The sequence below is a fragment of the Mytilus trossulus genome, chromosome 12, assembly GCF_036588685.1.
Source record: "Mytilus trossulus isolate FHL-02 chromosome 12, PNRI_Mtr1.1.1.hap1, whole genome shotgun sequence".
Classification (NCBI taxonomy): domain Eukaryota; kingdom Metazoa; phylum Mollusca; class Bivalvia; order Mytilida; family Mytilidae; genus Mytilus; species Mytilus trossulus.
Genome location: NC_086384.1, coordinates 28,163,282 through 28,235,370, shown reverse-complemented (window position 1 = coordinate 28,235,370; position 72,089 = coordinate 28,163,282).

Below are 72,089 nucleotides of genomic sequence, written 5' to 3'. Positions count from 1 at the left end.
TTAGAGGGGTATTGGTGCGACCGAATACCAAAAACTGCCGAATCAAATACACAAAACTTCTATAAGCACGATATGGTCGAGTTTTGAGCACTTGAATCCCCTATTTACAGGTATATCTTATATGTCATAAGATAGGTGTTACAAGGTGGAACAAAAGCTAAATAGTGAATATAGTGCACATACACGATTTGAAGGATATTGGAGCCCCCGAATACCAAAAAAACGGCCGAACCTAATAAAAAGACTTCTAAAAGCACGATATGGTCGAGTTTTGAACCCTTGAATACCCTAATTACAGGTATATCCTATATATCCTATGAAAGGTAATAGAAGGAGGAACAAAAAAATTATAGTGAATATAGTGCACAGATACGATTAGAGGGGTATTGGAGCGCCCGAACACCAAAAACTGCCGAATCTAATAAAAAAGACTTCTATAATCCCCTAATTACAGGTATATTCTATATATCATAGGCAGGTTATAGAAGCGGGAACAAAACCTATATAGTGAAAATAGTGCACAGATACGATTTGAGGGGTATTGGAGCGCCCGAATACCAAAAATGGCCGAACCTAATAAAAAAGACTTTTTATATTAGCACGATACTAGTATGGTCGAGTTTTGAACCCTTGAATACCCTAATTACAGGTATTTCCTATATGTCATAATAAATGTGTTAGAAGGGGGAACAAAACCTTAATAGTGAATATAGTGCACATATACGATTTGTGGGATATTGGAGCCCCCGAATACCAAAAAACGGCCGAACCTAATAAAAAAGACTTCTATAAGCACGATATGGTCGAGTTTTGAACCCTTGAATCCCCTTATTACAGGTATATCCTATATATCCTATGAAAGGTAATAGAAGGAGGAACAAAAAATTTATAGTGAATATAGTGCACAGATACGATTAGAGGGGTATTGGTGCGACCGAATACCAAAAACTGCCGAATCAAATACACAAAACTTCTATAAGCACGATATGGTCGAGTTTTGAGCACTTGAATCCCCTATTTACAGGTATATCTTATATGTCATAAGATAGGTGTTACAAGGTGGAACAAAAGCTAAATAGTGAATATAGTGCACATACACGATTTGAAGGATATTGGAGCCCCCGAATACCAAAAAAACGGCCGAACCTAATAAAAAGACTTCTAAAAGCACGATATGGTCGAGTTTTGAACCCTTGAATACCCTAATTACAGGTATATCCTATATATCCTATGAAAGGTAATAGAAGGGGGAACAAAAAATATATAGTGAAGATATTGCACAGATGGGGCAATATGCGCAATTGTTTCTCCATAGGCCATAATGGTAACGTTTTCTTCTGTTGCTCAGCCTATATCGTAAACTTGTATATGTATGATGGCTTGTTTCGAAGCTGAGACATTTTTACATATGTGGTTAAATTTTCGGGGTACGAAGTGTGATTCATTTTTCCGTAGTTTAGCAAACCCCGAGTATCCTTTTGCGATGTCGCTTCTCATGGTAAAAAATCCCAATTTTAACACAATAATTTCTTTGAAATTTTAATACTTTGAACACATTTCATAGCTCCATGGTTTTTACACATTTATTCTGTGTTCTCTTATTTTATAAATTAACACTAATGGCTCAGCTCAGTCATTTGTTTATCATAGAAATGTGTCAAATATCACTACACAGAGATTTTTTGTTCACACGTGACTTTTGTGTTCCTCATTTCAAGGCGCATTAGGGGTATTGTCCCAGATACGATTAGAGGGGTATTGGAGCGCCCGAATACCAAAAAACTGCCGAATCTAATAAAAAAGACCTCTATAATCCCCTAATTACAGGTATATTCTATATATCATAGGCAGGTTATAGAAGCGGGAATAAAACCTATATAGTGAATAAAGTTCACAGATACGATTTGAGGGGTATTGGAGCGCCCGAATACCAAAAACGGCCGAACCTAATAAAAAAGACTTTTATATAAGCACGATACTAGTATGGTCGAGTTTTGAACCCTTGAATGCCCTAATTACAGGTATTTCCTATATGTCATAAGAAATGTGTTAGAAGGGGGAACAAAACCTTAAAAGTGAATATAGTGCACATATACGATTTGAGGGATATTGGAGCCCCCGAATACCAAAAAACGGCCGAACCTAATAAAAAAGACTTCTATAAGCACGATATGGTCGAGTTTTGAACCCTTGAATCTCCTAGATACAGGTATATCCTATGTATCCTATAAAAGGTAATAGAAGGAGGAACAAAAAAATTATAGTGAATATAGTGCACAGATACGATTAGAGGGGTATTGGAGCGCCCGAATACCAAAAACTGCCGAATCTAATAAAAAAGACTTCTATAATCCCCTAATTACAGGTATATTCTATATATCATAGGCAGGTTATAGAAGCGGGAACAAAACCTATATAGTGAAAATAGTGCACAGATACGATTTGAGGGGTATTGGAGCGCCCGAATACCAAAAATGGCCGAACCTAATAAAAAAGACTTTTTATATTAGCACGATACTAGTATGGTCGAGTTTTGAACCCTTGAATACCCTAATTACAGGTATTTCCTATATGTCATAATAAATGTGTTAGAAGGGGGAACAAAACCTTAATAGTGAATATAGTGCACATATACGATTTGTGGGATATTGGAGCCCCCGAATACCAAAAAACGGCCGAACCTAATAAAAAAGACTTCTATAAGCACGATATGGTCGAGTTTTGAACCCTTGAATCCCCTTATTACAGGTATATCCTATATATCCTATGAAAGGTAATAGAAGGAGGAACAAAAAATTTATAGTGAATATAGTGCACAGATACGATTAGAGGGGTATTGGTGCGACCGAATACCAAAAACTGCCGAATCAAATACACAAAACTTCTATAAGCACGATATGGTCGAGTTTTGAACACTTGAATCCCCTATTTACAGGTATATCTTATATGTCATAAGATAGGTGTTACAAGGTGGAACAAAATCTAAATAGTGAATATAGTGCACATACACGATTTGAAGGATATTGGAGCCCCCGAATACCAAAAAAACGGCCGAACCTAATAAAAAGACTTCTAAAAGCACGATATGGTCGAGTTTTGAACCCTTGAATACCCTAATTACAGGTATATCCTATATATCCTATGAAAGGTAATAGAAGGGGGAACAAAAAATATATAGTGAAGATATTGCACAGATGGGGCAATATGCGCAATTGTTTCTCCATAGGCCGTAATGGTAATGTTTTCTTCTGTTGCTCAGCCTATATCGTAAACTCTAATGTATGATGGCTTGTTTCGAAGCTGAGACATTTTTACATATGTGGTTAAATTTTCGGGGTACGAAGTGTGATTCATTTTTCCGTAGTTTAGCAAACCCCGAGTATCCTTTTGCGATGTCGCTTCTCATGGTAAAAAATCCCAATTTTAACACAATAATTTCTTTGAAATTTTAATACTTTGAACACATTTCATAGCTCCATGGTTTTTACACATTTATTCTGTGTTCTCTTATTTTCTAAATTAACACTAATGGTTCAGCTCAGTCATTTGTTTATCATAGAAATGTGTCAAATATCACTACACAGAGATTTTTTATTCACACGTGACTTTTGTGTTCCTCATTTCAAGGCGCATTAGGGGTATTGTCCCAGATACGATTAGAGGGGTATTGGAGCGCCCGAATACCAAAAACTGCCGAATCTAATAAAAAAGACCTCTATAATCCCCTAATTACAGGTATATTCTATATATCATAGGCAGGTTATAGAAGCGGGAATAAAACCTATATAGTGAATAAATTTCACAGATACGATTTGAGGGGTATTGGAGCGCCCGAATACCAAAAACGGCCGAACCAAATAAAAAAGACTTTTATATAAGCACGATACTAGTACGGTCGAGTTTTGAACCCTTGAATGCCCTAATTACAGGTATTTCCTATATGTCATAAGAAATGTGTTAGAAGGGGGAACAAAACCTTAAAAGTGAATATAGTGCACATATACGATTTCAGGGATATTGGAGCCCCCGAATACCAAAAAACGGCCGAACCTAATAAAAAAGACTTCTATAAGCACGATATGGTCGAGTTTTGAACCCTTGAATCTCCTAGATACAGGTATATCCTATGTATCCTATGAAAGGTAATAGAAGGAGGAACAAAAAAATTATAGTGAATATAGTGCACAGATACGATTAGAGGGGTATTGGAGCGCCCGAATACCAAAAACTGCCGAATCTAATAAAAAAGACTTCTATAATCCCCTAATTACAGGTATATTTTATATATCATAGGCAGGTTATAGAAGCGGGAACAAAACCTATATAGTGAAAATAGTGCACAGATACGATTTGAGGGGTATTGGAGCGCACGAATACCAAAAATGGCCGAACCTAATAAAAAAGACTTTTTATATTAGCACGATACTAGTATGGTCGAGTTTTGAACCCTTGAATACCCTAATTACAGGTATTTCCGATATGTCATAATAAATGTGTTAGAAGGGGGAACAAAACCTTAATAGTGAATATAGTGCACATATACGATTTGTGGGATATTGGAGCCCCCGAATACCAAAAAACGGCCGAACCTAATAAAAAAGACTTCTATAAGCACGATATGGTCGAGTTTTGAACCCTTGAATCCCCTTATTACAGGTATATCCTATATATCCTATGAAAGGTAATAGAAGGAGGAACAAAAAATTTATAGTGGATATAGTGCACAGATACGATTAGAGGGGTATTGGTGCGACCGAATACCAAAAACTGCCGAATCAAATACACAAAACTTCTATAAGCACGATATGGTCGAGTTTTGAACACTTGAATCCCCTATTTACAGGTATATCTTATATGTCATAAGATAGGTGTTACAAGGTGGAACAAAATCTAAATAGTGAATATAGTGCACATACACGATTTGAAGGATATTGGAGCCCCCGAATACCAAAAAAACGGCCGAACCTAATAAAAAGACTTCTAAAAGCACGATATGGTCGAGTTTTGAACCCTTGAATACCCTAATTACAGGTATATCCTATATATCCTATGAAAGGTAATAGAAGGGGGAACAAAAAATATATAGTGAAGATATTGCACAGATGGGGCAATATGCGCAATTGTTTCTCCATAGGCCGTAATGGTAATGTTTTCTTCTGTTGCTCAGCCTATATCGTAAACTCTAATGTATGATGGCTTGTTTCGAAGCTGAGACATTTTTACATATGTGGTTAAATTTTCGGGGTACGAAGTGTGATTCATTTTTCCGTAGTTTAGCAAACCCCGAGTATCCTTTTGCGATGTCGCTTCTCATGGTAAAAAATCCCAATTTTAACACAATAATTTCTTTGAAATTTTAATACTTTGAACACATTTCATAGCTCCATGGTTTTTACACATTTATTCTGTGTTCTCTTATTTTCTAAATTAACACTAATGGTTCAGCTCAGTCATTTGTTTATCATAGAAATGTGTCAAATATCACTACACAGAGATTTTTTGTTCACACGTGACTTTTGTGTTCCTCATTTCAAGGCGCATTAGGGGTATTGTCCCAGATACGATTAGAGGGGTATTGGAGCGCCCGAATACCAAAAAACTGCCGAATCTAATAAAAAAGACCTCTATAATCCCCTAATTACAGGTATATTCTATATATCATAGGCAGGTTATAGAAGCGGGAATAAAACCTATATAGTGAATAAAGTTCACAGATACGATTTGAGGGGTATTGGAGCGCCCGAATACCAAAAACGGCCGAACCTAATAAAAAAGACTTTTATATAAGCACGATACTAGTATGGTCGAGTTTTGAACCCTTGAATGCCCTAATTACAGGTATTTCCTATATGTCATAAGAAATGTGTTAGAAGGGGGAACAAAACCTTAAAAGTGAATATAGTGCACATATACGATTTGAGGGATATTGGAGCCCCCGAATACCAAAAAACGGCCGAACCTAATAAAAAAGACTTCTATAAGCACGATATGGTCGAGTTTTGAACCCTTGAATCTCCTAGATACAGGTATATCCTATGTATCCTATAAAAGGTAATAGAAGGAGGAACAAAAAAATTATAGTGAATATAGTGCACAGATACGATTAGAGGGGTATTGGAGCGCCCGAATACCAAAAACTGCCGAATCTAATAAAAAAGACTTCTATAATCCCCTAATTACAGGTATATTCTATATATCATAGGCAGGTTATAGAAGCGGGAACAAAACCTATATAGTGAAAATAGTGCACAGATACGATTTGAGGGGTATTGGAGCGCCCGAATACCAAAAATGGCCGAACCTAATAAAAAAGACTTTTTATATTAGCACGATACTAGTATGGTCGAGTTTTGAACCCTTGAATACCCTAATTACAGGTATTTCCTATATGTCATAATAAATGTGTTAGAAGGGGGAACAAAACCTTAATAGTGAATATAGTGCACATATACGATTTGTGGGATATTGGAGCCCCCGAATACCAAAAAACGGCCGAACCTAATAAAAAAGACTTCTATAAGCACGATATGGTCGAGTTTTGAACCCTTGAATCCCCTTATTACAGGTATATCCTATATATCCTATGAAAGGTAATAGAAGGAGGAACAAAAAATTTATAGTGAATATAGTGCACAGATACGATTAGAGGGGTATTGGTGCGACCGAATACCAAAAACTGCCGAATCAAATACACAAAACTTCTATAAGCACGATATGGTCGAGTTTTGAACACTTGAATCCCCTATTTACAGGTATATCTTATATGTCATAAGATAGGTGTTACAAGGTGGAACAAAATCTAAATAGTGAATATAGTGCACATACACGATTTGAAGGATATTGGAGCCCCCGAATACCAAAAAAACGGCCGAACCTAATAAAAAGACTTCTAAAAGCACGATATGGTCGAGTTTTGAACCCTTGAATACCCTAATTACAGGTATATCCTATATATCCTATGAAAGGTAATAGAAGGGGGAACAAAAAATATATAGTGAAGATATTGCACAGATGGGGCAATATGCGCAATTGTTTCTCCATAGGCCGTAATGGTAATGTTTTCTTCTGTTGCTCAGCCTATATCGTAAACTCTAATGTATGATGGCTTGTTTCGAAGCTGAGACATTTTTACATATGTGGTTAAATTTTCGGGGTACGAAGTGTGATTCATTTTTCCGTAGTTTAGCAAACCCCGAGTATCCTTTTGCGATGTCGCTTCTCATGGTAAAAAATCCCAATTTTAACACAATAATTTCTTTGAAATTTTAATACTTTGAACACATTTCATAGCTCCATGGTTTTTACACATTTATTCTGTGTTCTCTTATTTTCTAAATTAACACTAATGGTTCAGCTCAGTCATTTGTTTATCATAGAAATGTGTCAAATATCACTACACAGAGATTTTTTGTTCACACGTGACTTTTGTGTTCCTCATTTCAAGGCGCATTAGGGGTATTGTCCCAGATACGATTAGAGGGGTATTGGAGCGCCCGAATACCAAAAACTGCCGAATCTAATAAAAAAGACCTCTATAATCCCCTAATTACAGGTATATTCTATATATCATAGGCAGGTTATAGAAGCGGGAATAAAACCTATATAGTGAATAAAGTTCACAGATACGATTTGAGGGCTATTGGAGCGCCCGAATACCAAAAACGGCCGAACCAAATAAAAAAGACTTTTATATAAGCACGATACTAGTATGGTCGAGTTTTGAACCCTTGAATGCCCTAATTACAGGTATTTCCTATATGTCATAAGAAATGTGTTAGAAGGGGGAACAAAACCTTAAAAGTGAATATAGTGCACATATACGATTTGAGGGATATTGGAGCCCCCGAATACCAAAAAACGGCCGAACCTAATAAAAAAGACTTCTATAAGCACGATATGGTCGAGTTTTGAACCCTTGAATCTCCTAGATACAGGTATATCCTATGTATCCTATGAAAGGTAATAGAAGGAGGAACAAAAAAATTATAGTGAATATAGTGCACAGATACGATTAGAGGGGTATTGGAGCGCCCGAACACCAAAAACTGCCGAATCTAATAAAAAAGACTTCTATAATCCCCTAATTACAGGTATATTCTATATATCATAGGCAGGTTATAGAAGCGGGAACAAAACCTATATAGTGAAAATAGTGCACAGATACGATTTGAGGGGTATTGGAGCGCCCGAATACCAAAAATGGCCGAACCTAATAAAAAAGACTTTTTATATTAGCACGATACTAGTATGGTCGAGTTTTGAACCCTTGAATACCCTAATTACAGGTATTTCCTATATGTCATAATAAATGTGTTAGAAGGGGGAACAAAACCTTAATAGTGAATATAGTGCACATATACGATTTGTGGGATATTGGAGCCCCCGAATACCAAAAAACGGCCGAACCTAATAAAAAAGACTTCTATAAGCACGATATGGTCGAGTTTTGAACCCTTGAATCCCCTTATTACAGGTATATCCTATATATCCTATGAAAGGTAATAGAAGGAGGAACAAAAAATTTATAGTGAATATAGTGCACAGATACGATTAGAGGGGTATTGGTGCGACCGAATACCAAAAACTGCCGAATCAAATACACAAAACTTCTATAAGCACGATATGGTCGAGTTTTGAACACTTGAATCCCCTATTTACAGGTATATCTTATATGTCATAAGATAGGTGTTACAAGGTGGAACAAAATCTAAATAGTGAATATAGTGCACATACACGATTTGAAGGATATTGGAGCCCCCGAATACCAAAAAAACGGCCGAACCTAATAAAAAGACTTCTAAAAGCACGATATGGTCGAGTTTTGAACCCTTGAATACCCTAATTACAGGTATATCCTATATATCCTATGAAAGGTAATAGAAGGGGGAACAAAAAATATATAGTGAAGATATTGCACAGATGGGGCAATATGCGCAATTGTTTCTCCATAGGCCGTAATGGTAATGTTTTCTTCTGTTGCTCAGCCTATATCGTAAACTCTAATGTATGATGGCTTGTTTCGAAGCTGAGACATTTTTACATATGTGGTTAAATTTTCGGGGTACGAAGTGTGATTCATTTTTCCGTAGTTTAGCAAACCCCGAGTATCCTTTTGCGATGTCGCTTCTCATGGTAAAAAATCCCAATTTTAACACAATAATTTCTTTGAAATTTTAATACTTTGAACACATTTCATAGCTCCATGGTTTTTACACATTTATTCTGTGTTCTCTTATTTTCTAAATTAACACTAATGGTTCAGCTCAGTCATTTGTTTATCATAGAAATGTGTCAAATATCACTACACAGAGATTTTTTGTTCACACGTGACTTTTGTGTTCCTCATTTCAAGGCGCATTAGGGGTATTGTCCCAGATACGATTAGAGGGGTATTGGAGCGCCCGAATACCAAAAACTGCCGAATCTAATAAAAAAGACCTCTATAATCCCCTAATTACAGGTATATTCTATATATCATAGGCAGGTTATAGAAGCGGGAATAAAACCTATATAGTGAATAAAGTTCACAGATACGATTTGAGGGCTATTGGAGCGCCCGCATACCAAAAACGGCCGAACCAAATAAAAAAGACTTTTATATAAGCACGATACTAGTATGGTCGAGTTTTGAACCCTTGAATGCCCTAATTACAGGTATTTCCTATATGTCATAAGAAATGTGTTAGAAGGGGGAACAAAACCTTAAAAGTGAATATAGTGCACATATACGATTTGAGGGATATTGGAGCCCCCGAATACCAAAAAACGGCCGAACCTAATAAAAAAGACTTCTATAAGCACGATATGGTCGAGTTTTGAACCCTTGAATCTCCTAGATACAGGTATATCCTATGTATCCTATGAAAGGTAATAGAAGGAGGAACAAAAAAATTATAGTGAATATAGTGCACAGATACGATTAGAGGGGTATTGGAGCGCCCGAACACCAAAAACTGCCGAATCTAATAAAAAAGACTTCTATAATCCCCTAATTACAGGTATATTCTATATATCATAGGCAGGTTATAGAAGCGGGAACAAAACCTATATAGTGAAAATAGTGCACAGATACGATTTGAGGGGTATTGGAGCGCCCGAATACCAAAAATGGCCGAACCTAATAAAAAAGACTTTTTATATTAGCACGATACTAGTATGGTCGAGTTTTGAACCCTTGAATACCCTAATTACAGGTATTTCCTATATGTCATAATAAATGTGTTAGAAGGGGGAACAAAACCTTAATAGTGAATATAGTGCACATATACGATTTGTGGGATATTGGAGCCCCCGAATACCAAAAAACGGCCGAACCTAATAAAAAAGACTTCTATAAGCACGATATGGTCGAGTTTTGAACCCTTGAATCCCCTTATTACAGGTATATCCTATATATCCTATGAAAGGTAATAGAAGGAGGAACAAAAAATTTATAGTGAATATAGTGCACAGATACGATTAGAGGGGTATTGGTGCGACCGAATACCAAAAACTGCCGAATCAAATACACAAAACTTCTATAAGCACGATATGGTCGAGTTTTGAGCACTTGAATCCCCTATTTACAGGTATATCTTATATGTCATAAGATAGGTGTTACAAGGTGGAACAAAAGCTAAATAGTGAATATAGTGCACATACACGATTTGAAGGATATTGGAGCCCCCGAATACCAAAAAAAACGGCCGAACCTAATAAAAAGACTTCTAAAAGCACGATATGGTCGAGTTTTGAACCCTTGAATACCCTAATTACAGGTATATCCTATATATCCTATGAAAGGTAATAGAAGGGGGAACAAAAAATATATAGTGAAGATATTGCACAGATGGGGCAATATGCGCAATTGTTTCTCCATAGGCCATAATGGTAACGTTTTCTTCTGTTGCTCAGCCTATATCGTAAACTTGTATATGTATGATGGCTTGTTTCGAAGCTGAGACATTTTTACATATGTGGTTAAATTTTCGGGGTACGAAGTGTGATTCATTTTTCCGTAGTTTAGCAAACCCCGAGTATCCTTTTGCGATGTCGCTTCTCATGGTAAAAAATCCCAATTTTAACACAATAATTTCTTTGAAATTTTAATACTTTGAACACATTTCATAGCTCCATGGTTTTTACACATTTATTCTGTGTTCTCTTATTTTATAAATTAACACTAATGGTTCAGCTCAGTCATTTGTTTATCATAGAAATGTGTCAAATATCACTACACAGAGATTTTTTGTTCACACGTGACTTTTGTGTTCCTCATTTCAAGGCGCATTAGGGGTATTGTCCCAGATACGATTAGAGGGGTATTGGAGCGCCCGAATACCAAAAAACTGCCGAATCTAATAAAAAAGACCTCTATAATCCCCTAATTACAGGTATATTCTATATATCATAGGCAGGTTATAGAAGCGGGAATAAAACCTATATAGTGAATAAAGTTCACAGATACGATTTGAGGGGTATTGGAGCGCCCGAATACCAAAAACGGCCGAACCTAATAAAAAAGACTTTTATATAAGCACGATACTAGTATGGTCGAGTTTTGAACCCTTGAATGCCCTAATTACAGGTATTTCCTATATGTCATAAGAAATGTGTTAGAAGGGGGAACAAAACCTTAAAAGTGAATATAGTGCACATATACGATTTGAGGGATATTGGAGCCCCCGAATACCAAAAAACGGCCGAACCTAATAAAAAAGACTTCTATAAGCACGATATGGTCGAGTTTTGAACCCTTGAATCTCCTAGATACAGGTATATCCTATGTATCCTATAAAAGGTAATAGAAGGAGGAACAAAAAAATTATAGTGAATATAGTGCACAGATACGATTAGAGGGGTATTGGAGCGCCCGAATACCAAAAACTGCCGAATCTAATAAAAAAGACTTCTATAATCCCCTAATTACAGGTATATTCTATATATCATAGGCAGGTTATAGAAGCGGGAACAAAACCTATATAGTGAAAATAGTGCACAGATACGATTTGAGGGGTATTGGAGCGCCCGAATACCAAAAATGGCCGAACCTAATAAAAAAGACTTTTTATATTAGCACGATACTAGTATGGTCGAGTTTTGAACCCTTGAATACCCTAATTACAGGTATTTCCTATATGTCATAATAAATGTGTTAGAAGGGGGAACAAAACCTTAATAGTGAATATAGTGCACATATACGATTTGTGGGATATTGGAGCCCCCGAATACCAAAAAACGGCCGAACCTAATAAAAAAGACTTCTATAAGCACGATATGGTCGAGTTTTGAACCCTTGAATCCCCTTATTACAGGTATATCCTATATATCCTATGAAAGGTAATAGAAGGAGGAACAAAAAATTTATAGTGAATATAGTGCACAGATACGATTAGAGGGGTATTGGTGCGACCGAATACCAAAAACTGCCGAATCAAATACACAAAACTTCTATAAGCACGATATGGTCGAGTTTTGAGCACTTGAATCCCCTATTTACAGGTATATCTTATATGTCATAAGATAGGTGTTACAAGGTGGAACAAAAGCTAAATAGTGAATATAGTGCACATACACGATTTGAAGGATATTGGAGCCCCCGAATACCAAAAAAAACGGCCGAACCTAATAAAAAGACTTCTAAAAGCACGATATGGTCGAGTTTTGAACCCTTGAATACCCTAATTACAGGTATATCCTATATATCCTATGAAAGGTAATAGAAGGGGGAACAAAAAATATATAGTGAAGATATTGCACAGATGGGGCAATATGCGCAATTGTTTCTCCATAGGCCATAATGGTAACGTTTTCTTCTGTTGCTCAGCCTATATCGTAAACTTGTATATGTATGATGGCTTGTTTCGAAGCTGAGACATTTTTACATATGTGGTTAAATTTTCGGGGTACGAAGTGTGATTCATTTTTCCGTAGTTTAGCAAACCCCGAGTATCCTTTTGCGATGTCGCTTCTCATGGTAAAAAATCCCAATTTTAACACAATAATTTCTTTGAAATTTTAATACTTTGAACACATTTCATAGCTCCATGGTTTTTACACATTTATTCTGTGTTCTCTTATTTTATAAATTAACACTAATGGTTCAGCTCAGTCATTTGTTTATCATAGAAATGTGTCAAATATCACTACACAGAGATTTTTTGTTCACACGTGACTTTTGTGTTCCTCATTTCAAGGCGCATTAGGGGTATTGTCCCAGATACGATTAGAGGGGTATTGGAGCGCCCGAATACCAAAAAACTGCCGAATCTAATAAAAAAGACCTCTATAATCCCCTAATTACAGGTATATTCTATATATCATAGGCAGGTTATAGAAGCGGGAATAAAACCTATATAGTGAATAAAGTTCACAGATACGATTTGAGGGGTATTGGAGCGCCCGAATACCAAAAACGGCCGAACCTAATAAAAAAGACTTTTATATAAGCACGATACTAGTATGGTCGAGTTTTGAACCCTTGAATGCCCTAATTACAGGTATTTCCTATATGTCATAAGAAATGTGTTAGAAGGGGGAACAAAACCTTAAAAGTGAATATAGTGCACATATACGATTTGAGGGATATTGGAGCCCCCGAATACCAAAAAACGGCCGAACCTAATAAAAAAGACTTCTATAAGCACGATATGGTCGAGTTTTGAACCCTTGAATCTCCTAGATACAGGTATATCCTATGTATCCTATAAAAGGTAATAGAAGGAGGAACAAAAAAATTATAGTGAATATAGTGCACAGATACGATTAGAGGGGTATTGGAGCGCCCGAATACCAAAAACTGCCGAATCTAATAAAAAAGACTTCTATAATCCCCTAATTACAGGTATATTCTATATATCATAGGCAGGTTATAGAAGCGGGAACAAAACCTATATAGTGAAAATAGTGCACAGATACGATTTGAGGGGTATTGGAGCGCCCGAATACCAAAAATGGCCGAACCTAATAAAAAAGACTTTTTATATTAGCACGATACTAGTATGGTCGAGTTTTGAACCCTTGAATACCCTAATTACAGGTATTTCCTATATGTCATAATAAATGTGTTAGAAGGGGGAACAAAACCTTAATAGTGAATATAGTGCACATATACGATTTGTGGGATATTGGAGCCCCCGAATACCAAAAAACGGCCGAACCTAATAAAAAAGACTTCTATAAGCACGATATGGTCGAGTTTTGAACCCTTGAATCCCCTTATTACAGGTATATCCTATATATCCTATGAAAGGTAATAGAAGGAGGAACAAAAAATTTATAGTGAATATAGTGCACAGATACAATTAGAGGGGTATTGGTGCGACCGAATACCAAAAACTGCCGAATCAAATACACAAGACTTCTATAAGCACGATATGGTCGAGTTTTGAACACTTGAATCCCCTAATTACAGGTATATCTTATATGTCATAAGATAGGTGTTACAAGGTGGAACAAAATCTTAATAGTGAATATAGTGCACATACACGATTTGAAGGATATTGGAGCCCCCGAATACCAAAAAACGGCCGAACCTAATAAAAAGACTTCTTAAAGCACGATATGGTCGAGTTTTGAACCCTTGAATACCCTAATTACAGGTATATCCTATGTATCCTATGAAAGGTAATAGAAGGGGGAACAAAAAATATATAGTGAAGATATTGCACAGATGGGGCAATATGCGCAATTGTTTCTCCATAGGCCATAATGGTAACGTTTTCTTCTGTTGCTCAGCCTATATCGTAAACTTGTATATGTATGATGGCTTGTTTCGAAGCTGAGACATTTTTACATATGTGGTTAAATTTTCGGGGTACGAAGTGTGATTCATTTTTCCGTAGTTTAGCAAACCCCGAGTATCCTTTTGCGATGTCGCTTCTCATGGTAAAAAATCCCAATTTTAACACAATAATTTCTTTGAAATTTTAATACTTTGAACACATTTCATAGCTCCATGGTTTTTACACATTTATTCTGTGTTCTCTTATTTTATAAATTAACACTAATGGTTCAGCTCAGTCATTTGTTTATCATAGAAATGTGTCAAATATCACTACACAGAGATTTTTTGTTCACACGTGACTTTTGTGTTCCTCATTTCAAGGCGCATTAGGGGTATTGTCCCAGATACGATTAGAGGGGTATTGGAGCGCCCGAATACCAAAAAACTGCCGAATCTAATAAAAAAGACCTCTATAATCCCCTAATTACAGGTATATTCTATATATCATAGGCAGGTTATAGAAGCGGGAATAAAACCTATATAGTGAATAAAGTTCACAGATACGATTTGAGGGGTATTGGAGCGCCCGAATACCAAAAACGGCCGAACCTAATAAAAAAGACTTTTATATAAGCACGATACTAGTATGGTCGAGTTTTGAACCCTTGAATGCCCTAATTACAGGTATTTCCTATATGTCATAAGAAATGTGTTAGAAGGGGGAACAAAACCTTAAAAGTGAATATAGTGCACATATACGATTTGAGGGATATTGGAGCCCCCGAATACCAAAAAACGGCCGAACCTAATAAAAAAGACTTCTATAAGCACGATATGGTCGAGTTTTGAACCCTTGAATCTCCTAGATACAGGTATATCCTATGTATCCTATAAAAGGTAATAGAAGGAGGAACAAAAAAATTATAGTGAATATAGTGCACAGATACGATTAGAGGGGTATTGGAGCGCCCGAATACCAAAAACTGCCGAATCTAATAAAAAAGACTTCTATAATCCCCTAATTACAGGTATATTCTATATATCATAGGCAGGTTATAGAAGCGGGAACAAAACCTATATAGTGAAAATAGTGCACAGATACGATTTGAGGGGTATTGGAGCGCCCGAATACCAAAAATGGCCGAACCTAATAAAAAAGACTTTTTATATTAGCACGATACTAGTATGGTCGAGTTTTGAACCCTTGAATACCCTAATTACAGGTATTTCCTATATGTCATAATAAATGTGTTAGAAGGGGGAACAAAACCTTAATAGTGAATATAGTGCACATATACGATTTGTGGGATATTGGAGCCCCCGAATACCAAAAAACGGCCGAACCTAATAAAAAAGACTTCTATAAGCACGATATGGTCGAGTTTTGAACCCTTGAATCCCCTTATTACAGGTATATCCTATATATCCTATGAAAGGTAATAGAAGGAGGAACAAAAAATTTATAGTGAATATAGTGCACAGATACAATTAGAGGGGTATTGGTGCGACCGAATACCAAAAACTGCCGAATCAAATACACAAGACTTCTATAAGCACGATATGGTCGAGTTTTGAACACTTGAATCCCCTAATTACAGGTATATCTTATATGTCATAAGATAGGTGTTACAAGGTGGAACAAAATCTTAATAGTGAATATAGTGCACATACACGATTTGAAGGATATTGGAGCCCCCGAATACCAAAAAACGGCCGAACCTAATAAAAAGACTTCTTAAAGCACGATATGGTCGAGTTTTGAACCCTTGAATACCCTAATTACAGGTATATCCTATGTATCCTATGAAAGGTAATAGAAGGGGGAACAAAAAATATATAGTGAAGATATTGCACAGATGGGGCAATATGCGCAATTGTTTCTCCATAGGCCGTAATGGTAACGTTTTCTTCTGTTGCTCAGCCTATATCGTAAACTTGTATATGTATGATGGCTTGTTTCGAAGCTGAGACATTTTTACATATGTGGTTAAATTTTCGGGGTACGAAGTGTGATTCATTTTTCCGTAATTTAGCAAACCCCGAGTATCCTTTTGCGATGTCGGTTCTCATGGTAAAAAATCCCAATTTTAACACAATAATTTCTTTGAAATTTTAATACTTTGAACACATTTCATAGCTCCATGGTTTTTACACATTTATTCTGTGTTCTCTTATTTTCTAAATTAACACTAATGGTTCAGCTCAGTCATTTGTTTATCATAGAAATGTGTCAAATATCACTACACAGAGATTTTTTGTTCACACGTGACTTTTGTGTTCCTCATTTCAAGGCGCATTAGGGGTATTGTCCCAGATACGATTAGAGGGGTATTGGAGCGCCCGAATAACAAAAACTGCCGAATCTAATAAAAAAGACCTCTATAATCCCCTAATTACAGGTATATTCTATATATCATAGGCAGGTTATAGAAGCGGGAATAAAACCTATATAGTGAATAAAGTTCACAGATACGATTTGAGGGGTATTGGAGCGCCCGAATACCAAAAACGGCCGAACCTAATAAAAAAGACTTTTATATAAGCACGATACTAGTATGGTCGAGTTTTGAACCCTTGAATGCCCTAATTACAGGTATTTCCTATATGTCATAATAAATGTGTTAGAAGGGGGAACAAAACCTTAAAAGTGAATATAGTGCACATATACGATTTGAGGGATATTGGAGCCCCCGAATACCAAAAAACGGCCGAACCTAATAAAAAAGACTTCTATAAGCACGATATGGTCGAGTTTTGAACCCTTGAATCTCCTAGATACAGGTATATCCTATGTATCCTATGAAAGGTAATAGAAGGAGGAACAAAAAAATTATAGTGAATATAGTGCACAGATACGATTAGAGGGGTATTGGAGCGCCCGAATACCAAAAACTGCCGAATCTAATAAAAAAGACCTCTATAATCCCCTAATTACAGATATATTCTATATATCATAGGCAGGTTATAGAAGCGGGAACAAAACCTATATAGTGAATATAGTTCACAGATACGATTTGAGGGGTATTGGAGCGCCCGAATACCAAAAACGGCCGAACCTAATAAAAAAGACTTTTATATAAGCACGATACTAGTATGGTCGAGTTTTGAACTCTTGAATGCCCTAATTACAGGTATTTCCTATATGTCATAAGAAATGTGTTAGAAGGGGGAACAAAACCTTAAAAGTGAATATAGTGCACATATACGATTTGAGGGATATTGGAGCCCCCGAATACCAAAAAATGGCCGAACCTAATAAAAAAGACTTCTATAAGCACGATTTGGTCGAGTTTTGAACCCATGAATCTCCTAGATACAGGTATATCCTATGTATCCTATAAAAGGTAATAGAAGGAGGAACCAAAAAATTATAGTGAATATAGTGCACAGATACGATTAGAGGGGTATTGGAGCGCCCGAATACCAAAAACTGCCGAATCTAATAAAAAAGACCTCTATAATCCCCTAATTACAGGTATATTCTATATATCATAGGCAGGTTATAGAAGCGGGAACAAAACCTATATAGTGAAAATAGTGCACAGATACGATTTGAGGGGTATTGGAGCGCCCGAATACCAAAAATGGCCGAACCTAATAAAAAAGACTTTTTATATTAGCACGATACTAGTATGGTCGAGTTTTGAACTCTTGAATACCCTAATTACAGGTATTTCCTATATGTCATAATAAATGTGTTAGAAGGGGGAACAAAACCTTAATAGTGAATATAGTGCACATATACGATTTGTGGGATATTGGAGCCCCCGAATACCAAAAAACGGCCGAACCTAATAAAAAAGACTTCTATAAGCACGATATGGTCGAGTTTTGAACCCTTGAATCCCCTTATTACAGGTATATCCTATATATCCTATGAAAGGTAATAGAAGGAGGAACAAAAAATTTATAGTGAATATAGTGCACAGATACGATTAGAGGGGTATTGGTGCGACCGAATACCAAAAACTGCCGAATCAAATACACAAGACTTCTATAAGCACGATATGGTCGAGTTTTGAACACTTGAATCCCCTAATTACAGGTATATCTTATATGTCATAAGATAGGTGTTACAAGGTGGAACAAAATCTAAATAGTGAATATAGTGCACATACACGATTTGAAGGATATTGGAGCCCCCGAATACCAAAAAACGGCCGAACCTAATAAAAAGACTTCTAAAAGCACGATATGGTCGAGTTTTGAACCCTTGAATACCCTAAGAACAGGTATATCCTATATATCCTATTAAAGGTAATAGAAGGGGGAACAAAAAATATATAGTGAAGATATTGCACAGATGGGGCAATATGCGCAATTGTTTCTCCATAGGCCGTAATGGTAACGTTTTCTTCTGTTGCTCAGCCTATATCGTAAACTTGTATATGTATGATGGCTTGTTTCGAAGCTGAGACATTTTTACATATGTGGTTAAATTTTCGGGGTACGAAGTGTGATTCATTTTTCCGTAATTTAGCAAACCCCGAGTATCCTTTTGCGATGTCGCTTCTCATGGTAAAAAATCCCAATTTTAACACAATAATTTCTTTGAAATTTTAATACTTTGAACACATTTCATAGCTTAATGGTTTTTACACATTTATTCTGTGTTCTCTTATTTTCTAAATTAACACTAATGGTTCAGCTCAGTCATTTGTTTATCATAGAAATGTGTCAAATAACACTACACAGAGATTTTTTGTTCACACGTGACTTTTGTGTTCCTCATTTCAAGGCGCATTAGGGGTATTGTCCCAGATACGATTAGAGGGGTATTGGAGCGCCCGAATACCAAAAACTGCCGAATCTAATAAAAAAGACCTCTATAATCCCCTAATTACAGATATATTCTATATATCATAGGCAGGTTATAGAAGCGGGAACAAAACCTATATAGTGAATATAGTTCACAGATACGATTTGAGGGGTATTGGAGCGCCCGAATACCAAAAACGGCCGAACCTAATAAAAAAGACTTTTATATAAGCACGATACTAGTATGGTCGAGTTTTGAACTCTTGAATGCCCTAATTACAGGTATTTCCTATATGTCATAAGAAATGTGTTAGAAGGGGGAACAAAACCTTAAAAGTGAATATAGTGCACATATACGATTTGAGGGATATTGGAGCCCCCGAATACCAAAAAACGGCCGAACCTAATAAAAAAGACTTCTATAAGCACGATTTGGTCGAGTTTTGAACCCTTGAATCTCCTAGATACAGGTATATCCTATGTATCCTATAAAAGGTAATAGAAGGAGGAACCAAAAAATTATAGTGAATATAGTGCACAGATACGATTAGAGGGGTATTGGAGCGCCCGAATACCAAAAACTGCCGAATCTAATAAAAAAGACCTCTATAATTCCCTAATTACAGGTATATTCTATATATCATAGGCAGGTTATAGAAGCGGGAACAAAACCTATATAGTGAAAATAGTGCACAGATACGATTTGAGGGGTATTGGAGCGCCCGAATACCAAAAATGGCCGAACCTAATAAAAAAGACTTTTTATATTAGCACGATACTAGTATGGTCGAGTTTTGAACTCTTGAATACCCTAATTACAGGTATTTCCTATATGTCATAATAAATGTGTTAGAAGGGGGAACAAAACCTTAATAGTGAATATAGTGCACATATACGATTTGTGGGATATTGGAGCCCCCGAATACCAAAAAACGGCCGAACCTAATAAAAAAGACTTCTATAAGCACGATATGGTCGAGTTTTGAACCCTTGAATCCCCTTATTACAGGTATATCCTATATATCCTATGAAAGGTAATAGAAGGAGGAACAAAAAATTTATAGTGAATATAGTGCACAGATACGATTAGAGGGGTATTGGTGCGACCGAATACCAAAAACTGCCGAATCAAATACACAAGACTTCTATAAGCACGATATGGTCGAGTTTTGAACACTTGAATCCCCTAATTACAGGTATATCTTATATGTCATAAGATAGGTGTTACAAGGTGGAACAAAATCTAAATAGTGAATATAGTCACTAGTAACCCCAATTTAACTTGATCGGACAAAAACGTGTTAACGCTGTTTAAATGAAATTAATCGTCATTTGATAAAGATTGACAAAAAATAAAAATCATTTTTAATTTATTTCAATGCATATCAAATCATTTTAATGCCAGTCAAATAGCTTCGCTTGCGGTCGTTCAATTTAATTCAAGTTGGCGGTAAGTTACGTCAAACAAATAGGCCACGCCCCCGTTAAACTATTTCAAACTGGTATCAATTCGTTTTAAATCGTGTTGCGACCCGAGCTTTTAACAGGTAAATCACTCAAGCAAAACAACATCGATGTATCTTTCGTTTATTTGTTTCAAACTTTATCGACTTATATATATAAATGCGTGTATTCTTATTAAAGTAATATACTTCACAATTTAAACAAATGAATGATCAATACACGTAACATATAAGGAATTTAAATAAAAACAATAAAATATTGGTGCACGGTTTAAAAAATTCAAAACTTGTGAATCTGTTCAAAATAAAATAGTTAGATGTTTAACATATTTTTAATTTGCCCGAATGCATTAGATCTTTATCTCACATATTCGTTTCAAAACTTGCTGAGTGCTATGAAAACTTGTGAATGTAAGTAACGTATGGTCCATTGCAATGACTTACAAACTTTAGGTATTCCTGTATATTTCCGTTTCTCTTTTTCTGTCTTACTATAGTGTACTCGTTAATTAAATATAGACACGGAAATTAAAGTATCTTACAAAAATTATTTATTTTTCACATAGTTTAAATCGATGTATCTTATAGTTTCGGTCAACAACAAATATTCCCTAGCTGTATATTGATATATGAAATAGCTTGTAATAAAAACAATGTTGTGTTAAATAATAAAATGAATGAACATAATGTTAACATTTGTTGAATTTAATAAACAGTTAAGTCTTGTACAACATTGCAAATAAAGGAACAGCTCAAAAAACTTTTAAAACTGTGTCAAATTGTAATATCGGTCACTGACGCGAAACGGGCGTTAATTGCGGACAAGCAGCACATTACGGTAATTGTGAATTGTGGTTCCGATTCTGTAAAGAGATTATTGTGCTGTCATTCACCGTGACGTACAAAAAGTCTTGCTATAAATAAAAATATATTCGGTATATATGAGATAAATTTTAGTCTGCGATAACGATGGGTTGGTTGATTTAAGTTTTACAACCTTGACTTGCTCTAAGTCGACATTCTCTTACGTCTAATGCATTTTATTTTCGTTTAGGGCATATTATATAAGTCTACCTACCAAATTGAAATCAACATAAACATTATTAAAATAAACAAGAATGGAAAAGAAACAATTATGCACTGTTGCTCTGATATAATTTTTATTAACTATATTTTAGCGGTAATGTCCAAATTCAAAACTAATTGTCGTACAAAAAAATAATTTATCCAGGTGCTTTCGTTGAAGTTCGCGTTACATATCAAAATGAATGTTATTGGTCGGAACGTTTGCAAACTTTCAATCCTGGTGTTCTCATCGAGGTCCGCGTTCATTTTTCAATTCAATACACAATATTTCATCTAGGTGCTTTCGTTGAAGTTCGCGTTACATAGTAAAACGAATTTCATTGGTCGGAACATTTGCAAACTTTCAATCCAGGTGTTCTCATCGAGGTCCGCGTTCGTGTTTCAATTCAATACACAATAAGAAGTCCAATATGGTAAAAAAAAAGAATTTTAAACTGAAATTGAACAAAAAAGAAATAATAAAAAATATAGTTTATTATATGTAAATATTTATTTAAGAAAGCTAACAATAAGATGAAAGAAAAATATGTGATGCATAAGAACATTGATCTGGGCCGTAACAGCCTTATGTTGGAAATTTTAAAACAAAGTTGAAACAAAGGCTTGTCTTCATATCAAATTGTTTTCACGGCCAATTTCTTGCAAGAAGCAAACTCCCATTACTTCAGTGTCGCCCCTGCATGTTTTTGCGTGATCCATGCATGTTTCTGATTTACTTGTCTTTTGTTCATTTACTGTCCTACTGTATGGCTATAGTCTAAGTGTTAATTCTCATTTGAAATACTTTAAACTTGCTTATACTGGTTGGTTCCACGTGAATCTTATGATAATACTTCATGCATAAATCACCGGAATTTGGTACACGTAAAATGCACGTAATTTTTAAAAATTGCATTGTTAAAATAATATCTTTTTTCTAAAATTTAATTGAAATCATTAAAAATACCTTCATATTTTTGCAAAGTTCAAGTGAAAAGAACATGAAAAATTTCACGTGTGATTCATTTGAATTACTGAGTTTTTTACTCCATCATTTAAGGCAATGGTGGTGTCGTTGCTTCATCCATGCAGACAAGAGTACTTTAAAAATATGATTCAGTAAAAAGTTTTATAATTGCTCGGTTTTTGATGGTTGTTTTACTGCGGTACGTCTAAACACTGCTAAGGACTCCTTAACGGTGCACTAAGGACTATACAATGCCACTAAGGACTAGAAAGAGTACTGTTATACGTGTTATTTTTACATATTATGTTAAAGATTGATATTTAATGCATAAATTTCAAATTTTATAGAAAAATAATCATAAATAAAAAAGATGTTCAACATTTTCTAGGCACGTGCCCATTTTTCTTTGATATACCGAAAATCAATGAACCGATTGACACGTGCCAAATAATATAACAACTGATTAAACAATCATACATTCTTTAATCTAAGCAATTAACAATTGTATCGAAAAGATTAATACTTGATTATTTTAATAAAATGTGTTGTTCTTATTTAAAAGTTAAAATGATTAAAAGGACAAATAATTTTGCTTTCGTTTCATTTATTTCCCGACATAGTTATTTGCCATAGGTTTTAATGTTGATGTGCGCCTAACTAATAAGTAAGAGTGTGGTCAGCTTGGTAAAATGTTTATGTGAGAGACATGAAGACAAAATGAATATATATATTTATAACTTTTTTGTTTTTATTTTAATTCCGACAAAGATGCGTTACAAATGGCTTCACTAAAACATGAGTAAATTCCGAAAAAAAACACCCTATAAATCATGATTTTTATTTGTCCACTTTCTATTATGAATGTTCCACAGTGTTTAGTACATTATTTACGAATAATTTCCTGCATTTGTCAATTTAAAGTTAAAGATATAATTTTGACAGAAAAAGAGAGTGCTTTGTAAAAATTACTCACTGTTGAAGGTCGTATGGGTAACTTAAAGTTATTAATTTCTGTGTCATTTTGTCTCTTGTGAATAGTTGTCTCATCACCAACCCGGTTTTTGGACAATGAATAGAAGTAAAAAGCTACTACATACTTTAAATTTGGAAGTACCCATGCAGCAGCAGCAGTAAGAAAAACATGCTACAATGCCGGACCCAAGTCCGAATAAAGGGGTAGGGAAGTAATTTTTCTTTTAACTGGCACAATCGTATGTTTTATTTTTGGCGCAAATCATACCATCTAATTTTAAAACATGTGGCGCAAACGTAACATTTGAGAAAAAAAGTTGTGGCGCAAAAGGACGCATTTTTGGCGCAAACGGATATCTCCCACCAATCCTACCACATCATTTTTTATATTGGTTGCAAATTTTTATTATCGTATTGAAGTCGTATTTGTCCAGAAATTTTTTGCTCAAACGTGTTCTTCATATGATAATAAATTTTGAAAATGAACCATTATAGCATACGCACAAAAAAATAATTTCTGTTCAAATCCGTCTGTTTACTTGTAGCTGGCATTAAATAAGTTTGGTTTCATGTAGTAATTTTTTTTATCAGATTATTTAATCACTTTGTGATTGCAGAACCTGCTGCATTGGCTTGTATGTGTGAACGTTATTCGATAACGTCAGGAACGATAACTCGTGGCGTAATGTCAACTTACTGTCAAGACAGACGCTTTTATAGAAAATAAAGGAATATGGAGTAAACGTATACGGAACCAGTAATCGCACACAAAGTCAATGCTTAACAAAAATACAAATAATTAATGGTCAGCGTTTTTATTCCTGTTCATCTTTATATTCCCTAAAGGGTCTTCAACAATGAAAGATTCACTTGTTTAGGGATGACATCAAAAGATCGATGTAGGATAAAAAAAAACTTAAATCAAATAGTTGGGGGGGGGATCAACTTTGCTGCAAGATTTGTTAATCTAAAATCGATTTTACATATATCCCTATTGGTCAATCAATTTTTACCAAATTTAGTTAAGAGGGGGGTGTGTGGAGGTCAGTAAAAAACCTATGTGAATTCAGTTTTGTATTCTTCATTGAACTTTCGATGTCGTCCCTTACCAGAACAACAAAAACACTAGCTAAGAGTACTTAAGTTACTGACAGCTATAGTTCACACTCCTACGTTTGAAGTCTTCCTGTCCATCATCCCGCAATCGTTATTTTTGAAGATCATATAAGTGAATGAATAATTCGATTTTCTGCCTCGGGACCTGCGCATATATGAAATACTTAACACTGAACATTGAACCTGGTTGTAATTTGCAATTTTTATTTGTAATTTTTCCTCACTAGGTAGGTGAAATTATGTATAACATCAAATGTATTGTAAATTGCGAAAATGCATTACGAGCATATTCTATAATTTTAAGTTTGAATTATAAAGAGTTTATTTTTTTTCAAATATTGAATACGCAACAAAATCTCTGTAATTTTACCCATGTATTATTTATGTTTATGTTAAAGGCGTTTGATTGGATATTAGTTAAAGGTAGGCGTGGTTTTCGGTAACTTTCCTCCAATCAACTGGCCTATTCGACAAACATGTGTGCGCTGATGCGTGCAAACTGGCTATTGTAACGGCACGTGTCTTACATCAGAATCTATCGTGCGTGACCAATGTTTATTGTAAAATTTCTTGTCATGTGAGCAAATTATCAGACATACAAGTTCTAAAGGTTACAACTTGAATTTGCTTTTTGAAAGATTATTTTCGGCAGTGCCCCTGATATACGATGTAAAGTGTTTAAGAAAAACAAGACTTTAAATGAAGGATGCATATTACCAGAGAATATAATCTGGGACTATGCCAGATATAATGTATGTATTTTATGGCTCGGATATTAACAATAAAATGTTCTGAAAAAATTAAGTGTCCGATAATTTGAATTATCTGATAAAGTTATCTCGATCACTGTCGACAAAATATTATTACATGGATGGTAAACTGCTGATTTTTATTTCTAGACATGGTTTGTGACTGTTATAATAGACAACTATATGCATTCTGGTTTACGTTTACAAAGAACACACTATACATTTTTCTGAAATATCAATCCTTTTTGGACAGACTTGCTTTTTCCTTGTATTTGTAAAAAATATAAGACGTTTCATTTTATTTGAATACTTCAAAAATTGCTTCAAAATACTATAGGCCTGTATTGTTGTTATTTTTTTTTTTAGGGTCAATGACTCCCCCCCCCCCCCCCCCCCCCCCCCCCCCCAAAAAAAAGTAGTAAAATAATTGTATATTTGATTTGAATAATTGTTTTAAAACGTAATAGAAATAAAGGTCAGCCAAACCCAAATTCAGCAATAAGGAGTGTCATTCACCGGGTTTAATTTCTTTTACCGGTTTTGAACTTCTTGTTTTGTTCAATAAATAATAGTAATCTTCTTATCTTGTTCAATAAAAAATAGTAAAATTTACTTTCCATACACATGTTTGACTTCCTAAATAACACTAGGAAATAAAATTTGTCACAATTTCGCTTTTGTCGTCTGCTCAAGTTAGTTTAATTTGGTATTGTAATATGCACATGAGATACTTGTCACTGAACGTTGAACAAACAGTAGCTATCCACCAATCCATCAGTGATTGCGATACTTCTGTTACATACCCGTCATTTTGTCATGTTTGGTACTATTATTTGAACAAAGTTCGTGTTGTAAGCCGAATTTGTCCTACATTTTAATTGTTCTTGTCAAGTAATACATTCCTTGAACTGGTTTAAATGTTTAACTAAATCCTATGATATCAATTTTGTGCATTGGTTTTTTGAAACACAATTTTGTTAATTTGAGCGTGTCAACACTTAGTCTAGTAGTGATTTCGGTTTGTATGACCATACAACATATTTATATATTAGTATTACAGTAAGTTATTGTTTCATTTTACATGTTTACCATTGATAACATCAAATAAAATGTGTTGCAGGTTGAACTAAACCATAAAGGAAGGATCTAAAATTTAAACTATGTATGTTTAAACTATTATGAATGCGGAGTGGGGGTATTGCACGATAGCCTCAGTAGTAGTATGATACTTTGATATCAAATGGACTACAGTTAAAAAGTTGCATTTACTACCAATCCATGCACAATAGTAAGGTGTATGCTCCTGAGCGTATTATGGACAAAGAAAAGGGTTGTGGTGTACTTTAAAATTTTGAACTAAGTATGGTAGAATGGTTGCCATACGCCTTCATATTACAGAAACCACCAGCGTACACTACAGCATAATTACGATTTCAGTTGTTATAGTTCACACACAAATCAATTGGGCTAGTTTAATCTCCTGCATGGTTTATTCCATTGGTAATCATATTCAAGAAAATTCATATTCTGTATGAAGCTTGATTGAGCCGTAGATTCACACAGATACCGATCATAGTTATCTTTTCTGCATTTACATAAATGAATGTCGGGAATTCGGAATATGGCAGTTATACATGTATCCTGAGTTTATATTTATTTTGAAGCATTATCGAACTAATACGACTTAAATTTCTCTTTAAAATTTACTTTGAACTAAATATCTAGCAAATGACTTTACATGGGAATAACTTGGGGTGTATTCATGTATACTAGTATGTAATGATAATAAAAAGAAACCAACAGCACTATTTGACGAAGACGAAATTAAGGATTGATTTTTAACGTCCAGTGACATATATTACAATGATGTCGAAACAGAACTTGAAATTGACAATAGGTATTTCGTCGCTTTTCCAAAGAATTCACGCTTAGTTGCGATTTCACGTGCTATTTTGAAGAGACATGTTTTGTCGAAATGCACATCTGGTGCAAGAAAATTTGTACCGTTAATTTTATTACAACTTCGGGTTCGCATTATAGTTATATTTGTACAAAATAACTAACAATAAACAAATTGTGATGATTTCTTTAACTGTTCTTGAACGTTCTAGTTTTAATATAAATCTGTGATTTTTCTATATTCGTACTTTAGACGAAGCAAAGCAAGTTCGATCTAGACCTGGACAATTTGATGCATTTAGCAATATTCAATCGTTGTGCAAACTTATTGTAGAACATGTAGAAAATCCGTCTTTTTCGGATAAAAAAATCTACTTTGTTAACTCGGATCGAAAACTTACAATATAGTTTATCCTATTGAAACATGAAAGCGGACTACATTGAGAACATCTTGGATTGAAAGATTGCAAATCTACTGACCAATGAAATGCTTTAGATTTAGAACGCAGACCTCAACGAGAACACCTAGATGGATAACACACTGTAATCTTTAGACCGTCGAACAGATAGCGATAATTCCAGACTTCTTCTTCTTCCTTTTCTTTTAGTTCAAATAAGGTCACCATATAGAAGAATACAAAGTCATACTGCCAAGGAATTGTATATTAGGAATTGTATATTTACAATCCCTTGATGCTGCTGTACATGCCTGATTGACAAAGATTTAATAAAATTGAATTATTCATAAAAATGTGTATCACAATTTAAGTGTTTCTATATTAAGATTGTGATTAAAAATATGCATTTTATGTACTTGTTTTGGTTTGGATTTGTTTATTCAAAGCTCGCGAGAACAGCTGATCTCTTAAGGCCGTAACAGTGGTGGTAGATATTCACAGATTTTTTTTACATAAAAACACACTATTACATATTCATGTGACAATAATAATGTGTCTGTTTTTTAAACCAATTTAGAATTGGTGTATATATGTCTCCGCTGATAATAGTTCTATGTTAGATAAACATAATTATTTCGAATTAAAAGTTGTATAGTTACAATAAGTACATTTTCAAAGTCATTTATTTATTTAGGCTTGATGAAGATCTACATGATTTAACGAATAAATGTAAGAAGATGTGGTGTACTTGCCAATGAATTAGATCACCGTACAGCCTTCAACAACGAGCAAAAACCTAACCGCATAAACGTTTATATCATTTCCCAAAATTACAAATATGAATTCAAACAATTCAAACAAGAAAACTATCGGCCTGATTGATGTACACCACTTATAGAAAAATATATACAAAAACGACAACCACTGGTCACTGGGGATTCAAACCATGTGTCCCAATCGAAAAATAATTTCGTCAAACAAACGGGAGTTCTTATCTACAGAACAAAACCTGGATCCGCCATTGTACAGTCTCCTGGCTAGTATACCTGTAGGATAGTCAAAGATAATGGCGTTAAACAAATAATTTCCTTATTTATGTTTTTATTCCATTCAGATCTTCAATTTATCGATTGATTAATAAAAAAAACGAAGCAAATATTTTAGTTAATCTACCAGTAATTAAATGTCAGTACGATCTTCTAATAAGATTGTAAGACTATATATTGCTATTTGGCTGTGAAATTTGGAGATTTAGTTTTTTTGATGCATTAGAAAGTTAAACTTGAAAAAAATCAACCCTAGCTTTATGGAGAGCTAGGCGCTTATCCTATGTCAGTATATGTGGAACACCGTATGGTATATTTTTTGGTCTAACATTGTAAACAGTTCTGATAGTAAACTATATAGATATATTTATAAACTCAACGTAGATGGTGGATTTACTTAGCTATAGAAAGTGGAAGAGTTTATGGTATAGCAAGAAATAATAGAATATGTACTTTTTGTAAAAATGATATAGAGGATGAGTTTCATTTCATCCTCAAATGTCCACGTTTTCAAGGTTTTAGAACAATTTATACGAAGCCATTTTATTGGAAAAAACCGTCGATGTACAAATTTATTAAACTGATGAGTACTAATAATGTAAAAGAATTGTGTAATTTAGGTAAATTTACATTTAGATCTTTTGAGCTTAGATCCGAAATGTTAAAATAATGTTTGTTTATTCTACAACACCTTCTGCTGTCACATAGTCTGTGTTTATGTATGTATTATATGTATTATTGCTGTTGATATAATTGTATACCTATAGTTTATATAGACTTTGGTAATAAAGATATATACTTTCGATTGGTTGATTTGTATAAAAAATATCTTAAAAAAATATGGATTTTAAAATATTTGGTTAAATCAGAGTAACTATAGTTTTAATCCAAACTATTAAACAGATTGTTTTATCATTTTCAGCAGACTTGGAAATCAGAAATGGAATATTCTCTAAAAGTATTATGTTTAAAACTGTTTAAAGAAAACTTTGAATTTGAAGAATATTTAGACGTATTACGTTATAAAGATAAGATAACGTTATGAAGATTTAGAACTGAAAATCATCGGTTACCTATAGAAACCGGTAGATGGCGTAGAATTATGAGACAGGAAAGATACTATGTACTTTGTAACTCTCAAGAGATTGGTTGATATATTTCACTATATTATAAACTGCACAACTCTAACAGAAAGTAGAAGACCTTTTCTTAAACCTAACTATGTAAGCAGAGTAAATGTTTCGAAATTGGGCACTTTATTTATTTAAAAAAATATTGTGTTTTGAAAATTTTGTGTAAATTAATTTGAATCATATATAAATAATTACATTAGATGTAAGTTTCATTATAATACGCTATTCTGATTGGCTAACATGTTATTCCGTAAACAATTGCATCAGACAATAACATTTATCATGCATGATGACACGAGGTCCCACAAAAAAGTGCACAGGTGAATTAAATAAAAATGGATAAAAATCGTGTTTTCACGATTTTAGCTAAAAAAAAATGTAATTATAAGTATTGAATACTTCTTTTTGAAACTTTATAGGGTTGTAAAAGCGTTGACCGTGCGTACATTTTTAGAGCTTCATACAAAATTTACTTCGGTCAACGCTTTTACCACCCAATAAATTTACAAAAAGAAGCATTCAATTCTTAAATAAAAGTATGTTCTCAAATCTGATCACCAATCGCTCATTCTTGTTGCTCGTTTCAAGTTGTGCAAATTGTCATACGCAAAATCTGTATGTTAATATTATATGTAAAAATATCTTTCTTTTTACCGTTAACTTGGTTTTATAAGAAATAAAGAATCTAAATTAAATAATACAATTAATTTTATTTAGTTTTTTGGATTAAATTACCTTAAATTAAAGGATGTGAAAAGGTATATAATTGTAACTTTTTCAAAGTTCAAGTTGATCAATTATTGATTTAAGTGAATAAATCAAATTTATTTTCTCGAGGAATAAATCAAATCAGGAACATATATATTGTAAGGTATACTGTTCCCAAATTGAATAGTATGCAAATCATAGTAATAATTATTCATCAGCGAAAAGGATAGTATTTGTATTGTGTTTGAAGAATCGTAAATGTGTTTTATTTTCTAAATTCTATTTATTCACTCGGACTTCGTAGAGTTTAAAATTATTTTTTTTACCATATCGGACTTCATATTGTGTATTGAATTGAATCACGAACGCGGACCTCGATGAGAACACCTGGATTGAAAGTGTTCAAATGTTCCGACCAATGAAATTCATTTTACTAAGTAACGCGAACCTCAACGAAAGCACCTATATGAAATATTGTGTATTGAATTGAAAAATGAACGCGGACCTCGATGAGAACACCAGGATTGAAAGTTTGCAAAAGTTCCGACCAATGACATTCATTTTGATATGTAACGCGAACTTCAACGAAAGCACCTAAATGAAATATTTTATTTGTACGACAATTAGTTTTTTTTAGACATTACCGCTAAAATATTATAGTTAATAAAAAATATATCAAAGCAACAGTGCATGATTGTTTCTTTTCCATTCTTGTTTATTTTAATAATGTTGATGTTGATTTTAATTTTGTAGGTAGACTTATATTATATGCCCTGAACGTAAATATACGGGTTTTTTTTAAATGCATTAGACGTAAGAGAATGTCGACTTAGAGCAAGTCAAGGTCGTAAAACTTAAATCAACCAACCCATCGTTATCGCAGACTAAAATTGATCTCAAATAAACAAAATATATGTTCATTTATAGTAAGACTTGTTGTAAGTCACGGTGCATGACAGCACAATAATCCCTTTACAGATCGGAACCACAATTGACAATTTTCGTAGTGTGTACTTTTCCACAATTAACGCCCGTTTCGCGTTAGCGACCGATATTACAATTTGACACAGTTTTAAAAGTTTATTGAGCTTTTCCTTCATTTACAATGTTGTGTGCAAGACTCAACAAATGTCAACATTATGTTCATTAATTTTATTATTTAACACATCATTGTTTTTATTACAAGCTATTTCATATATCAATATACAGCTAGGGAATATTTGTTGTTGACCGAAACTATAAGATACATCGATTTAAACTATGTGAAAAATAAATAATTTTTGTAAGTTACTTTAATTTCCGTGTCTATATTTAATTAACGAGTACACTATAGTAAGACAGAAAATGAGAAAAGGAAATATACAGGAATACCTAAAGTTTAGTAAGACATTGCAATGGACCATACGTTACTTACATGTCACAAGTTTTCATAGCACTCAGCGAGTATGTGAGATAAAGATCTACTGCATTTGGGCAAATCAAAAATATGTTAAACATCTAACTATTTTATTTTTAACAGATTCATAAGTTTTGATTTTTTTAAACCGTGCATCAATATTTTATAATTTTTTTATTTACATTCCTTATATGTTACGTGTATTGGTCATTCATTTGTTTAAATTGTGAAGTATATTACTTTAATAAGAATACACGCATTTATATATATAAGTCGATATAGTTTGAAACAAATAAACGAAAGATACATCGATGTTGTTTTGCTTGAGTGATTTACCTGTTAAAAGCTCGGGTCGCAACACGATTTAAAACGAATTGATACCAGTTTGAAATAGTTTAACGGGGGCGTGGCCTATTTGTTTGATGTAACTTACCACCAACTTGATTTAAATTGAACGACTGCAAGCGAAGCTATTTGACTGGCATTAAAAAGATTTGATATACATTGAAATAAATTAAAAATGATTTTTAATTTTTGTCAATCTTTATCAAATGACGATTAATTTCATTTAAACAGCGTTAACACGTTTTTGTCCGATCAAGTTAAATTCGGGTTACTAGTGAGTGCACATACACGATTTGAAGGATATTGGAGCCCCCGAATACCAAAAAACGGCCGAACCTAATAAAAAGACTTCTAAAAGCACGATATGGTCGAGTTTTGAACCCTTGAATACCCTAATTACAGGTATATCCTATATATCCTATTAAAGGTAATAGAAGGGGGAACAAAAAATATATAGTGAAGATATTGCACAGATGGGGCAATATGCGCAATTGTTTCTCCATAGGCCGTAATGGTAACGTTTTCTTCTGTTGCTCAGCCTATATCGTAAACTTGTATATGTATGATGGCTTGTTTCGAAGCTGAGACATTTTTACATATGTGGTTAAATTTTCGGGGTACGAAGTGTGATTCATTTTTCCGTAATTTAGCAAACCCCGAGTATCCTTTTGCGATGTCGCTTCTCATGGTAAAAAATCCCAATTTTAACACAATAATTTCTTTGAAATTTTAATACTTTGAACACATTTCATAGCTCAATGGTTTTTACACATTTATTCTGTGTTCTCTTATTTTCTAAATTAACACTAATGGTTCAGCTCAGTCATTTGTTTATCATAGAAATGTGTCAAATATCACTACACAGAGATTTTTTGTTCACACGTGACTTTTGTGTTCCTCATTTCAAGGCGCATTAGGGGTATTGTCCCAGATACGATTAGAGGGGTATTGGAGCGCCCGAATACCAAAAACTGCCGAATCTAATAAAAAAGACCTCTATAATCCCCTAATTACAGATATATTCTATATATCATAGGCAGGTTATAGAAGCGGGAACAAAACCTATATAGTGAATATAGTTCACAGATACGATTTGAGGGGTATTGGAGCGCCCGAATACCAAAAACGGCCGAACCTAATAAAAAAGACTTTTATATAAGCACGATACTAGTATGGTCGAGTTTTGAACTCTTGAATGCCCTAATTACAGGTATTTCCTATATGTCATAAGAAATGTGTTAGAAGGGGGAACAAAACCTTAAAAGTGAATATAGTGCACATATACGATTTGAGGGATATTGGAGCCCCCGAATACCAAAAAACGGCCGAACCTAATAAAAAAGACTTCTATAAGCACGATTTGGTCGAGTTTTGAACCCTTGAATCTCCTAGATACAGGTATATCCTATGTATCCTATAAAAGGTAATAGAAGGAGGAACCAAAAAATTATAGTGAATATAGTGCACAGATACGATTAGAGGGGTATTGGAGCGCCCGAATACCAAAAACTGCCGAATCTAATAAAAAAGACCTCTATAATTCCCTAATTACAGGTATATTCTATATATCATAGGCAGGTTATAGAAGCGGGAACAAAACCTATATAGTGAAAATAGTGCACAGATACGATTTGAGGGGTATTGGAGCGCCCGAATACCAAAAATGGCCGAACCTAATAAAAAAGACTTTTTATATTAGCACGATACTAGTATGGTCGAGTTTTGAACTCTTGAATACCCTAATTACAGGTATTTCCTATATGTCATAATAAATGTGTTAGAAGGGGGAACAAAACCTTAATAGTGAATATAGTGCACATATACGATTTGTGGGATATTGGAGCCCCCGAATACCAAAAAACGGCCGAACCTAATAAAAAAGACTTCTATAAGCACGATATGGTCGAGTTTTGAACCCTTGAATCCCCTTATTACAGGTATATCCTATATATCCTATGAAAGGTAATAGAAGGAGGAACAAAAAATTTATAGTGAATATAGTGCACAGATACGATTAGAGGGGTATTGGTGCGACCGAATACCAAAAACTGCCGAATCAAATACACAAGACTTCTATAAGCACGATATGGTCGAGTTTTGAACACTTGAATCCCCTAATTACAGGTATATCTTATATGTCATAAGATAGGTGTTACAAGGTGGAACAAAATCTAAATAGTGAATATAGTGCACATACACGATTTGAAGGATATTGGAGCCCCCGAATACCAAAAAACGGCCGAACCTAATAAAAAGACTTCTAAAAGCACGATATGGTCGAGTTTTGAACCCTTGAATACCCTAATTACAGGTATATCCTATATATCCCATTAAAGGTAATAGAAGGGGGAACAAAAAATATATAGTGAAGATATTGCACAGATGGGGCAATATGCGCAATTGTTTCTCCATAGGCCGTAATGGTAACGTTTTCTTCTGTTGCTCAGCCTATATCGTAAACTTGTATATGTATGATGGCTTGTTTCGAAGCTGAGACATTTTTACATATGTGGTTAAATTTTCGGGGTACGAAGTGTGATTCATTTTTCCGTAATTTAGCAAACCCCGAGTATCCTTTTGCGATGTCGCTTCTCATGGTAAAAAATCCCAATTTTAACACAATAATTTCTTTGAAATTTTAATACTTTGAACACATTTCATAGCTCAATGGTTTTTACACATTTATTCTGTGTTCTCTTATTTTCTAAATTAACACTAATGGTTCAGCTCAGTCATTTGTTTATCATAGAAATGTGTCAAATATCACTACACAGAGATTTTTTGTTCACACGTGACTTTTGTGTTCCTCATTTCAAGGCGCATTAGGGGTATTGTCCCAGATACGATTAGAGGGGTATTGGAGCGCCCGAATACCAAAAACTGCCGAATCTAATAAAAAAGAACTCTATAATCCCCTAATTACAGGTATATTCTATATATCATAGGCAGGTTATAGAAGCGGGAACAAAACCTATATAGTGAAAATAGTGCACAGATACGATTTGAGGGATATTGGAGCGCCCGAATACCAAAAACGGCCGAACCTAATAAAAAAGACTTTTTATATTAGCACGATACTAGTATGGTCGAGTTTTGAACCCTTGAATACCCTAATTACAGGTATTTCCTATATGTCATAATAAATGTGTTAGAAGGGGGAACAAAACCTTAATAGTGAATATAGTGCACACATACGATTTGTGGGATATTGGAGCCCCCGAATACCAAGCAACGGCCGAACCTAATAAAAAAGACTTCTATAAGCACGATTTGGTCGAGTTTTGAACCCTTGAATCTCCTAGATACAGGTATATCCTATGTATCCTATAAAAGGTAATAGAAGGAGGAATAAAAAAATTATAGTGAATATAGTGCACAGATACGATTAGAGGGGTATTGGAGCGCCCGAATACCAAAAACTGCCGAATCTAATAAAAAAGACCTCTATAATCCCCTAATTACAGGTATATTCTATATATCATAGGCAGGTTATAGAAGCGGGAACAAAACCTATATAGTGAAAATAGTTCACAGATACGATTTGAGGGGTATTGGAGCGCCCGAATACCAAAAACGGCCGAACCTAATAAAAAAGACTTTTATATAAGCACGATACTAGTATGGTCGAGTTTTGAACCCTTGAATGCCCTAATTACAGGTATTTCCTATATGTCATAAGAAATGTGTAAGAAGGGGGAACAAAACCTTAAAAGTGAATATAGTGCACATATACGATTTGAGGGATATTGGAGCCCCCGAATACCAAAAAACGGCCGAACCTAATAAAAAAGACTTCTATAAGCACGATTTGGTCGAGTTTTGAACCCTTGAATCTCCTAGATACAGGTATATCCTATGTATCCTATAAAAGGTAATAGAAGGAGGAACAAAAAAATTATAGTGAATATAGTGCACAGATACGATTAGAGGGGTATTGGAGCGCCCGAATACCAAAAACTGCCGAATCTAATAAAAAAGACCTCTATAATCCCCTAATTACAGGTATATTCTATATATCATAGGCAGGTTATAGAAGCGGGAACAAAACCTATATAGTGAAAATAGTGCACAGATACGATTTGAGGGGTATTGGAGCGCCCGAATACCAAAAACGGCCGAACCTAATAAAAAAGACTTTTTATATTAGCACGATACTAGTATGGTCGAGTTTTGAACCCTTGAATACCCTAATTACAGGTATTTCCTATATGTCATAATAAATGTGTTAGAAGGGGGAACAAAACCTTAATAGTGAATATAGTGCACATATACGATTTGTGGGATATTGGAGCCCCCGAATACCAAGCAACGGCCGAACCTAATAAAAAAGACTTCTATAAGCACGATTTGGTCGAGTTTTGAACCCTTGAATCTCCTAGATACAGGTATATCCTATGTATCCTATAAAAAGTAATAGAAGGAGGAATAAAAAAATTATAGTGAATATAGTGCACAGATACGATTAGAGGGGTATTGGAGCGCCCGAATACCAAAAACTGCCGAATCTAATAAAAAAGACCTCTATAATTCCCTAATTACAGGTATATTCTATATATCATAGGCAGGTTATAGAAGCGGGAACAAAACCTATATAGTGAAAATAGTTCACAGACACGATTTGAGGGGTATTGGAGCGCCCGAATACCAAAAACGGCCGAACCTAATAAAAAAGACTTTTATATAAGCACGATACTAGTATGGTCGAGTTTTGAACCCTTGAATGCCCTAATTACAGGTATTTCCTATATGTCATAAGAAATGTGTAAGAAGGAGGAACAAAAAATTTATAGTGAATATAGTGCACAGATACGATTAGAGGGGTATTGGTGCGACCGAATACCAAAAACTGCCGAATCAAATACACAAGACTTCTATAAGCACGATATGGTCGAGTTTTGAACACTTGAATCCCCTAATTACAGGTATATCTTATATGTCATAAGATAGGTGTTACAAGGTGGAACAAAATCTAAATAGTGAATATAGTGCACATACACGATTTGAAGGATATTGGAGCCCCCGAATACCAAAAAACGGCCGAACCTAATAAAAAGACTTCTAAAAGCACGATATGGTCGAGTTTTGAACCCTTGAATACCCTAATTACAGGTATATCCTATATATCCTATGAAAGGTAATAGAAGGGGGAACAAAAAATATATAGTGAAGATATTGCACAGATGGGGCAATATGCGCAATTGTTTCTCCATAGGCCGTACTGGTAACGTTTTCTTCTGTTGCTCAGCCTATATCGTAAACTTGTATATGTATGATGGCTTGTTTCGAAGCTGAGACATTTTTACATATGTGGTTAAATTTTCGGGGTACGAAGTGTGATTCATTTTTCCGTAATTTAGCAAACCCCGAGTATCCTTTTGCGATGTCGCTTCTCATGGTAAAAAATCCCAATTTTAACACAATAATTTCTTTGAAATTTTAATACTTTGAACACATTTCATAGCTTAATGGTTTTTACACATTTATTCTGTGTTCTCTTATTTTCTAAATTAACACTAATGGTTCAGCTCAGTCATTTGTTTATCATAGAAATGTGTCAAATATCACTACACAGAGATTTTTTGTTCACACGTGACTTTTGTGTTCCTCATTTCAAGGCGCATTAGGGGTATTGTCCCAGATACGATTAGAGGGGTATTGGAGCGCCCGAATACCAAAAACTGCCGAATCTAATAAAAAAGACCTCTATAATCCCCTAATTACAGGTATATTCTATATATCATAGGCAGGTTATAGAAGCGGGAACAAAACCTATATAGTGAATATAGTTCACAGATACGATTTGAGGGGTATTGGAGCGCCCGAATACCAAAAACGGCCGAACCTAATAAAAAAGACTTTTATATAAGCACGATACTAGTATGGTCGAGTTTTGAACCCTTGAATGCCCTAATTACAGGTATTTCCTATATGTCATAAGAAATGTGTTAGAAGGGGGAACAAAACCTTAAAAGTGAATATAGTGCACATATACGATTTGAGGGATATTGGAGCCCCCGAATACCAAAAAACGGCCGAACCTAATAAAAAAGACTTCTATAAGCACGATTTATTCGAGTTTTGAACCCTTGAATCTCCTAGATACAGGTATATCCTATGTATCCTATAAAAGGTAATAGAAGGAGGAACCAAAAAATTATAGTGAATATAGTGCACAGATACGATTAGAGGGGTATTGGAGCGCCCGAATACCAAAAACTGCCGAATCTAATAAAAAAGACCTCTATAATCCCCTAATTACAGGTATATTCTATATATCATAGGCAGGTGATAGAAGCGGGAACAAAACCTATATAGTGAAAATAGTGCACAGATACGATTTGAGGGGTATTGGAGCGCCCGAATACCAAAAATGGCCGAACCTAATAAAAAAGACTTTTTATATTAGCACGATACTAGTATGGTCGAGTTTTGAACCCTTGAATACCCTAATTACAGGTATTTCCTATATGTCATAATAAATATGTTAGAAGGGGGAACAAAACCTTAATAGTGAATATAGTGCACATATACGATTTGTGGGATATTGGAGCCCCCGAATACCAAAAAACGGCCGAACCTAATAAAAAAGACTTCTATAAGCACGATATGGTCGAGTTTTGAACCCTTGAATCCCCTTATTACAGGTATATCCTATATATCCTATGAAAGGTAATAGAAGGAGGAACAAAAAAATTATAGTGAATATAGTGCACAGATACGATTAGAGGGGTATTGGTGCGACCGAATACCAAAAACTGCCGAATCAAATACACAAGACTTCTATAAGCACGATATGGTCGAGTTTTGAACACTTGAATCCCCTAATTACAGGTATATCTTATATGTCATAAGATAGGTGTTACAAGGTGGAACAAAAGCTAAATAGTGAATATAGTGCACATACACGATTTGAAGGATATTGGAGCCCCCGAATACCAAAAAACGGCCGAACCTAATAAAAAGACTTCTAAAAGCACGATATGGTCGAGTTTTGAACCCTTGAATACCCTAATTACAGGTATATCCTATATATCCTATTAAAGGTAATAGAAGGGGGAACAAAAAATATATAGTGAAGATATTGCACAGATGGGGCAATATGCGCAATTGTTTCTCCATAGGCCGTAATGGTAACGTTTTCTTCTGTTGCTCAGCCTATATCGTAAACTTGTATATGTATGATGGCTTGTTTCGAAGCTGAGACATTTTTACATATGTGGTTAAATTTTCGGGGTACGAAGTGTGATTCATTTTTCCGTAATTTAGCAAACCCGAGTATCCTTTTGCGATGTCGCTTCTCATGGTAAAAAATCCCAATTTTAACACAATAATTTCTTTGAAATTTTAATACTTTGAACACATTTCATAGCTTAATGGTTTTTACACATTTATTCTGTGTTCTCTTATTTTCTAAATTAACACTAATGGTTCAGCTCAGTCATTTGTTTATCATAGAAATGTGTCAAATATCACTACACAGAGATTTTTTGTTCACACGTGACTTTTGTGTTCCTCATTTCAAGGCGCATTAGGGGTATTGTCCCAGATACGATTAGAGGGGTATTGGAGCGCCCGAATACCAAAAACTGCCGAATCTAATAAAAAAGACCTCTAAAATCCCCTAATTACAGGTATATTCTATATATCATAGGCAGGTTATAGAAGCGGGAACAAAACCTATATAGTGAATATAGTTCACAGATACGATTTGAGGGGTATTGGAGCGCCCGAATACCAAAAACGGCCGAACCTAATAAAAAAGACTTTTATATAAGCACGATACTAGTATGGTCGAGTTTTGAACCCTTGAATGCCCTAATTACAGGTATTTCCTATATGTCATAAGAAATGTGTTAGAAGGGGGAACAAAACCTTAAAAGTGAATATAGTGCACATATACGATTTGAGGGATATTGGAGCCCCCGAATACCAAAAAACGGCCGAACCTAATAAAAAAGACTTCTATAAGCACGATTTATTCGAGTTTTGAACCCTTGAATCTCCTAGATACAGGTATATCCTATGTATCCTATAAAAGGTAATAGAAGGAGGAACAAAAAAATTATAGTGAATATAGTGCACAGATACGATTAGAGGGGTATTGGAGCGCCCGAATACCAAAAACTGCCGAATCTAATAAAAAAGACCTCTATAATCCCCTAATTACAGGTATATTCTATATATCATAGGCAGGTGATAGAAGCGGGAACAAAACCTATATAGTGAAAATAGTGCACAGATACGATTTGAGGGGTATTGGAGCGCCCGAATACCAAAAATGGCCGAACCTAATAAAAAAGACTTTTTATATTAGCACGATACTAGTATGGTCGAGTTTTGAACCCTTGAATACCCTAATTACAGGTATTTCCTATATGTCATAATAAATGTGTTAGAAGGGGGAACAAAACCTTAATAGTGAATATAGTGCACATATACGATTTGTGGGATATTGGAGCCCCCGAATACCAAAAAACGGCCGAACCTAATAAAAAAGACTTCTATAAGCACGATATGGTCGAGTTTTGAACCCTTGAATCCCCTTATTACAGGTATATCCTATATATCCTATGAAAGGTAATAGAAGGAGGAACAAAAAATTTATAGTGAATATAGTGCACAGATACGATTAGAGGGGTATTGGTGCGACCGAATACCAAAAACTGCCGAATCAATAGCCACAAGACTTCTATAAGCACGATATGGTCGAGTTTTGAACACTTGAATCCCCTAATTACAGGTATATCTTATATGTCATAAGATAGGTGTTACAAGGTGGAACAAAAGCTAAATAGTGAATATAGTGCACATACACGATTTGAAGGATATTGGAGCCCCCGAATACCAAAAAACGGCCGAACCTAATAAAAAGACTTCTAAAAGCACGATATGGTCGAGTTTTGAACCCTTGAATACCCTAATTACAGGTATATCCTATATATCCTATTAAAGGTAATAGAAGGGGGAACAAAAAATATATAGTGAAGATATTGCACAGATGGGGCAATATGCGCAATTGTTTCTCCATAGGCCGTAATGGTAACGTTTTCTTCTGTTGCTCAGCCTATATCGTAAACTTGTATATGTATGATGGCTTGTTTCGAAGCTGAGACATTTTTACATATGTGGTTAAATTTTCGGGGTACGAAGTGTGATTCATTTTTCCGTAATTTAGCAAACCCCGAGTATCCTTTTGCGATGTCGCTTCTCATGGTAAAAAATCCCAATTTTAACACAATAATTTCTTTGAAATTTTAATACTTTGAACACATTTCATAGCTTAATGGTTTTTACACATTTATTCTGTGTTCTCTTATTTTCTAAATTAACACTAATGGTTCAGCTCAGTCATTTGTTTATCATAGAAATGTGTCAAATATCACTACACAGAGATTTTTTGTTCACACGTGACTTTTGTGTTCCTCATTTCAAGGCGCATTAGGGGTATTGTCCCAGATACGATTAGAGGGGTATTGGAGCGCCCGAATACCAAAAACTGCCGAATCTAATAAAAAAGACCTCTATAATTCCCTAATTACAGGTATATTCTATATATCATAGGCAGGTTATAGAAGCGGGAACAAAACCTATATAGTGAAAATAGTTCACAGATACGATTTGAGGGGTATTGGAGCGCCCGAATACCAAAAACGGCCGAACCTAATAAAAAAGACTTTTATATGAGCACGATACTAGTATGGTCGAGTTTTGAACCCTTGAATGCCCTAATTACAGGTATTTCCTATATGTCATAAGAAATGTGTAAGAAGGGGGGAACAAAACCTTAAAAGTGAATATAGTGCACATATACGATTTGAGGGATATTGGAGCCCCCGAATACCAAAAAACGGCCGAACCTAATAAAAAAGACTTCTATAAGCACGATTTGGTCGAGTTTTGAACCCTTGAATCTCCTAGATACAGGTATATCCTATGTATCCTATAAAAGGTAATAGAAGGAGGAACAAAAAAATTATAGTGAATATAGTGCACAGATACGATTAGAGGGGTATTGGAGCGCCCGAATACCAAAAACTGCCGAATCTAATAAAAAAGAACTCTATAATCCCCTAATTACAGGTATATTCTATATATCATAGGCAGGTTATAGAAGCGGGAACAAAACCTATATAGTGAAAATAGTGCACAGATACGATTTGAGGGATATTGGAGCGCCCGAATACCAAAAACGGCCGAACCTAATAAAAAAGACTTTTTATATTAGCACGATACTAGTATGGTCGAGTTTTGAACCCTTGAATACCCTAATTACAGGTATTTCCTATATGTCATAATAAATGTGTTAGAAGGGGGAACAAAACCTTAATAGTGAATATAGTGCACACATACGATTTGTGGGATATTGGAGCCCCCGAATACCAAGCAACGGCCGAACCTAATAAAAAAGACTTCTATAAGCACGATTTGGTCGAGTTTTGAACCCTTGAATCTCCTAGATACAGGTATATCCTATGTATCCTATAAAAGGTAATAGAAGGAGGAATAAAAAAATTATAGTGAATATAGTGCACAGATACGATTAGAGGGGTATTGGAGCGCCCGAATACCAAAAACTGCCGAATCTAATAAAAAAGACCTCTATAATTCCCTAATTACAGGTATATTCTATATATCATAGGCAGGTTATAGAAGCGGGAACAAAACCTATATAGTGAAAATAGTTCACAGATACGATTTGAGGGGTATTGGAGCGCCCGAATACCAAAAACGGCCGAACCTAATAAAAAAGACTTTTATATAAGCACGATACTAGTATGGTCGAGTTTTGAACCCTTGAATGCCCTAATTACAGGTATTTCCTATATGTCATAAGAAATGTGTAAGAAGGGGGAACAAAACCTTAAAAGTGAATATAGTGCACATATACGATTTGAGGGATATTGGAGCCCCCGAATACCAAAAAACGGCCGAACCTAATAAAAAAGACTTCTATAAGCACGATTTGGTCGAGTTTTGAACCCTTGAATCTCCTAGATACAGGTATATCCTATGTATCCTATAAAAGGCAATAGAAGGAGGAACAAAAAAATTATAGTGAATATAGTGCACAGATACGATTAGAGGGGTATTGGAGCGCCCGAATACCAAAAACTGCCGAATCTAATAAAAAAGAACTCTATAATCCCCTAATTACAGGTATATTCTATATATCATAGGCAGGTTATAGAAGCGGGAACAAAACCTATATAGTAAAAATAGTGCACAGATACGATTTGAGGGGTATTGGAGCGCCCGAATACCAAAAACGGCCGAACCTAATAAAAAAGACTTTTTATATTAGCACGATACTAGTATGGTCGAGTTTTGAACCCTTGAATACCCTAATTACAGGTATTTCCTATATGTCATAATAAATGTGTTAGAAGGGGGAACAAAACCTTAATAGTGAATATAGTGCACATATACGATTTGTGGGATATTGGAGCCCCCGAATACCAAAAAACGGCCGAACCTAATAAAAAAGACTTCTATAAGCACGATTTGGTCGAGTTTTGAACCCTTGAATCTCCTAGATACAGGTATATCCTATGTATCCTATAAAAGGTAATAGAAGGAGGAACAAAAAAATTATAGTGAATATAGTGCACAGATACGATTAGAGGGGTATTGGAGCGCCCGAATACCAAAAACTGCCGAATCTAATAAAAAAGAACTCTATAATCCCCTAATTACAGGTATATTCTATATATCATAGGCAGGTTATAGAAGCGGGAACAAAACCTATATAGTGAAAATAGTGCACAGATACGATTTGAGGGATATTGGAGCGCCCGAATACCAAAAACGGCCGAACCTAATAAAAAAGACTTTTTATATTAGCACGATACTAGTATGGTCGAGTTTTGAACCCTTGAATACCCTAATTACAGGTATTTCCTATATGTCATAATAAATGTGTTAGAAGGGGGAACAAAACCTTAATAGTGAATATAGTGCACACATACGATTTGTGGGATATTGGAGCCCCCGAATACCAAGCAACGGCCGAACCTAATAAAAAAGACTTCTATAAGCACGATTTGGTCGAGTTTTGAACCCTTGAATCTCCTAGATACAGGTATATCCTATGTATCCTATAAAAGGTAATAGAAGGAGGAATAAAAAAATTATAGTGAATATAGTGCACAGATACGATTAGAGGGGTATTGGAGCGCCCGAATACCAAAAACTGCCGAATCTAATAAAAAAGACCTCTATAATTCCCTAATTACAGGTATATTCTATATATCATAGGCAGGTTATAGAAGCGGGAACAAAACCTATATAGTGAAAATAGTTCACAGATACGATTTGAGGGGTATTGGAGCGCCCGAATACCAAAAACGGCCGAACCTAATAAAAAAGACTTTTATATAAGCACGATACTAGTATGGTCGAGTTTTGAACCCTTGAATGCCCTAATTACAGGTATTTCCTATATGTCATAAGAAATGTGTAAGAAGGGGGAACAAAACCTTAAAAGTGAATATAGTGCACATATACGATTTGAGGGATATTGGAGCCCCCGAATACCAAAAAACGGCCGAACCTAATAAAAAAGACTTCTATAAGCACGATTTGGTCGAGTTTTGAACCCTTGAATCTCCTAGATACAGGTATATCCTATGTATCCTATAAAAGGTAATAGAAGGAGGAACAAAAAAATTATAGTGAATATAGTGCACAGATACGATTAGAGGGGTATTGGAGCGCCCGAATACCAAAAACTGCCGAATCTAATAAAAAAGAACTCTATAATCCCCTAATTACAGGTATATTCTATATATCATAGGCAGGTTATAGAAGCGGGAACAAAACCTATATAGTAAAAATAGTGCACAGATACGATTTGAGGGGTATTGGAGCGCCCGAATACCAAAAACGGCCGAACCTAATAAAAAAGACTTTTTATATTAGCACGATACTAGTATGGTCGAGTTTTGAACCCTTGAATACCCTAATTACAGGTATTTCCTATATGTCATAATAAATGTGTTAGAAGGGGGAACAAAACCTTAATAGTGAATATAGTGCACATATACGATTTGTGGGATATTGGAGCCCCCGAATACCAAGCAACGGCCGAACCTAATAAAAAAGACTTCTATAAGCACGATTTGGTCGAGTTTTGAACCCTTGAATCTCCTAGATACAGGTATATCCTATGTATCCTATAAAAGGTAATAGAAGGAGGAATAAAAAAATTATAGTGAATATAGTGCACAGATACGATTAGAGGGGTATTGGAGCGCCCGAATACCAAAAACTGCCGAATCTAATAAAAAAGACCTCTATAATTCCCTAATTACAGGTATATTCTATATATCATAGGCAGGTTATAGAAGCGGGAACAAAACCTATATAGTGAAAATAGTTCACAGATACGATTTGAGGGGTATTGGAGCGCCCGAATTCCAAAAACGGCCGAACCTAATAAAAAAGACTTTTATATAAGCACGATACTAGTATGGTCGAGTTTTGAACCCTTGAATGCCCTAATTACAGGTATTTCCTATATGTCATAAGAAATGTGTAAGAAGGGGGAACAAAACCTTAAAAGTGAATATAGTGCACATATACGATTTGAGGGATATTGGAGCCCCCGAATACCAAAAAACGGCCGAACCTAATAAAAAAGACTTCTATAAGCACGATTTGGTCGAGTTTTGAACCCTTGAATCTCCTAGATACAGGTATATCCTATGTATCCTATAAAAGGTAATAGAAGGAGGAACAAAAAAATTATAGTGAATATAGTGCACAGATACGAATAGAGGGGTATTGGAGCGCCCGAATACCAAAAACTGCCGAATCTAATAAAAAAGAACTCTATAATCCCCTAATTACAGGTATATTCTATATATCATAGGCAGGTTATAGAAGCGGGAACAAAACCTATATAGTGAAAATAGTGCACAGATACGATTTGAGGGGTATTGGAGCGCCCGAATACCAAAAACGGCCGAACCTAATAAAAAAGACTTTTTATATTAGCACGATACTAGTATGGTCGAGTTTTGAACCCTTGAATACCCTAATTACAGGTATTTCCTATATGTCATAATAAATGTGTTAGAAGGGGGAACAAAACCTTAATAGTGAATATAGTGCACATATACGATTTGTGGGATATTGGAGCCCCCGAATACCAAGCAACGGCCGAACCTAATAAAAAAGACTTCTATAAGCACGATATGGTCGAGTTTTGAACCCTTGAATCTCCTAGATACAGGTATATCCTATGTATCCTATCAAAGGTAATAGAAGGAGGAATAAAAAAATTATAGTGAATATAGTGCACAGATACGATTAGAGGGGTATTGGAGCGCCCGAATACCAAAAACTGCCGAATCTAATAAAAAAGACCTCTATAATTCCCTAATTACAGGTATATTCTATATATCATAGGCAGGTTATAGAAGCGGGAATAAAACCTATATAGTGAAAATAGTGCACAGATACGATTTGAGGGGTATTGGAGCGCCCGAATACCAAAAACGGCCGAACCTAATAAAAAAGACTTTTTATATTAGCACGATACTAGTATGGTCGAGTTTTGAACCCTTGAATACCCTAATTACAGGTATTTCCTATATGTCATAATAAATGTGTTAGAAGGGGGAACAAAACCTTAATAGTGAATATAATGCACACATACGATTTGTGGGATATTGGAGCCCCCGAATACCAAGCAACGGCCGAACCTAATAAAAAAGACTTCTATAAGCACGATTTGGTCGAGTTTTGAACCCTTGAATCTCCTAGATACAGGTATATCCTATGTATCCTATAAAAGGTAATAGAAGGAGGAATAAAAAAATTATAGTGAATATAGTGCACAGATACGATTAGAGGGGTATTGGAGCGCCCGAATACCAAAAACTGCCGAATCTAATAAAAAAGACCTCTATAATTCCCTAATTACAGGTATATTCTATATATCATAGGCAGGTTATAGAAGCGGGAACAAAACCTATATAGTGAAAATAGTTCACAGATACGATTTGAGGGGTATTGGAGCGCCCGAATACCAAAAACGGCCGAACCTAATAAAAAAGACTTTTATATAAGCACGATACTAGTATGGTCGAGTTTTGAACCCTTGAATGCCCTAATTACAGGTATTTCCTATATGTCATAAGAAATGTGTAAGAAGGGGGAACAAAACCTTAAAAGTGAATATAGTGCACATATACGATTTGAGGGATATTGGAGCCCCCGAATACCAAAAAACGGCCGAACCTAATAAAAAAGACTTCTATAAGCACGATTTGGTCGAGTTTTGAACCCTTGAATCTCCTAGATACAGGTATATCCTATGTATCCTATAAAAGGTAATAGAAGGAGGAACAAAAAAATTATAGTGAATATAGTGAACAGATACGATTAGAGGGGTATTGGAGCGCCCGAATACCAAAAACTGCCGAATCTAATAAAAAAGAACTCTATAATCCCCTAATTACAGGTATATTCTATATATCATAGGCAGGTTATAGAAGCGGGAACAAAACCTATATAGTGAAAATAGTGCACAGATACGATTTGAGGGGTATTGGAGCGCCCGAATACCAAAAACGGCCGAACCTAATAAAAAAGACTTTTTATATTAGCACGATACTAGTATGGTCGAGTTTTGAACCCTTGAATACCCTAATTACAGATATTTCCTATATGTCATAATAAATGTGTTAGAAGGGGGAACAAAACCTTAATAGTGAATATAGTGCACATATACGATTTGTGGGATATTGGAGCCCCCGAATACCAAGCAACGGCCGAACCTAATAAAAAAGACTTCTATAAGCACGATATGGTCGAGTTTTGAACCCTTGAATCTCCTAGATACAGGTATATCCTATGTATCCTATCAAAGGTAATAGAAGGAGGAATAAAAAAATTATAGTGAATATAGTGCACAGATACGATTAGAGGGGTATTGGAGCGCCCGAATACCAAAAACTGCCGAATCTAATAAAAAAGACCTCTATAATTCCCTAATTACAGGTATATTCTATATATCATAGGCAGGTTATAGAAGCGGGAACAAAACCTATATAGTGAAAATAGTTCACAGATACGATTTGAGGGGTATTGGAGCGCCCGAATACCAAAAACGGCCGAACCTAATAAAAAAGACTTTTATATAAGCACGATACTAGTATGGTCGAGTTTTGAACCCTTGAATGCCCTAATTACAGGTATTTCCTATATGTCATAAGAAATGTGTAAGAAGGGGGAACAAAACCTTAAAAGTGAATATAGTGCACATATACGATTTGAGGGATATTGGAGCCCCCGAATACCAAAAAACGGCCGAACCTAATAAAAAAGACTTCTATAAGCACGATTTGGTCGAGTTTTGAACCCTTGAATCTCCTAGATACAGGTATATCCTATGTATCCTATAAAAGGTAATAGAAGGAGGAACAAAAAAATTATAGTGAATATAGTGCACAGATACGATTAGAGGGGTATTGGAGCGCCCGAATACCAAAAACTGCCGAATCTAATAAAAAAGAACTCTATAATCCCCTAATTACAGGTATATTCTATATATCATAGGCAGGTTATAGAAGCGGGAACAAAACCTATATAGTGAAAATAGTGCACAGATACGATTTGAGGGGTATTGGAGCGCCCGAATACCAAAAACGGCCGAACCTAATAAAAAAGACTTTTTATATTAGCACGATACTAGTATGGTCGAGTTTTGAACCCTTGAATACCCTAATTACAGGTATTTCCTATATGTCATAATAAATGTGTTAGAAGGGGGAACAAAACCTTAATAGTGAATATAGTGCACATATACGATTTGTGGGATATTGGAGCCCCCGAATACCAAGCAACGGCCGAACCTAATAAAAAAGACTTCTATAAGCACGATTTGGTCGAGTTTTGAACCCTTGAATCTCCTAGATACAGGTATATCCTATGTATCCTATAAAAGGTAATAGAAGGAGGAATAAAAAAATTATAGTGAATATAGTGCACAGATACGATTAGAGGGGTATTGGAGCGCCCGAATACCAAAAACTGCCGAATCTAATAAAAAAGACCTCTATAATTCCCTAATTACAGGTATATTCTATATATCATAGGCAGGTTATAGAAGCGGGAACAAAACCTATATAGTGAAAATAGTTCACAGATACGATTTGAGGGGTATTGGAGCGCCCGAATACCAAAAACGGCCGAACCTAATAAAAAAGACTTTTATATAAGCACGATACTAGTATGGTCGAGTTTTGAACCCTTGAATGCCCTAATTACAGGTATTTCCTATATGTCATAAGAAATGTGTAAGAAGGGGGAACAAAACCTTAAAAGTGAATATAGTGCACATATACGATTTGAGGGATATTGGAGCCCCCGAATACCAAAAAACGGCCGAACCTAATAAAAAAGACTTCTATAAGCACGATTTGGTCGAGTTTTGAACCCTTGAATCTCCTAGATACAGGTATATCCTATGTATCCTATAAAAGGTAATAGAAGGAGGAACAAAAAAATTATAGTGAATATAGTGCACAGATACGATTAGAGGGGTATTGGAGCGCCCGAATACCAAAAACTGCCGAATCTAATAAAAAAGAACTCTATAATCCCCTAATGACAGGTATATTCTATATATCATAGGCAGGTTATAGAAGCGGGAACAAAACCTATATAGTGAAAATAGTGCACAGATACGATTTGAGGGGTATTGGAGCGCCCGAATACCAAAAACGGCCGAACCTAATAAAAAAGACTTTTTATATTAGCACGATACTAGTATGGTCGAGTTTTGAACCCTTGAATACCCTAATTACAGGTATTTCCTATATGTCATAATAAATGTGTTAGAAGGGGGAACAAAACCTTAATAGTGAATATAGTGCACATATACGATTTGTGGGATATTGGAGCCCCCGAATACCAAGCAACGGCCGAACCTAATAAAAAAGACTTCTATAAGCACGATATGGTCGAGTTTTGAACCCTTGAATCTCCTAGATACAGGTATATCCTATGTATCCTATCAAAGGTAATAGAAGGAGGAATAAAAAAATTATAGTGAATATAGTGCACAGATACGATTAGAGGGGTATTGGAGCGCCCGAATACCAAAAACTGCCGAATCTAATAAAAAAGACCTCTATAATTCCCTAATTACAGGTATATTCTATATATCATAGGCAGGTTATAGAAGCGGGAACAAAACCTATATAGTGAAAATAGTTCACAGATACGATTTGAGGGGTATTGGAGCGCCCGAATACCAAAAACGGCCGAACCTAATAAAAAAGACTTTTATATAAGCACGATACTAGTATGGTCGAGTTTTGAACCCTTGAATGCCCTAATTACAGGTATTTCCTATATGTCATAAGAAATGTGTAAGAAGGGGGAACAAAACCTTAAAAGTGAATATAGTGCACATATACGATTTGAGGGATATTGGAGCCCCCGAATACCAAAAAACGGCCGAACCTAATAAAAAAGACTTCTATAAGCACGATTTGGTCGAGTTTTGAACCCTTGAATCTCCTAGATACAGGTATATCCTATGTATCCTATAAAAGGTAATAGAAGGAGGAACAAAAAAATTATAGTGAATATAGTGCACAGATACGATTAGAGGGGTATTGGAGCGCCCGAATACCAAAAACTGCCGAATCTAATAAAAAAGAACTCTATAATCCCCTAATTACAGGTATATTCTATATATCATAGGCAGGTTATAGAAGCGGGAACAAAACCTATATAGTGAAAATAGTGCACAGATACGATTTGAGGGGTATTGGAGCGCCCGAATACCAAAAACGGCCGAACCTAATAAAAAAGACTTTTTATATTAGCACGATACTAGTATGGTCGAGTTTTGAACCCTTGAATACCCTAATTACAGGTATTTCCTATATGTCATAATAAATGTGTTAGAAGGGGGAACAAAACCTTAATAGTGAATATAGTGCACACATACGATTTGTGGGATATTGGAGCCCCCGAATACCAAGCAACGGCCGAACCTAATAAAAAAGACTTCTATAAGCACGATTTGGTCGAGTTTTGAACCCTTGAATCTCCTAGATACAGGTATATCCTATGTATCCTATAAAAGGTAATAGAAGGAGGAATAAAAAAATTATAGTGAATATAGTGCACAGATACGATTAGAGGGGTATTGGAGCGCCCGAATACCAAAAACTGCCGAATCTAATAAAAAAGACCTCTATAATTCCCTAATTACAGGTATATTCTATATATCATAGGCAGGTTATAGAAGCGGGAACAAAACCTATATAGTGAAAATAGTTCACAGATACGATTTGAGGGGTATTGGAGCGCCCGAATACCAAAAACGGCCGAACCTAATAAAAAAGACTTTTATATAAGCACGATACTAGTATGGTCGAGTTTTGAACCCTTGAATGCCCTAATTACAGGTATTTCCTATATGTCATAAGAAATGTGTAAGAAGGGGGAACAAAACCTTAAAAGTGAATATAGTGCACATATACGATTTGAGGGATATTGGAGCCCCCGAATACCAAAAAACGGCCGAACCTAATAAAAAAGACTTCTATAAGCACGATTTGGTCGAGTTTTGAACCCTTGAATCTCCTAGATACAGGTATATCCTATGTATCCTATAAAAGGTAATAGAAGGAGGAACAAAAAAATTATAGTGAATATAGTGCACAGATACGATTAGAGGGGTATTGGAGCGCCCGAATACCAAAAACTGCCGAATCTAATAAAAAAGAACTCTATAATCCCCTAATTACAGGTATATTCTATATATCATAGGCAGGTTATAGAAGCGGGAACAAAACCTATATAGTGAAAATAGTGCACAGATACGATTTGAGGGGTATTGGAGCGCCCGAATACCAAAAACGGCCGAACCTAATAAAAAAGACTTTTTATATTAGCACGATACTAGTATGGTCGAGTTTTGAACCCTTGAATACCCTAATTACAGGTATTTCCTATATGTCATAATAAATGTGTTAGAAGGGGGAACAAAACCTTAATAGTGAATATAGTGCACATATACGATTTGAGGGATATTGGAGCCCCCGAATACCAAGCAACGGCCGAACCTAATAAAAAAGACTTCTATAAGCACGATATGGTCGAGTTTTGAACCCTTGAATCTCCTAGATACAGGTATATCCTATGTATCCTATCAAAGGTAATAGAAGGAGGAATAAAAAAATTATAGTGAATATAGTGCACAGATACGATTAGAGGGGTATTGGAGCGCCCGAATACCAAAAACTGCCGAATCTAATAAAAAAGACCTCTATAATTCCCTAATTACAGGTATATTCTATATATCATAGGCAGGTTATAGAAGCGGGAACAAAACCTATATAGTGAAAATAGTTCACAGATACGATTTGAGGGGTATTGGAGCGCCCGAATACCAAAAACGGCCGAACCTAATAAAAAAGACTTTTATATAAGCACGATACTAGTATGGTCGAGTTTTGAACCCTTGAATGCCCTAATTACAGGTATTTCCTATATGTCATAAGAAATGTGTAAGAAGGGGGAACAAAACCTTAAAAGTGAATATAGTGCACATATACGATTTGAGGGATATTGGAGCCCCCGAATACCAAAAAACGGCCGAACCTAATAAAAAAGACTTCTATAAGCACGATTTGGTCGAGTTTTGAACCCTTGAATCTCCTAGATACAGGTATATCCTATGTATCCTATAAAAGGTAATAGAAGGAGGAACAAAAAAATTATAGTGAATATAGTGCACAGATACGATTAGAGGGGTATTGGAGCGCCCGAATACCAAAAACTGCCGAATCTAATAAAAAAGAACTCTATAATCCCCTAATTACAGGTATATTCTATATATCATAGGCAGGTTATAGAAGCGGGAACAAAACCTATATAGTGAAAATAGTGCACAGATACGATTTGAGGGATATTGGAGCGCCCGAATACCAAAAACGGCCGAACCTAATAAAAAAGACTTTTTATATTAGCACGATACTAGTATGGTCGAGTTTTGAACCCTTGAATACCCTAATTACAGGTATTTCCTATATGTCATAATAAATGTGTTAGAAGGGGGAACAAAACCTTAATAGTGAATATAGTGCACACATACGATTTGTGGGATATTGGAGCCCCCGAATACCAAGCAACGGCCGAACCTAATAAAAAAGACTTCTATAAGCACGATTTGGTCGAGTTTTGAACCCTTGAATCTCCTAGATACAGGTATATCCTATGTATCCTATAAAAGGTAATAGAAGGAGGAATAAAAAAATTATAGTGAATATAGTGCACAGATACGATTAGAGGGGTATTGGAGCGCCCGAATACCAAAAACTGCCGAATCTAATAAAAAAGACCTCTATAATTCCCTAATTACAGGTATATTCTATATATCATAGGCAGGTTATAGAAGCGGGAACAAAACCTATATAGTGAAAATAGTTCACAGATACGATTTGAGGGGTATTGGAGCGCCCGAATACCAAAAACGGCCGAACCTAATAAAAAAGACTTTTATATAAGCACGATACTAGTATGGTCGAGTTTTGAACCCTTGAATGCCCTAATTACAGGTATTTCCTATATGTCATAAGAAATGTGTAAGAAGGGGGAACAAAACCTTAAAAGTGAATATAGTGCACATATACGATTTGAGGGATATTGGAGCCCCCGAATACCAAAAAACGGCCGAACCTAATAAAAAAGACTTCTATAAGCACGATTTGGTCGAGTTTTGAACCCTTGAATCTCCTAGATACAGGTATATCCTATGTATCCTATAAAAGGTAATAGAAGGAGGAACAAAAAAATTATAGTGAATATAGTGCACAGATACGATTAGAGGGGTATTGGAGCGCCCGAATACCAAAAACTGCCGAATCTAATAAAAAAGAACTCTATAATCCCCTAATTACAGGTATATTCTATATATCATAGGCAGGTTATAGAAGCGGGAACAAAACCTATATAGTGAAAATAGTGCACAGATACGATTTGAGGGGTATTGGAGCGCCCGAATACCAAAAACGGCCGAACCTAATAAAAAAGACTTTTTATATTAGCACGATACTAGTATGGTCGAGTTTTGAACCCTTGAATACCCTAATTACAGGTATTTCCTATATGTCATAATAAATGTGTTAGAAGGGGGAACAAAACCTTAATAGTGAATATAGTGCACATATACGATTTGAGGGATATTGGAGCCCCCGAATACCAAGCAACGGCCGAACCTAATAAAAAAGACTTCTATAAGCACGATATGGTCGAGTTTTGAACCCTTGAATCTCCTAGATACAGGTATATCCTATGTATCCTATCAAAGGTAATAGAAGGAGGAATAAAAAAATTATAGTGAATATAGTGCACAGATACGATTAGAGGGGTATTGGAGCGCCCGAATACCAAAAACTGCCGAATCTAATAAAAAAGACCTCTATAATTCCCTAATTACAGGTATATTCTATATATCATAGGCAGGTTATAGAAGCGGGAACAAAACCTATATAGTGAAAATAGTTCACAGATACGATTTGAGGGGTATTGGAGCGCCCGAATACCAAAAACGGCCGAACCTAATAAAAAAGACTTTTATATAAGCACGATACTAGTATGGTCGAGTTTTGAACCCTTGAATGCCCTAATTACAGGTATTTCCTATATGTCATAAGAAATGTGTAAGAAGGGGGAACAAAACCTTAAAAGTGAATATAGTGCACATATACGATTTGAGGGATATTGGAGCCCCCGAATACCAAAAAACGGCCGAACCTAATAAAAAAGACTTCTATAAGCACGATTTGGTCGAGTTTTGAACCCTTGAATCTCCTAGATACAGGTATATCCTATGTATCCTATAAAAGGTAATAGAAGGAGGAACAAAAAAATTATAGTGAATATAGTGCACAGATACGATTAGAGGGGTATTGGAGCGCCCGAATACCAAAAACTGCCGAATCTAATAAAAAAGAACTCTATAATCCCCTAATTACAGGTATATTCTATATATCATAGGCAGGTTATAGAAGCGGGAACAAAACCTATATAGTGAAAATAGTGCACAGATACGATTTGAGGGATATTGGAGCGCCCGAATACCAAAAACGGCCGAACCTAATAAAAAAGACTTTTTATATTAGCACGATACTAGTATGGTCGAGTTTTGAACCCTTGAATACCCTAATTACAGGTATTTCCTATATGTCATAATAAATGTGTTAGAAGGGGGAACAAAACCTTAATAGTGAATATAGTGCACACATACGATTTGTGGGATATTGGAGCCCCCGAATACCAAGCAACGGCCGAACCTAATAAAAAAGACTTCTATAAGCACGATTTGGTCGAGTTTTGAACCCTTGAATCTCCTAGATACAGGTATATCCTATGTATCCTATAAAAGGTAATAGAAGGAGGAATAAAAAAATTATAGTGAATATAGTGCACAGATACGATTAGAGGGGTATTGGAGCGCCCGAATACCAAAAACTGCCGAATCTAATAAAAAAGACCTCTATAATTCCCTAATTACAGGTATATTCTATATATCATAGGCAGGTTATAGAAGCGGGAACAAAACCTATATAGTGAAAATAGTTCACAGATACGATTTGAGGGGTATTGGAGCGCCCGAATACCAAAAACGGCCGAACCTAATAAAAAAGACTTTTATATAAGCACGATACTAGTATGGTCGAGTTTTGAACCCTTGAATGCCCTAATTACAGGTATTTCCTATATGTCATAAGAAATGTGTAAGAAGGGGGAACAAAACCTTAAAAGTGAATATAGTGCACATATACGATTTGAGGGATATTGGAGCCCCCGAATACCAAAAAACGGCCGAACCTAATAAAAAAGACTTCTATAAGCACGATTTGGTCGAGTTTTGAACCCTTGAATCTCCTAGATACAGGTATATCCTATGTATCCTATAAAAGGTAATAGAAGGAGGAACAAAAAAATTATAGTGAATATAGTGCACAGATACGATTAGAGGGGTATTGGAGCGCCCGAATACCAAAAACTGCCGAATCTAATAAAAAAGAACTCTATAATCCCCTAATTACAGGTATATTCTATATATCATAGGCAGGTTATAGAAGCGGGAACAAAACCTATATAGTGAAAATAGTGCACAGATACGATTTGAGGGGTATTGGAGCGCCCGAATACCAAAAACGGCCGAACCTAATAAAAAAGACTTTTTATATTAGCACGATACTAGTATGGTCGAGTTTTGAACCCTTGAATACCCTAATTACAGGTATTTCCTATATGTCATAATAAATGTGTTAGAAGGGGGAACAAAACCTTAATAGTGAATATAGTGCACATATACGATTTGTGGGATATTGGAGCCCCCGAATACCAAGCAACGGCCGAACCTAATAAAAAAGACTTCTATAAGCACGATTTGGTCGAGTTTTGAACCCTTGAATCTCCTAGATACAGGTATATCCTATGTATCCTATAAAAGGTAATAGAAGGAGGAATAAAAAAATTATAGTGAATATAGTGCACAGATACGATTAGAGGGGTATTGGAGCGCCCGAATACCAAAAACTGCCGAATCTAATAAAAAAGACCTCTATAATTCCCTAATTACAGGTATATTCTATATATCATAGGCAGGTTATAGAAGCGGGAACAAAACCTATATAGTGAAAATAGTTCACAGATACGATTTGAGGGGTATTGGAGCGCCCGAATACCAAAAACGGCCGAACCTAATAAAAAAGACTTTTATATAAGCACGATACTAGTATGGTCGAGTTTTGAACCCTTGAATGCCCTAATTACAGGTATTTCCTATATGTCATAAGAAATGTGTAAGAAGGGGGAACAAAACCTTAAAAGTGAATATAGTGCACATATACGATTTGAGGGATATTGGAGCCCCCGAATACCAAAAAACGGCCGAACCTAATAAAAAAGACTTCTATAAGCACGATTTGGTCGAGTTTTGAACCCTTGAATCTCCTAGATACAGGTATATCCTATGTATCCTATAAAAGGTAATAGAAGGAGGAACAAAAAAATTATAGTGAATATAGTGCACAGATACGATTAGAGGGGTATTGGAGCGCCCGAATACCAAAAACTGCCGAATCTAATAAAAAAGAACTCTATAATCCCCTAATTACAGGTATATTCTATATATCATAGGCAGGTTATAGAAGCGGGAACAAAACCTATATAGTGAAAATAGTGCACAGATACGATTTGAGGGGTATTGGAGCGCCCGAATACCAAAAACGGCCGAACCTAATAAAAAAGACTTTTTATATTAGCACGATACTAGTATGGTCGAGTTTTGAACCCTTGAATACCCTAATTACAGGTATTTCCTATATGTCATAATAAATGTGTTAGAAGGGGGAACAAAACCTTAATAGTGAATATAGTGCACATATACGATTTGTGGGATATTGGAGCCCCCGAATACCAAGCAACGGCCGAACCTAATAAAAAAGACTTCTATAAGCACGATATGGTCGAGTTTTGAACCCTTGAATCTCCTAGATACAGGTATATCCTATGTATCCTATCAAAGGTAATAGAAGGAGGAATAAAAAAATTATAGTGAATATAGTGCACAGATACGATTAGAGGGGTATTGGAGCGCCCGAATACCAAAAACTGCCGAATCTAATAAAAAAGACCTCTATAATTCCCTAATTACAGGTATATTCTATATATCATAGGCAGGTTATAGAAGCGGAAACAAAACCTATATAGTGAAAATAGTTCACAGATACGATTTGAGGGGTATTGGAGCGCCCGAATACCAAAAACGGCCGAACCTAATAAAAAAGACTTTTATATAAGCACGATACTAGTATGGTCGAGTTTTGAACCCTTGAATGCCCTAATTACAGGTATTTCCTATATGTCATAAGAAATGTGTAAGAAGGGGGAACAAAACCTTAAAAGTGAATATAGTGCACATATACGATTTGAGGGATATTGGAGCCCCCGAATACCAAAAAACGGCCGAACCTAATAAAAAAGACTTCTATAAGCACGATTTGGTCGAGTTTTGAACCCTTGAATCTCCTAGATACAGGTATATCCTATGTATCCTATAAAAGGTAATAGAAGGAGGAACAAAAAAATTATAGTGAATATAGTGCACAGATACGATTAGAGGGGTATTGGAGCGCCCGAATACCAAAAACTGCCGAATCTAATAAAAAAGAACTCTATAATCCCCTAATTACAGGTATATTCTATATATCATAGGCAGGTTATAGAAGCGGGAACAAAACCTATATAGTGAAAATAGTGCACAGATACGATTTGAGGGATATTGGAGCGCCCGAATACCAAAAACGGCCGAACCTAATAAAAAAGACTTTTTATATTAGCACGATACTAGTATGGTCGAGTTTTGAACCCTTGAATACCCTAATTACAGGTATTTCCTATATGTCATAATAAATGTGTTAGAAGGGGGAACAAAACCTTAATAGTGAATATAGTGCACACATACGATTTGTGGGATATTGGAGCCCCCGAATACCAAGCAACGGCCGAACCTAATAAAAAAGACTTCTATAAGCACGATTTGGTCGAGTTTTGAACCCTTGAATCTCCTAGATACAGGTATATCCTATGTATCCTATAAAAGGTAATAGAAGGAGGAATAGAAAAATTATAGTCAATATAGTGCACAGATACGATTAAAGGGGTATTGGAGCGCCCGAATACCAAAAACTGCCGAATCTAATAAAAAAGACCTCTATAATTCCCTAATTACAGGTATATTCTATATATCATAGGCAGGTTATAGAAGCGGGAACAAAACCTATATAGTGAAAATAGTTCACAGATACGATTTGAGGGGTATTGGAGCGCCCGAATACCAAAAACGGCCGAACCTAATAAAAAAGACTTTTATATAAGCACGATACTAGTATGGTCGAGTTTTGAACCCTTGAATGCCCTAATTACAGGTATTTCCTATATGTCATAAGAAATGTGTAAGAAGGGGGAACAAAACCTTAAAAGTGAATATAGTGCACATATACGATTTGAGGGATATTGGAGCCCCCGAATACCAAAAAACGGCCGAACCTAATAAAAAAGACTTCTATAAGCACGATTTGGTCGAGTTTTGAACCCTTGAATCTCCTAGATACAGGTATATCCTATGTATCCTATAAAAGGTAATAGAAGGAGGAACAAAAAAATTATAGTGAATATAGTGCACAGATACGATTAGAGGGGTATTGGAGCGCCCGAATACCAAAAACTGCCGAATCTAATAAAAAAGAACTCTATAATCCCCTAATTACAGGTATATTCTATATATCATAGGCAGGTTATAGAAGCGGGAACAAAACCTATATAGTGAAAATAGTGCACAGATACGATTTGAGGGGTATTGGAGCGCCCGAATACCAAAAACGGCCGAACCTAATAAAAAAGACTTTTTATATTAGCACGATACTAGTATGGTCGAGTTTTGAACCCTTGAATACCCTAATTACAGGTATTTCCTATATGTCATAATAAATGTGTTAGAAGGGGGAACAAAACCTTAATAGTGAATATAGTGCACATATACGATTTGTGGGATATTGGAGCCCCCGAATACCAAGCAACGGCCGAACCTAATAAAAAAGACTTCTATAAGCACGATTTGGTCGAGTTTTGAACCCTTGAATCTCCTAGATACAGGTATATCCTATGTATCCTATAAAAGGTAATAGAAGGAGGAATAAAAAAATTATAGTGAATATAGTGCACAGATACGATTAGAGGGGTATTGGAGCGCCCGAATACCAAAAACTGCCGAATCTAATAAAAAAGACCTCTATAATTCCCTAATTACAGGTATATTCTATATATCATAGGCAGGTTATAGAAGCGGGAACAAAACCTATATAGTGAAAATAGTTCACAGATACGATTTGAGGGGTATTGGAGCGCCCGAATACCAAAAACGGCCGAACCTAATAAAAAAGACTTTTATATAAGCACGATACTAGTATGGTCGAGTTTTGAACCCTTGAATGCCCTAATTACAGGTATTTCCTATATGTCATAAGAAATGTGTAAGAAGGGGGAACAAAACCTTAAAAGTGAATATAGTGCACATATACGATTTGAGGGATATTGGAGCCCCCGAATACCAAAAAACGGCCGAACCTAATAAAAAAGACTTCTATAAGCACGATTTGGTCGAGTTTTGAACCCTTGAATCTCCTAGATACAGGTATATCCTATGTATCCTATAAAAGGTAATAGAAGGAGGAACAAAAAAATTATAGTGAATATAGTGCACAGATACGATTAGAGGGGTATTGGAGCGCCCGAATACCAAAAACTGCCGAATCTAATAAAAAAGAACTCTATAATCCCCTAATTACAGGTATATTCTATATATCATAGGCAGGTTATAGAAGCGGGAACAAAACCTATATAGTGAAAATAGTGCACAGATACGATTTGAGGGGTATTGGAGCGCCCGAATACCAAAAACGGCCGAACCTAATAAAAAAGACTTTTTATATTAGCACGATACTAGTATGGTCGAGTTTTGAACCCTTGAATACCCTAATTACAGGTATTTCCTATATGTCATAATAAATGTGTTAGAAGGGGGAACAAAACCTTAATAGTGAATATAGTGCACATATACGATTTGTGGGATATTGGAGCCCCCGAATACCAAGCAACGGCCGAACCTAATAAAAAAGACTTCTATAAGCACGATATGGTCGAGTTTTGAACCCTTGAATCTCCTAGATACAGGTATATCCTATGTATCCTATCAAAGGTAATAGAAGGAGGAATAAAAAAATTATAGTGAATATAGTGCACAGATACGATTAGAGGGGTATTGGAGCGCCCGAATACCAAAAACTGCCGAATCTAATAAAAAAGACCTCTATAATTCCCTAATTACAGGTATATTCTATATATCATAGGCAGGTTATAGAAGCGGGAACAAAACCTATATAGTGAAAATAGTTCACAGATACGATTTGAGGGGTATTGGAGCGCCCGAATACCAAAAACGGCCGAACCTAATAAAAAAGACTTTTATATAAGCACGATACTAGTATGGTCGAGTTTTGAACCCTTGAATGCCCTAATTACAGGTATTTCCTATATGTCATAAGAAATGTGTAAGAAGGGGGAACAAAACCTTAAAAGTGAATATAGTGCACATATACGATTTGAGGGATATTGGAGCCCCCGAATACCAAAAAACGGCCGAACCTAATAAAAAAGACTTCTATAAGCACGATTTGGTCGAGTTTTGAACCCTTGAATCTCCTAGATACAGGTATATCCTATGTATCCTATAAAAGGTAATAGAAGGAGGAACAAAAAAATTATAGTGAATATAGTGCACAGATACGATTAGAGGGGTATTGGAGCGCCCGAATACCAAAAACTGCCGAATCTAATAAAAAAGAACTCTATAATCCCCTAATTACAGGTATATTCTATATATCATAGGCAGGTTATAGAAGCGGGAACAAAACCTATATAGTGAAAATAGTGCACAGATACGATTTGAGGGGTATTGGAGCGCCCGAATACCAAAAACGGCCGAACCTAATAAAAAAGACTTTTTATATTAGCACGATACTAGTATGGTCGAGTTTTGAACCCTTGAATACCCTAATTACAGGTATTTCCTATATGTCATAATAAATGTGTTAGAAGGGGGAACAAAACCTTAATAGTGAATATAGTGCACACATACGATTTGTGGGATATTGGAGCCCCCGAATACCAAGCAACGGCCGAACCTAATAAAAAAGACTTCTATAAGCACGATTTGGTCGAGTTTTGAACCCTTGAATCTCCTAGATACAGGTATATCCTATGTATCCTATAAAAGGTAATAGAAGGAGGAATAAAAAAATTATAGTGAATATAGTGCACAGATACGATTAGAGGGGTATTGGAGCGCCCGAATACCAAAAACTGCCGAATCTAATAAAAAAGACCTCTATAATTCCCTAATTACAGGTATATTCTATATATCATAGGCAGGTTATAGAAGCGGGAACAAAACCTAGATAGTGAAAATAGTTCACAGATACGATTTGAGGGGTATTGGAGCGCCCGAATACCAAAAACGGCCGAACCTAATAAAAAAGACTTTTATATAAGCACGATACTAGTATGGTCGAGTTTTGAACCCTTGAATGCCCTAATTACAGGTATTTCCTATATGTCATAAGAAATGTGTAAGAAGGGGGAACAAAACCTTAAAAGTGAATATAGTGCACATATACGATTTGAGGGATATTGGAGCCCCCGAATACCAAAAAACGGCCGAACCTAATAAAAAAGACTTCTATAAGCACGATTTGGTCGAGTTTTGAACCCTTGAATCTCCTAGATACAGGTATATCCTATGTATCCTATAAAAGGTAATAGAAGGAGGAACAAAAAAATTATAGTGAATATAGTGCACAGATACGATTAGAGGGGTATTGGAGCGCCCGAATACCAAAAACTGCCGAATCTAATAAAAAAGAACTCTATAATCCCCTAATTACAGGTATATTCTATATATCATAGGCAGGTTATAGAAGCGGGAACAAAACCTATATAGTGAAAATAGTGCACAGATACGATTTGAGGGGTATTGGAGCGCCCGAATACCAAAAACGGCCGAACCTAATAAAAAAGACTTTTTATATTAGCACGATACTAGTATGGTCGAGTTTTGAACCCTTGAATACCCTAATTACAGGTATTTCCTATATGTCATAATAAATGTGTTAGAAGGGGGAACAAAACCTTAATAGTGAATATAGTGCACATATACGATTTGTGGGATATTGGAGCCCCCGAATACCAAGCAACGGCCGAACCTAATAAAAAAGACTTCTATAAGCACGATATGGTCGAGTTTTGAACCCTTGAATCTCCTAGATACAGGTATATCCTATGTATCCTATCAAAGGTAATAGAAGGAGGAATAAAAAAATTATAGTGAATATAGTGCACAGATACGATTAGAGGGGTATTGGAGCGCCCGAATACCAAAAACTGCCGAATCTAATAAAAAAGACCTCTATAATTCCCTAATTACAGGTATATTCTATATATCATAGGCAGGTTATAGAAGCGGGAACAAAACCTATATAGTGAAAATAGTTCACAGATACGATTTGAGGGGTATTGGAGCGCCCGAATACCAAAAACGGCCGAACCTAATAAAAAAGACTTTTATATAAGCACGATACTAGTATGGTCGAGTTTTGAACCCTTGAATGCCCTAATTACAGGTATTTCCTATATGTCATAAGAAATGTGTAAGAAGGGGGAACAAAACCTTAAAAGTGAATATAGTGCACATATACGATTTGAGGGATATTGGAGCCCCCGAATACCAAAAAACGGCCGAACCTAATAAAAAAGACTTCTATAAGCACGATTTGGTCGAGTTTTGAACCCTTGAATCTCCTAGATACAGGTATATCCTATGTATCCTATAAAAGGTAATAGAAGGAGGAACAAAAAAATTATAGTGAATATAGTGCACAGATACGATTAGAGGGGTATTGGAGCGCCCGAATACCAAAAACTGCCGAATCTAATAAAAAAGAACTCTATAATCCCCTAATTACAGGTATATTCTATATATCATAGGCAGGTTATAGAAGCGGGAACAAAACCTATATAGTGAAAATAGTGCACAGATACGATTTGAGGGGTATTGGAGCGCCCGAATACCAAAAACGGCCGAACCTAATAAAAAAGACTTTTTATATTAGCACGATACTAGTATGGTCGAGTTTTGAACCCTTGAATACCCTAATTACAGGTATTTCCTATATGTCATAATAAATGTGTTAGAAGGGGGAACAAAACCTTAATAGTGAATATAGTGCACATATACGATTTGTGGGATATTGGAGCCCCCGAATACCAAGCAACGGCCGAACCTAATAAAAAAGACTTCTATAAGCACGATATGGTCGAGTTTTGAACCCTTGAATCTCCTAGATACAGGTATATCCTATGTATCCTATCAAAGGTAATAGAAGGAGGAATAAAAAAATTATAGTGAATATAGTGCACAGATACGATTAGAGGGGTATTGGAGCGCCCGAATACCAAAAACTGCCGAATCTAATAAAAAAGACCTCTATAATTCCCTAATTACAGGTATATTCTATATATCATAGGCAGGTTATAGAAGCGGGAACAAAACCTATATAGTGAAAATAGTTCACAGATACGATTTGAGGGGTATTGGAGCGCCCGAATACCAAAAACGGCCGAACCTAATAAAAAAGACTTTTATATAAGCACGATACTAGTATGGTCGAGTTTTGAACCCTTGAATGCCCTAATTACAGGTATTTCCTATATGTCATAAGAAATGTGTAAGAAGGGGGAACAAAACCTTAAAAGTGAATATAGTGCACATATACGATTTGAGGGATATTGGAGCCCCCGAATACCAAAAAACGGCCGAACCTAATAAAAAAGACTTCTATAAGCACGATTTGGTCGAGTTTTGAACCCTTGAATCTCCTAGATACAGGTATATCCTATGTATCCTATAAAAGGTAATAGAAGGAGGAACAAAAAAATTATAGTGAATATAGTGCACAGATACGATTAGAGGGGTATTGGAGCGCCCGAATACCAAAAACTGCCGAATCTAATAAAAAAGAACTCTATAATCCCCTAATTACAGGTATATTCTATATATCATAGGCAGGTTATAGAAGCGGGAACAAAACCTATATAGTGAAAATAGTGCACAGATACGATTTGAGGGATATTGGAGCGCCCGAATACCAAAAACGGCCGAACCTAATAAAAAAGACTTTTTATATTAGCACGATACTAGTATGGTCGAGTTTTGAACCCTTGAATACCCTAATTACAGGTATTTCCTATATGTCATAATAAATGTGTTAGAAGGGGGAACAAAACCTTAATAGTGAATATAGTGCACACATACGATTTGTGGGATATTGGAGCCCCCGAATACCAAGCAACGGCCGAACCTAATAAAAAAGACTTCTATAAGCACGATTTGGTCGAGTTTTGAACCCTTGAATCTCCTAGATACAGGTATATCCTATGTATCCTATAAAAGGTAATAGAAGGAGGAATAAAAAAATTATAGTGAATATAGTGCACAGATACGATTAGAGGGGTATTGGAGCGCCCGAATACCAAAAACTGCCGAATCTAATAAAAAAGACCTCTATAATTCCCTAATTACAGGTATATTCTATATATCATAGGCAGGTTATAGAAGCGGGAACAAAACCTATATAGTGAAAATAGTTCACAGATACGATTTGAGGGGTATTGGAGCGCCCGAATACCAAAAACGGCCGAACCTAATAAAAAAGACTTTTATATAAGCACGATACTAGTATGGTCGAGTTTTGAACCCTTGAATGCCCTAATTACAGGTATTTCCTATATGTCATAAGAAATGTGTAAGAAGGGGGAACAAAACCTTAAAAGTGAATATAGTGCACATATACGATTTGAGGGATATTGGAGCCCCCGAATACCAAAAAACGGCCGAACCTAATAAAAAAGACTTCTATAAGCACGATTTGGTCGAGTTTTGAACCCTTGAATCTCCTAGATACAGGTATATCCTATGTATCCTATAAAAGGTAATAGAAGGAGGAACAAAAAAATTATAGTGAATATAGTGCACAGATACGATTAGAGGGGTATTGGAGCGCCCGAATACCAAAAACTGCCGAATCTAATAAAAAAGAACTCTATAATCCCCTAATTACAGGTATATTCTATATATCATAGGCAGGTTATAGAAGCGGGAACAAAACCTATATAGTGAAAATAGTGCACAGATACGATTTGAGGGGTATTGGAGCGCCCGAATACCAAAAACGGCCGAACCTAATAAAAAAGACTTTTTATATTAGCACGATACTAGTATGGTCGAGTTTTGAACCCTTGAATACCCTAATTACAGGTATTTCCTATATGTCATAATAAATGTGTTAGAAGGGGGAACAAAACCTTAATAGTGAATATAGTGCACATATACGATTTGTGGGATATTGGAGCCCCCGAATACCAAGCAACGGCCGAACCTAATAAAAAAGACTTCTATAAGCACGATTTGGTCGAGTTTTGAACCCTTGAATCTCCTAGATACAGGTATATCCTATGTATCCTATAAAAGGTAATAGAAGGAGGAATAAAAAAATTATAGTGAATATAGTGCACAGATACGATTAGAGGGGTATTGGAGCGCCCGAATACCAAAAACTGCCGAATCTAATAAAAAAGACCTCTATAATTCCCTAATTACAGGTATATTCTATATATCATAGGCAGGTTATAGAAGCGGGAACAAAACCTATATAGTGAAAATAGTGCACAGATACGATTTGAGGGGTATTGGAGCGCCCGAATACCAAAAACGGCCGAACCTAATAAAAAAGACTTTTATATAAGCACGATACTAGTATGGTCGAGTTTTGAACCCTTGAATGCCCTAATTACAGGTATTTCCTATATGTCATAAGAAATGTGTAAGAAGGGGGAACAAAACCTTAAAAGTGAATATAGTGCACATATACGATTTGAGGGATATTGGAGCCCCCGAATACCAAAAAACGGCCGAACCTAATAAAAAAGACTTCTATAAGCACGATTTGGTCGAGTTTTGAACCCTTGAATCTCCTAGATACAGGTATATCCTATGTATCCTATAAAAGGTAATAGAAGGAGGAACAAAAAAATTATAGTGAATATAGTGCACAGATACGATTAGAGGGGTATTGGAGCGCCCGAATACCAAAAACTGCCGAATCTAATAAAAAAGAACTCTATAATCCCCTAATTACAGGTATATTCTATATATCATAGGCAGGTTATAGAAGCGGGAACAAAACCTATATAGTGAAAATAGTGCACAGATACGATTTGAGGGATATTGGAGCGCCCGAATACCAAAAACGGCCGAACCTAATAAAAAAGACTTTTTATATTAGCACGATACTAGTATGGTCGAGTTTTGAACCCTTGAATACCCTAATTACAGGTATTTCCTATATGTCATAATAAATGTGTTAGAAGGGGGAACAAAACCTTAATAGTGAATATAGTGCACACATACGATTTGTGGGATATTGGAGCCCCCGAATACCAAGCAACGGCCGAACCTAATAAAAAAGACTTCTATAAGCACGATTTGGTCGAGTTTTGAACCCTTGAATCTCCTAGATACAGGTATATCCTATGTATCCTATAAAAGGTAATAGAAGGAGGAATAAAAAAATTATAGTGAATATAGTGCACAGATACGATTAGAGGGGTATTGGAGCGCCCGAATACCAAAAACTGCCGAATCTAATAAAAAAGACCTCTATAATTCCCTAATTACAGGTATATTCTATATATCATAGGCAGGTTATAGAAGCGGGAACAAAACCTATATAGTGAAAATAGTTCACAGATACGATTTGAGGGGTATTGGAGCGCCCGAATACCAAAAACGGCCGAACCTAATAAAAAAGACTTTTATATAAGCACGATACTAGTATGGTCGAGTTTTGAACCCTTGAATGCCCTAATTACAGGTATTTCCTATATGTCATAAGAAATGTGTAAGAAGGGGGAACAAAACCTTAAAAGTGAATATAGTGCACATATACGATTTGAGGGATATTGGAGCCCCCGAATACCAAAAAACGGCCGAACCTAATAAAAAAGACTTCTATAAGCACGATTTGGTCGAGTTTTGAACCCTTGAATCTCCTAGATACAGGTATATCCTATGTATCCTATAAAAGGTAATAGAAGGAGGAACAAAAAAATTATAGTGAATATAGTGCACAGATACGATTAGAGGGGTATTGGAGCGCCCGAATACCAAAAACTGCCGAATCTAATAAAAAAGAACTCTATAATCCCCTAATTACAGGTATATTCTATATATCATAGGCAGGTTATAGAAGCGGGAACAAAACCTATATAGTGAAAATAGTGCACAGATACGATTTGAGGGGTATTGGAGCGCCCGAATACCAAAAACGGCCGAACTTAATAAAAAAGACTTTTTATATTAGCACGATACTAGTATGGTCGAGTTTTGAACCCTTGAATACCCTAATTACAGGTATTTCCTATATGTCATAATAAATGTGTTAGAAGGGGGAACAAAACCTTAATAGTGAATATAGTGCACATATACGATTTGTGGGATATTGGAGCCCCCGAATACCAAGCAACGGCCGAACCTAATAAAAAAGACTTCTATAAGCACGATTTGGTCGAGTTTTGAACCCTTGAATCTCCTAGATACAGGTATATCCTATGTATCCTATAAAAGGTAATAGAAGGAGGAATAAAAAAATTATAGTGAATATAGTGCACAGATACGATTAGAGGGGTATTGGAGCGCCCGAATACCAAAAACTGCCGAATCTAATAAAAAAGACCTCTATAATTCCCTAATTACAGGTATATTCTATATATCATAGGCAGGTTATAGAAGCGGGAACAAAACCTATATAGTGAAAATAGTGCACAGATACGATTTGAGGGGTATTGGAGCGCCCGAATACCAAAAACGGCCGAACCTAATAAAAAAGACTTTTATATAAGCACGATACTAGTATGGTCGAGTTTTGAACCCTTGAATGCCCTAATTACAGGTATTTCCTATATGTCATAAGAAATGTGTAAGAAGGGGGAACAAAACCTTAAAAGTGAATATAGTGCACATATACGATTTGAGGGATATTGGAGCCCCCGAATACCAAAAAACGGCCGAACCTAATAAAAAAGACTTCTATAAGCACGATTTGGTCGAGTTTTGAACCCTTGAATCTCCTAGATACAGGTATATCCTATGTATCCTATAAAAGGTAATAGAAGGAGGAACAAAAAAATTATAGTGAATATAGTGCACAGATACGATTAGAGGGGTATTGGAGCGCCCGAATACCAAAAACTGCCGAATCTAATAAAAAAGAACTCTATAATCCCCTAATTACAGGTATATTCTATATATCATAGGCAGGTTATAGAAGCGGGAACAAAACCTATATAGTGAAAATAGTGCACAGATACGATTTGAGGGATATTGGAGCGCCCGAATACCAAAAACGGCCGAACCTAATAAAAAAGACTTTTTATATTAGCACGATACTAGTATGGTCGAGTTTTGAACCCTTGAATACCCTAATTACAGGTATTTCCTATATGTCATAATAAATGTGTTAGAAGGGGGAACAAAACCTTAATAGTGAATATAGTGCACACATACGATTTGTGGGATATTGGAGCCCCCGAATACCAAGCAACGGCCGAACCTAATAAAAAAGACTTCTATAAGCACGATTTGGTCGAGTTTTGAACCCTTGAATCTCCTAGATACAGGTATATCCTATGTATCCTATAAAAGGTAATAGAAGGAGGAATAAAAAAATTATAGTGAATATAGTGCACAGATACGATTAGAGGGGTATTGGAGCGCCCGAATACCAAAAACTGCCGAATCTAATAAAAAAGACCTCTATAATTCCCTAATTACAGGTATATTCTATATATCATAGGCAGGTTATAGAAGCGGGAACAAAACCTATATAGTGAAAATAGTTCACAGATACGATTTGAGGGGTATTGGAGCGCCCGAATACCAAAAACGGCCGAACCTAATAAAAAAGACTTTTATATAAGCACGATACTAGTATGGTCGAGTTTTGAACCCTTGAATGCCCTAATTACAGGTATTTCCTATATGTCATAAGAAATGTGTAAGAAGGGGGAACAAAACCTTAAAAGTGAATATAGTGCACATATACGATTTGAGGGATATTGGAGCCCCCGAATACCAAAAAACGGCCGAACCTAATAAAAAAGACTTCTATAAGCACGATTTGGTCGAGTTTTGAACCCTTGAATCTCCTAGATACAGGTATATCCTATGTATCCTATAAAAGGTAATAGAAGGAGGAACAAAAAAATTATAGTGAATATAGTGCACAGATACGATTAGAGGGGTATTGGAGCGCCCGAATACCAAAAACTGCCGAATCTAATAAAAAAGAACTCTATAATCCCCTAATTACAGGTATATTCTATATATCATAGGCAGGTTATAGAAGCGGGAACAAAACCTATATAGTGAAAATAGTGCACAGATACGATTTGAGGGGTATTGGAGCGCCCGAATACCAAAAACGGCCGAACCTAATAAAAAAGACTTTTTATATTAGCACGATACTAGTATGGTCGAGTTTTGAACCCTTGAATACCCTATAGCTAATTACAGGTATTTCCTATATGTCATAATAAATGTGTTAGAAGGGGGAACAAAACCTTAATAGTGAATATAGTGCACATATACGATTTGTGGGATATTGGAGCCCCCGAATACCAAGCAACGGCCGAACCTAATAAAAAAGACTTCTATAAGCACGATTTGGTCGAGTTTTGAACCCTTGAATCTCCTAGATACAGGTATATCCTATGTATCCTATAAAAGGTAATAGAAGGAGGAATAAAAAAATTATAGTGAATATAGTGCACAGATACGATTAGAGGGGTATTGGAGCGCCCGAATACCAAAAACTGCCGAATCTAATAAAAAAGACCTCTATAATTCCCTAATTACAGGTATATTCTATATATCATAGGCAGGTTATAGAAGCGGGAACAAAACCTATATAGTGAAAATAGTGCACAGATACGATTTGAGGGGTATTGGAGCGCCCGAATACCAAAAACGGCCGAACCTAATAAAAAAGACTTTTATATAAGCACGATACTAGTATGGTCGAGTTTTGAACCCTTGAATGCCCTAATTACAGGTATTTCCTATATGTCATAAGAAATGTGTAAGAAGGGGGAACAAAACCTTAAAAGTGAATATAGTGCACATATACGATTTGAGGGATATTGGAGCCCCCGAATACCAAAAAACGGCCGAACCTAATAAAAAAGACTTCTATAAGCACGATTTGGTCGAGTTTTGAACCCTTGAATCTCCTAGATACAGGTATATCCTATGTATCCTATAAAAGGTAATAGAAGGAGGAACAAAAAAATTATAGTGAATATAGTGCACAGATACGATTAGAGGGGTATTGGAGCGCCCGAATACCAAAAGCTGCCGAATCTAATAAAAAAGAACTCTATAATCCCCTAATTACAGGTATATTCTATATATCATAGGCAGGTTATAGAAGCGGGAACAAAACCTATATAGTGAAAATAGTGCACAGATACGATTTGAGGGGTATTGGAGCGCCCGAATACCAAAAACGGCCGAACCTAATAAAAAAGACTTTTTATATTAGCACGATACTAGTATGGTCGAGTTTTGAACCCTTGAATACCCTAATTACAGGTATTTCCT